Here is a 65,000-nt window from a genome sequence, read left to right as displayed (position 1 = left end):
TTTGTGCTACTATCTAACATCTATACAGACAATTTTCAGGCCAAAAAGCACCCTCAAAAGTGTATACTCTATATATACACTCCTTTGATAGACATAGCCTACATCAGAAACAGTGTGTAGTTTACTGAAAACCAACTGCTTGATCATAATGTCTTTCTTCGTTTTGTAGTCGTTGAATTAAACTAGATTAAATGTAGTAAAACCAAAGACTGCATATCAGTAGCTCAAGGTGGCTAACGTTAGCTAACGTTAGCTAACTGTGGGTAGATATTAATTAACATAATTGTGCCAGTTCATTGACTTTTCTACTCTTGCTTCTGTTGCTGTTATTCTGTAATCATCAGTTATGGCCGCCGTTAGGTAAAACATTACATCATCAATAATGCTCCTTTCTCAACATAAGAAGCGAGCCGCAGACAAACTGTTGAAGTGAGTCCACGTCATGCGTCTCTGCTGGATTATAATCCAAAAGGACACAATAAACAGCAATATTGGACCAATCAACAGGTAAAAAAAAAACAAGACAGTATAATATGTAACGAAAAGTAAGTAGGATATGTCAAAAAAAAGTTACACGTTTACACGAACAGCATCAGAGTAATATCCCTGTTGTGAGTCCCATAAAGTGTTCGTATTGACTTCACACGACACTCCCAGTCCTAGTCAAAAGAAATCACTGAAAATCTTAAAAGAAGAGTTATAGTATGGTAAAAAAAAAAAAAGTAAATACAGTATAGTACATCGATGAGTAAGTCCAAATAGTCATAGTACAGTACGTTAAAACAAGCAATGAAAATGTCATTATTATAAAATTACTAATAAGAAAGAGTATATGTTGTCAAAATATGTCATGACGATCAAATGTTACATATAAAAAGTCCCGGTTAGCGCCGTTAGCTGCCGTGAGAGCCACATGGGAAAAACAGATATTGCTCGGATTTTTGCATTCAGCAGCGAACAAAAACACGAAAGCTTGCTTAAATTACTCAAACGTAGTAATGAAATCAGCGCGAGGGAACAAGGTAATGAATACAAGGTGACTGAGGCTTTGCCTAATTATTATGTGTGATTCACTACCCACAGAAGCACGGGCACTTCTCCCTGCATACATCCCGAAGGTACGAGAGGTGATGAGATAACGACGGTGTGATTTTGCCCTTTCACATAAATCTTCCAGACAATTCTCCTCCCAGACAGGCGACTAATAGTTAGAACAACACCGCAGGTCCCTCTGCATACCTCGGGTTAAGGTTTTCGGATGCCGCCTATCTCTCTCTCTCTCTCTCTCTCTCTCTCTCTCTCTCTCTCTCTCTCTCTCTCTCTCTCTCTCTCTCTCCCCCTGTCTGTCAGCGTGTGCCGTGAGTGTGAAGGGTTAACGGTGCAGGTTGGCTGGATTTTAATGCCAGTCGCTCAGAGCAGGCTGGCTTTAGCCCAGGGCCCCGCCCTCCCAGGCCTCTCTCAAACTCCCAGATCTCTTCAGCATACTTCTCATATTAAAAGAAAACAAGTTACACAAATGAGACAGATGGTTCTTGTTTGTGATGACAGTTGCAATTCTTTCTCCTGCCCCTCTCCCCTTCCCCTCTTCAGCCTCCTCTATTCACTCTCGGCTTTTCCTCTGGCCTTGCGCAACAGCAACAAGAGACAAGACTCTGCGACGCAACAACCTCCACATGGGACATGGCTACATATACTGGGAACCGTCTGTTTACTGATTTCACCTTGACACTGCTTTGGGGTTTTACGCCCTCAATGAAAAGGTTTGAATAGATCAGAGCAGGTCCAGAGGACCAGGATCCTGTTGAGCCATGAGCAGCATCAGAGGCTCTCCTGTTGTACAGCCGAAGCTACTGTAAGTTATTTTTGTTTTTTTGGCACATATTCTCCAGTGAAATTGGTAAACAGTTACGTCTGGGGCTTTTATTGTGAAAAGTCCGAGCAGAAAGAAGCGATTGTGCTCGTGCCGCCTCTGTCAAGGTCAAGGGGAGTAATAAAGTCTGGTTTGTTGAACAAAACATGGTGAACGTACAGCGTGATTGGTTGATGCCTTTATTCTCATCGGGAAAGGCCAGAAAAACAAAAACTCATTCCTGGAATAAACTACATCGCTTTTTCTTTTTTCTTTTTTTTTACTGTGTAACAGTTCTGTGTGAAAGTACTCAAAACAAAAACAACAGTTTGGAAAAAATATATACACAGATGTGCGAATCAATCACACACACAAACAAAACAAATAAAAAGGGCCCCCAGGGTGCAAAAGCCTTTGTGTGGGAATAATTCAGCAGAGGAGGCAAAGATGGGGGATCCTTGGCTGATGCGAGGTCATTGTGGAGGCACAGACACTGCAGGAGAGGTGAATAAAAGGTTGTCGGCGGTTGACTACACACATCAGAGTCAACCGTGCTTTCCACTGGGCTGACATCGCCCTCACTCACGGCGCGCCATCTCCATCGTGCCTCTCGACTTCTTCCGAAACGCTCGACATTCAAATCATGTCGTCTGATGACTGCGGCTCCAATGCCGATCATTGATCGGTTGCGGCATCAGAGTAGGAGGCACAAATTGGAACGTCCTTGAAAATTTGCGTCACAGGCTGCAGGAGGGGACGAGGGGAGGGAGCCCGAAACATTGGAAACCTCCCCACGGCCCGCTTCGAAAGCTTCTTCATCCCATAGAAATTGGGGCTAAAAACCCTGCACGTACAAATACACAGACATGGAAGCGTGCGGGGGGGCAGTCTTTGTGGACCTGGACCCTCAAAAGACCCCAAAAAGGTTCAGTATAGTGGTGGACAGAGATAGTCCACCCAAACATACTTTGGAGTCCATTCCCAGTGAAATCCAACCAGCTCTGTCATTCACGTCTATCCAAACAAACTCACTGAGCTCGATCCTGGCGAATTCCTCGCAGTCATCTTGAGGCAACATTGTATCCTATCGCGGGCAGATCAGATAAGAGCAAATCAGTCGAGACGAGTGAAAGTGACAACACACACACACACACACACACACACACACACACACACACACACACACACACACACACACACACACGGTGGATCAGGCTGTTGATGAGGGCTTTAGCTGCCAAAGCTTCATCTCTGGATGCAGGTATGGAGGATCACTGCGAGCTTATGTCTCCACACACACGCGCACACACACACACACACACGCACACACGCACACACTTCGTCGATGGTTATAGCCCTGTGTCTGTCATCGGAGAAGATTTGAGCTAAACTGCAAAGAACTAACACCTGGTCACTAAACACCTGAAAATGTGTGTGTATGCGGGCCAGATGGGGTCGGAGCGTGTGTGTTACGTGTATTTATTAGCCGACAGCAGCCTGCCGTGTCAAAATACTCCTCGCAGTGACCAGCGGTGGCGTCGCTTGATGGTCGCCCTGAAAAAGGCATCGGCGACGGGGGCGATGCTTGGATCTGCCTCTTCTAGGAGACACATCTCTTTGTAACACAATGCAACCGCAACCTTTTTAAAAAAAAAAAAAAAAAGGAATCAGGAATGAAAAGTATGCAATAGAGGAATTATAGCATTAATGAACAGGTTGCAAAATAGTTTAACATGAGAAATTAAATAAATAAAAATGTGGACCCTCCCTTTTGGACACCTCACTGTTCAGGCCGCGTCCACGGCTCCACCAGCCCTCGCGGCCCGTGCCCTCGCGGCCCGTGCCCTCGCGGCCCGTGCCCTCGCGGCCCGTGCCCTCGCGGCCCGTGCCCTCGCGGCCCGTGCCCTCGCGGCCCGTGCCCTCGCGGCCCGTGCCCTCGCGGCCCGTGCCCTCGCTCTGCGCACAGCCGAGGTGTCTGAACGGCGATTTACGGCTGCGCTCTTGTAAACATGCTCAGGTCCTTGACGTGTTTTTCGTCACCAGTCCAGTGTCTGTGCGAATCATCATTAAATCGTCTCATAAAAGTGGGCGCAGCACACACACACACACACACACACACACACACACACGGGCAGCTCCCCGCCAGCATTGTGTGTGTGTGTGAGTGCGTGTAAGTCAGGTAGTTAAAATGTCCCCATTGGGCTGCCTGATACTTACATTCCCCTCCTCGCCCGCTCGTCCCACCCAGCGATTGGACGACCTTGGAGGACCGAAAACATTTAGCCTCATTTGTCAAACATGATGAAGACCAATGAGGGCCAGGTGGTGTCTCTCTGCAATTGTGTGTGGACAGGAGAACGTGTGTGTGTGTGTGTGTGTGTGCACGTGCGTAACCGATATTTCAGCAGAGAGGAATGCCCTTCGTTCGGCCTGCGTGATAATTAATAGCTGTCAGCGTCTCTTTAGCGGAAGGAGGTCGCTGACAGACAGCACTCCAGAAACCAGGAATGTGTGAACGCCTCACGGGGGCCGTGGTTTTGGGTGGAAAGGTGCGGGGTGGAGAAGCGCGGGGTGCAAGCGGCCCTCCCAACCGTCTGATTAAGATGACCATGGGACATGTCACCCTCAGTTGCTGCCATCTGAGGAATTCATGGACATCTGTGAAAGTGATAGTGATGCTACTCCCTCAACACTAACATTGTGTGTGTGTGTGTGTGTGTGTGTGTGTGTGTGTGTGTGTGTGTGTGTGTAAACTAATTTCATTTCATCATAATAATTATAAGAGAGCCTACTCTGTGCTGCATTCTAATTGCTTAAGTGCTTCTGATATGACGATGACGGACATATATTTTTTTTACACAGATGGAAAATGTGTATGGCCCAAAAAACACATCCAGGTAAAACAATTCCCAGAAGATTACACAAAACGTTTACCACAAGGCTTTGTCCATGTTCCTGTTTTAATAACAAAATAGGACCAAAAATAGCCAAGATTCAGATTTTCCCTTTTTAACCTTGTTCATATTTGTATTTTTGTGTAAAGATGGTAGTTTATTTTGAAAAACCACTATGCATGCACCAAGCCTTTACTGACAGCCCAAAACTGCATTATTTGATGCCTGGTGTGTGAGTGTGTTGTCTGGTGAGTCTGCACGTGGTCATGAAAGGGTGAGCCACATCTGATTGGCTTGTTGAATCACATATTTTCTGATCTCGGCTGCTCGACAAAAGAAAAAGACCTGTGGGTTGTCCTTTTTCATATTTCATGTATCAGTATTTGCACAAGCACTGAAAAAGTGAGTTTTTTATATGTCCCCTTGAAGAAAAGTCCTCGTTAAATCTGCCTACAATAGGCTTAAATTCTATTTATTATTGATCTCTCCGTTTTAGTTTGAAGGGTGGGGTCGCAATGATGAGTAAACGCACCTTGATGTGGGAAACGGGCGGGCTTTTTCATACCGTGTTTCTTTATTTAAATTTCAATCAAGAGTTTCCATCAAAATGTGGCTAAAACTGAAAGACGATTTGTTAATTCTGGATCATCTTCAATAACAGTGCCCTTTTACTACTTTTTTTTTTTTAAACTAACTTTCAGTGTTGAGCGGATCAAGTGACTGCAGTTAAGTCATAGATTTTGTGGAAACCCTCCCAGAATGCAACTTGGCAATAGATTCATGGACATATAGGAAGTCTAAGGATAGAGGTTATGTTACATAACCCCTAAGCCTGCAAAGAAAAATAAAGCCTTATTCAAATACAATCAATGTACATCAGTGAATTGGGAATAGCATCAGTTTCTCCCAATTTGTGGAACCAACACCAGAGCAAATGTTTGGGTGGACGGCGCCTCCTGTTGGCTGAACACGCTGTGACAAGCTCATCCAGACACGATGGAAATCAAACCACAGGTTAAATGGTTGAAGTGGTCCTCGATATGGTTATAAATAACATGTGCTCTTGGAAGAAGCTATTTTATTTACTTAGTTCTCCCTCTGGCATGATTATAATATCATAAGCTAACATACAGAAAAGAAATAAGAAGATATTTAAGTCAAAAACAATTGTTTGGTGGTTTAGTTGGTTATTAATGAACACAGAATGGAAAGGGACAAGTGGTAAAGGCAATTAAGGTATAAGTTTAATATTTTTTTAAAGAATGCATATACAAAGAACAAAGACTTTCGACAGAGCATTTGGTTTTGCACCAAAACAACAACAGGTTATAATAATTATACTGACTTGGGCTGGAAATTGACCCAACTCTAAGCCACCAGTAAAGAAAAACAAGAACCAACCGATCACAAATTATCTAAACAGTCTCTGCCGTTGGGGATTTATTTTATTCAACTAAACCAATCAGAGCTTTTTCTTGGTATAAACTGGCAGGGAAGAGTTCAGATGAGTTCCCACCCCTAAATGTAAAAGAAGTGAAGGTAACCTTTTTTATATATATATCAAATAAAATAAAAAACAGCACAAAGAAAAAATAATGATGAGAAAAAAAACATTTGTTTTGGTAAAAACACCCGGAGCCTACATCAACATTGTGTGCCAGCTTACATCGTAATTACATCTGTTAAACCTATCATCTGGAACGGCGACCTGCAGCACCGTGAGCGGTCTGAACGGGTACGACAGAGCGGACCGCCCTTCAGATGATCAGACACTCGGCACAGAATTCTGCTGGAAATTCATCCATCGGCTGTTCAAGGATGACTCGGCAAGATTTGGCTGCCAGTGCAGTTCTGCTGTATCTGTTCAAAGTGTGAGGTGACGACAATGTTAAAATAGCTTCCTGCTTCACCTGTCCTTGGTCCTCCCATCCTCCACCCTCCCGGCAACGCATCAAGAGCACACCGCTTGCTCTGCTAACACTGTTTAAGTTCCCTGCATCTAAAAAGGCCCAATTCCTTGTAGTCGACTGACCTTTTACTACTGGACACCTTTTTAAGCTGTTCAAGTGGCCACCGCGCTCCAAATGGACACTAGATGGCGATATCTACTAATTCAATTTCCTCTGTGACAGCTGTGTTAAGGTTTTAGTCAAGTTGCTGAGTCCTGTCAGACCTACACAGTTTCCGTAGTGGGTCGGAGCGCATCTATGTGGAACATGGAATAAATAGCTCAGACGTGTCATGTGTTTGAGGAGGAAAAAGGGGCAGAGGGGGGTTGTTGGCAAAACAGAAACAAAACACTACTTTTGTTAGCGTTTCTTCTGGTAGCGCTGAGAAAGAAACGTAGGGATCAGCTGACGAGCGTGCTCGTCATCGGGGGGCGGGGACCTTCAACGTGAGCAGCCGCCAACCGGACATTATAGAGGCCGAGCTCACATCCACGGGAATCTAAAAACACTGACGGAGTCAAAAACAAATCTATCAAAAGCTTGACTGGGCGAATTCTACTTGAGTGTGAGCTCGGTATCTGAACCCTCTGACTGAGGCTGCGCCACCCTTAGAGCCCACCGTGGCCTTGTTGGCCACGCCGGGGGGTCTCAGGGCTGAAGCTTCTTATTATTGCAGAAAATCATCCGAAACCTTCTTACTTCCTAGTCTTCTCTGTGGAGGGCAATGCCGACGACCAACCGCATCAGAGCGAGGGGTAAGGATGGGGGGTAGAGGTGTGTGTGTGTATTTAAAGTGTATGTATGTGTGTGTAAGTACGTATGTGTGTGTGTTTGTGTGTGTGTGTGTGTGTGCACGAGCGCGCTCCGAAAAGGTAGAAGCCTCTCATAGCAGCACACATTTGCGTTTCTTCTTGGGCTCTGGGGGCTCCAGTGCAGCCAATATCGCCTCATCAAACACATTCTTTAGGCCTTTCTGTGAACACAAACACACAAGCACAGGCTCAATTGAAACGGACAACGCAAACAGGCCCATCAGAAAGGGAGATGGGGGGAATAAACAATAATAACAGCTTTAACAGAGGGAAAATAACAGAAGTGAGAACAGAAGCATTGAACATCAGTAAGTCATAAAAAACAGTGGGGAAAATGTGCAGTTGGGGACAACAACAAAAATTCAACAAATATGTAAATTATTTCAAGGAAAACAAATCAGATATGTGACAACAAACAACTGGGGAGAATGTTCTGCTTTCCAACTATATGTGTTGAGTTGTGTGAGCCGGATCAGGGATTAGGACAAATTACATGCAGGCTTAAGTGCAAAGTGTAGCTGACCGGTAACAAATGAAACCAAAAGGCAAATGAAACAAGAAAGTGGAGGGGAAAGGGGGCCTGACCCTGACGCGACAACACAAAACCAAAATGGACAATTGGGCCTTTGCATTCCACGCAGACTTGTTGCTCTTTTACTTCCCTTCCTCTGCTCTTCAGATAACTTGCTAAATTATTCACAAGAGGCCACCAGATTCCAAATATGTAAAATAAAAAACACCACAAACTCTCTCTTCGTATTTGCTCCTGAGTTGAGCTGCGTACGGTGAGAGCTTTGGTCATGTGACGTAACCAGAGCAGCGCGACAATGAACCAGTGAACCCATCAGTGCTGTTAAACTCTGTTTATAAACTCGACTGAATTCTCTGATGAAGCGTTGGAAAAAGAAAGAAAGCAAGAAAGGAGAGCAAGTTCATTTGTCCTTTATTATTAATTTCACAGGTAATGTCACACAATTAGAGCTTCTTTATTTGTCTTATTATTAATATCATTATTATCTGGACTTTCAAGAAAGAAGGATGTGCACCACAAATAATGGCACATGTGTCATATGTAAAGAAAGGTTTTTTTTCAGAATATTTTAAAAAACAATAATTGTAGCTTAGCTATGAGCTAGGGCAGTAAAACAGAACCATCATGGTAGAGATGTAAATATCACATTATACAGTACTTTCACCCATTTTACAGTAAATATAAATCTGTTTATGGAAGTTACAGTTTGGTTGCCATTATACTTCATGTTCAAACAGCTGACGGTCTCATAGTGTAAATCGTATATTCTTTGCAGTGCAGTACTGTAATACTGTCTACAGTAATACACTGCTGTTGTAGATTACAGTAGGTACACTGTAGAATAACAGCTTCAGACTGCAGCTGCCAGAAGTTTGGTGTAATGTAACAGGAGAATTCATTTCAGTGATGGGAAACAACTCTGCCCAGAATTAACATTCTTTTACAGCTAAAAAAGTACTGTAAGTATTTTTTTTAAAACAGCATCCGATCTGTTAACCGCTCAGAGCAGCCCCTCCCCCCAACAGCACCATGTTAGTGCTTATGTTGTCAAGATGGCCAAACACTTCTTACATATGACTCACGTACCTAAAAGCCCTACATGTTACCATAGTCTGTTTAATCAAGGTACACCAGTATCAACAGTAGTACAAAATATACATTAGCATTAAAATGGAAGCTCTGTTTAACGGTTAAGATACCGTGTAAAGTCTCCACCCTCACTTTGGTCCAAACACCCTCCCCACATTAACGACTATTACAACACAAAGGGGAAAGGCTGACTAAAACAATGACTACATCCGAAATGACACCCTACATTCTCATTAACATACCACTCCACTGTTGGACAGAGGCCAACTAGGAATAATACAGTGGTGAAGTTGGGCTTGGGTAACTGGGTACTTTCAGGCAATCCCCCCATCATATATATATATATATATATATATATATATATATATATATATATATATATATATATATATATATATATATATATATATATATATATATATAGGTCAGTTCTTAAACACTTCTGCCGTAATGCTTAGTACACACGTATACACATGTACCGCAAAACGAGGACAGGATAGTTTCCCCAGTTTCTGTAGGCTGACATCTTTCATTACCGTTCCTGAACTAAGTACTTATTAGCTCGCTTTGGCAAGTTTTTCCCCTCACACTTACTCACCCATTTCTTTTTGTGTCTGAGTGAGAGCGCCGTGAGTGAGAGCGAGATGAAAAACGCCACCGTAAGTCTTGAAGCCGGCGGCTTAAAAACTTTCAGGGAAAATTTCTACTCGATGTTCGCAATATAGTTTAACTGACTTCAACGTGGAACAAGCCCCAGTACATCAAGTGTATTTGACACATTGATCTCTTCTGGGTGAGGATTTAGATGTAAAACGAAGTTGGCATTAATCAATCCCCCCATATGTAACATGTGACGTAGATGAGCACACCAACCAAACCGAATGTCAGCAGTTGCAGGTTAGAAAAAAGGCAACGAGTGAAGTCATCAAATCGATGAGAGGCTGCAGGTCAGAGAAGCAGGTCGTGAAACAAAGACAAGTTGCAAAGCACTCCTAATACAGAGCAGAAGTTTGGGTCCGGAGTTGGAGATCGGCCCTCATTTCAAAAGCAGCACATGTAAATACATCGAGGACGGGGAAGGAGAGGAAATGAGAAAGATGAGGTGCGAGTGAAATACGCCAAAGATAGAGGCAATCAGAGGAGGAGCAGTGGCACGGAGAGAGAGATTAAAATATACAGCATTTCCTCTTTCTCTGCGTCTCAGGAGGCTCTAGGGCAGCTAGGATAGCTTCGTCAAACACATTCTTCAGCCCTCGCTACAATGGCAGAAGAGGGAAGAGAACAACAGCACAGTTAGCAACAGCAAACACAAAAAGAGACAGACGGGGGAGGAGGAGGAGGAGGAGGAGAAGGATGGAGGAGGAGAAGGAGGAGGAAGAGGACAGTGTTTGTGTGAAATGCAAAAAGATGTATGAAGGAGGTGCATGGCCCAGAAGATGATGAGCTGAACGGAGGGCAATGGATGGAGTGGAGCGCCTAAGATCACTCACAGGAATCAGGAAATGACATCAGATATGCGACAGTTGTGCCAGGGAGCGAAAGGGAGGGGGAAGGAGGAAGGAAGGGGCAGAACCGAGAGGTGGGGGCTCCACCATGACTCCATCAACACTATTGTTCTCGGGCCCGAGTGAGGCGGATCCGTCCTCCTGTGAGTCAAGTTCCCTTTGCTTACTTCCCTCCTTCAGTACTGATGACAACACAACTACTCAAGATGGAGCAGATGAACTCCATCGACTGATTAGACAATCAGACAATCTAACACAAGTACTCAGTACCACAATGCTAATGGTAATTCATCTTGTCTACTCTTAACATTTCCACTTATAGCATATAACTCATTAGATCTAACCACTAACTGGCCATTACAATTACATAGCTCTAAATATTAATTATTAATTAAAATATGCTTTTGTTATTGTTGGTGCATGAAACTTAACGTTAATCTAACATTAAAAGTAAAACTACTTACTAAAAGATTACGTTGACAATTTCATGAAACCTCTGAAGGAAAACACATGAAAATTGATGAGTGTTAAAGGATGAAAACATTTCCTATGTGTTACAAAATTATTTGAGCTGACTTTTTCTTGTGAACTCCTGTATATTAAAATGACTTCAAATTGAAAACATGTTTAGCCTAAATTCACTCTCAAATCTTGCAAACCTATTACAGGAACTGTTAGAATCTTCCGACGGGTTTTATTTGGGCGTAATGGCACGAATAGACATGCATCACAATCCGCGCACCGCGTGTGTGTAGCTAAGGATAACCTGAACAACTTTACTTACACAGCTCTGAATTGTCATCGAACGTTTGCCTGCACAACCACTTTGCCAAGTGGCTACTTTGCCAAAAAGCACGAGCGTTCCGTTCTCTTCGACTTCGAAAACTGCAACAATTTCACATTAGAATACCTGAGATGTAGCTCCCAAAGGAAAGTCATAGCTATTAAGTTATACTGCTATTACAAGAAAGTTTGAGCGTGGTGACACTTCCAGCACAACTTTAACTCTGTAGTGATCACATCCCAGGACGAGGCCCATGGCCACGTTGTGCTGGCAGACTCCCGAGAAAAAAGGTAAAATAAAAAGGGACAAAGTCACTACCACTGGACTTTTGTGTGACACATAGACGGACCCTCCTTACAAGAAACCCTACGAGACTCTACTGAAGGGTTACAGATTCTAGCACATATGAACCAGGATGAACTACCTTTTGAAACGATGTTTCCAAATCATATGAAAAACACCTGACAGGCCAAGGGGCGGGGGGGAATACGTGTGTGTGTGTGTGTGTGTGTGTGTGTGTCAGTGTATATTCATATATATTACCTGTGTGAGGGCTGAGCACTCCACGTATTTCACAGCCTTCAGGTCTCTCGCCAGCTTCTCAGCCGTCTCCGGGGTGATGGGCTTCTGCTTGTTCTTGGCCAGTTTCTCTATAGTGGATGGGTCATCCCGCAAGTCGATCTGTGTCCCAACTAGCAGGAAGGGGGTCTTTGGACAATGGTGGGTAATCTCTGGAACCCACTGGATACACAAACACAGGGTCATGTAACGGCCGACATGCTGCATCACAAGCATTTAACGTTGGGTTTCTCATTCGTGGGCTTCCCTCCACACTGACTCAAGTGTGATCAGTGGTCAATGGAGGTCAGAATGTTCAGATCCAACACAAAAATACTGCAAAGAGTCATCTTTGCATCTCATTAGAAACCACAACTGTTAAAATATTCATTTCATTGGTATTATTGAAGTTAATGTTCTTGAAGCGTAACTATATTTTCTAGGAAAATAGAAGTCTCTGCTTGAAACAGAACAAATCCATATTTCACAATGTACTGGGGAAATTAAGAATTAGGAGTTTGACTTGCCTTTTCTTTGACGTTTTCAAAGGAGGAGGGGGACACAACAGAAAAACAGACAAGGAAGACATCTGTCTGGGGATAACTCAGAGGTCGTAACCTGTCGTAGTCTTCCTGACCTAGAGAGACCACATACAAACATGTTTAACTCTCACTGTCTGGCCATCATTTTTTATATGTATTAGGGCATGGCAAAGTTGAAAAAAATTACCTGATTAATCGCATGATTTTTCTGCGATTAATCGTATTATACGCCAAATTCAATAATGAAGTAAAAAACTAGTGTATTGCAGCTTTTATTTTAAAGTAATGTTATCAGAACAATATAACAGCACTCTGGAACAACAGCAAGTTAACATACATACATATATAGTTTATATATATATATAGTTTATGAATATATATATGATATATATATATATATATTTTAACAGGTACTGTTTAGTAGTATGGGTCCCTGTGAGGGACAAACCACTCCTTCTTTTGTCCATGTTCAGTCTGTTGCTTACCTTAAAGATGTATGTTAAAGAACAGCAATTGATTCACTTTATACAAAAGCAATAAGTGCTTTTCATGTTTTTCAGTTCAGTTTTTCTTACTCAGTGAGAAAAGTCTGTGATGGCTTGAATAATTGCACTGAACATCTTGTGACGGGAGGAAAGTTCTCCTCTTTGAGAGAAGAGTACAGATCCAGAAGTGATGCTGCTTTAAAGTGCTCTGCATGGAACAGACCGCGGGGTCAGGAACTTTGCGCATGCGCGATTAACTTTCAATCTGGACGTGGAACCTGCCGGTATATATTCATGTAGTGTGTTTGCCTGCCTGTGACTGCGTGTGAAGCGGCTCGCGGCAGCACCGCTGCTTGTTGGGAACAGAAGCTCCAAAACAATACGTCAGACTTTGTCACGCTGCCAGTCGGCGAGGCTACGGAAGCACGCGTCGACATGTATCGCCTTCAAAGTAAAAGCAGTGCCGCTGTAAAATCTATTTATCTATTTACTTACATTCCAACACTGTTAGAGCACAAAACGCTTCATGGATCTAGCCTCATAATTTAGCTTTCTAAGTTAACCAGATTGATTGATTCAACTTTAAAATACTAATTGTTCTTTAATACTAATCCCCTGTGCGATGTCCACCTACCATGATCTCATAAAATATTTTGGGAAGCATTGAACACAAACCCTTACAACCATAAATGTTAACTTGGGGATAGACGATAAAGGAAGACAATTTTATCCTAGGATTTCCATTTAACGTCACAGAAACACTTAACAGTAAATGTATAGAACTAACTAAGTGTAAGTTGGAATAATAAATACATACCTGCTGTGTCAAACAAGCCCAAAGTGTAGGGCTCGCCTCCAATCATTACAGTTACAGCATAATTATCAAACACCTACAACACAGGCCAGAAACAATGGTTAGCTCATTTGCTCAACAGTGAACAAAATGTTATTGCCATAAGGGTTTGTCAGATATGGCAATGTTATTGAAATTTGCTTATTTGATATCTTTTATTAAACTGACTCATGTTTTAGTTGATGAAGCACAAAACAGTTTTAGATTGCTGCATTCAAAAATCCTAACTTTGATCACGCAGCATTAGGTCCACCATCGTCAAGCACTCGGTTATACAAACTCCAATATAAATTAGTAACATGATCACAACAGCCAGAAACATTAACACTATGAAATGGACTTACTGCTAAATTCATTTGATGATCATAATAAACAGAGCTACAAAGGTAGAGTAACACTGGGTTTCATGGGGATCACCACTTACCGTAGGTACATATTCAGAAGGAAACTTGTTTGTGGTGTAGGAGATGAGCAGGCAGGTTTTACCCACCGCACCGTCCCCAACGACAACACACTTGATGGTCTGCATAGCTGTGTTTTACAGTCGTTGCTACTCATTCAAGATCTGGGAGAGAAAAACAAAACCGAAGTAAACTTAATTAGTTGATGGCACCGCTTATTGTGTATAACATATTTTCACATCTTTACTAACTGTAAAGTCACTTTGACCAAAGGTTAAAAATTATTTGCATTCAATTTAGCTTAGTGTTTCCCCTACCATTATATTAGGGGGGCGGGGCGCCCCTATGAAAAAAAAACCCGACCCCTTGTAATTTTCTCTACAGCACCAGATCACAAAATGTAATTTATGGTTCTCTTTCCTATAGAACAAATTTACACCTTTTTCTGTTAATAAACAAACAAAACGGCCGTATTTTATTGATCGGATCTACACGACAGCAACGTGGTTGCGCGAGTTCCGTCCCCATGCGCACAGACACTTGCGCGCATACAGGTGAGCACTGAGCACACGCACAGCAGCGGACTGAGAGCGTCAAAAAATATGTCGCTTGAAAAGTAGACAACTAAGTTATATCAGAGTTTTGAACCCTCCCAGGTTGAAGATGGCATCAGTAGCTCTCCTGCAAGGAGCACCGGAGCAGCTCTCTGAACGATGTTCTCTGAACTGAAAGTGAAACGAGCTGAAGTGCTCGTGTCTTGTAGCCAACAATGAGCTGCTGGCTTCACACATTACAAAAGTACAAAGTACACGGACATAAAACTAAGTCATGAATAAATACATGGAGACATGCCTGTACTTTCGGTAAATGTTTAGTTACGCAACAGAAAACAGCTCTTAGATCAACATGGAGCATGAACTGAGAGCAGCCATATCAAATCTAGTTTCAAAAATATTTGTAGAGGAAAGCTGCTGCTTTCCTCTAGAAATACAGCTCACTGCAGCCACTAATACTGATACAACCTGATGCTCACATATCTGCTCTCATTCTGTTTTGTCAAAAAAAAAATTAGCTTATTGTTTTCCACAATGAGCTATTTAGTAGTAACTAAATATTAGCGTTTTTTTTGCACAGAGAACGTTATTTTCATTGTTCGAAGTGATTGCAATTAAAAAAAAATTGGTCTGATGAAGCAACATGGTTTACTTGAAAGTTATTGCAATTGTCTTTATTCTGTCACTATATAAGCACAGATGGAGTCACAAAATGATGTTATTTACAGAAAAGGTTTGAGAACCACTGCTTTAAGTGTCTGTGTCCGTCGTCTCCGTCGTCCTCAAACGGCATTGCACTTTATGTGGCTGTGCTAGTGTAGAAACGGAATGGACATTAAAATCCTACTAGTGTTAGTCTAGACTAGTATTAAAAGGTGTAGATAAAAAGGCAGATATTTGTTCCTAAAAAACACATTGAAATGTCAAACTCTTTAAATATCTATTTGCAGCGCACCGTTTTGAGCTGAACTTTTTAGAACCAATATTCGTAGTGCTAGTAGCCAGTTGGGGACCCGGCCGGAGAGCCAAACACATCATTCTCGAGCTTGGTGCTTAGCTAGCCTCATCGAGTAAATTACACAGCTGATAATGCTGCACACTACAGTCACTTAACAGTACTTGTCAGACAAGTTCGGCTGCCCGCAGCAGCCACCCACAAATCGGACATTTAGTGGGGGAAGAATGCAGTCTCACACAAACAAAAAGCCGCGAGTGGCAGTCAAGCTTGCGCAAAATAGGCTTTGCGTAATTGGATGCAAGGCACCGTACATCTTTAAAGCAACTACTATAACTTGCTTGGGAAAAAAACAGTAAGAAAGTAAGGAATATTTGTATGTCATCCAGCAGACAACTCTGGTAGTGATGTTTGATATATATATATATATATATATAGATATATAGATATATATATATATATATATATTCATTCATAATCAAATACCTGTTTTAAATATTGGAAGCCAAACCACAGGTCATATGATCCCTGGTGATATTTACAAATAATAAAGCATTGACAATACGGTCATAATGTGTCAATATTTTCAGGATTATGTCCAATGCTTCTGAGGTGGAAAAAAAAAAGTTTCGCGTTTTACAAGCTCACAGAATTGAGCCAAACACACAACAACGTTCATAATAAGAGGTAGTTCATTTCTCACCTCTCAGCTAAGCAGCAGATTAGTTAGCCTGGTGACAAAACACATTGTTGAAACTGGAATCTGGGCAAACTTGGTTGCACATCCAGAAACTACTTTGAAAGTTATTGTGAACTACGAGCGATCATTACACAATCTTAGTCGGAATACAAACAGCAACATGGTTATTTTGACTTATCGGAGCACAAAAAACACAGGTGCTACTAATGACATTAAACGATGGCTTTGTTCTATTTGTATGTCCCAGACCGTGAAACAGGGAACCATATGAATGATCCCCGGACAACTAAAGCAGCTACACAGAATTCAGTTCAAGCCTCAAACCAGCTGCTTATCTTTTCAATAACAGTACATTGTTTATATTTTGATTTTGGACTGCTGGACAGACAAAACAGATCAGGACTGATTAATAGCGAAAATAATCTGCATATCACCGGATAATAAAAATATTCGGTTACAGCCAGCATGCATGTGCTTTTCCCCCACATGTCAAAAGCCTTCAATAAAAAAAAGGCCTACAAGACGAGTAAAACAATGAATAAACAACAATATAAGTTGATCTTGACTCATTGTCTACAACAATGTGATGCATCTTGGTGCATTGTGCATTTAGAGACAACAAGCTATATGTAGTATGTGGGCGACAGCATTTCCCCGTTTCTCCCCCACAAGTTACAGTGTGTCGGTGCCAAGCCACTGCAGAGCTCTGCACCACAGTGTGGGGATGTGTGTGTGTGTGTGTGTGTGTGTGTGTGTGTGTGTGTGTGTGTGTGTGTGTGTGTGTGTGTGTGTGTGTGTGTGTGTGTGTGGGCAATGAATGAAGCAGGGGAGACAACACTGCATGCGCCAAATGTTACTCTGAGAACATGGTTCAAACAGGGGAACAAAGCTCAGGTGTTTTTTCCACAGGGAACACAATGATACGCATTTCTTCAGCGAACGTTATCAAGAAACACCTGATCAAGAAATACAATCTTTTCCTGGGCAGACGTGGTGTTAGGATACTGAACAAAAAAATGGATTAATGCATAGAGCTGCTTCTGGTAATGGCCAACTAAAAGATTACGCTTGTGCAGACAGCTCAGACGAAGACGCAGACGCAACAGCTTGCAACCTTGACGAAAGGCCTGTTCTTTTAATGCTCAAAAGAGGTTTGCACCACTGTAGACTAAACTGTGTAGACACAATCATTAGAACCGGGTATTTGGACGGCAGACTTTGATATTAAGACAAGCTCCCTACACAAAGTGCCAAAAAAATGTAATCATTTGTGTGCAAAGAATTAGACACAGAATGTGCAATATCGCCGGGTTTGTCTGTCCGTTACAGTCAAGGCTTTGTTTGCTTCCAAACAATAAACCGTTGTCGGTAAGTTCCATAACTGTGTTCAAAACACTGCGGCTGCTGTGATTGCTGATCCGTGATTATAATGGGACGTTCTGCTGTGGAGGCCCCTTTCAGTCTGAATGGACCATCGCTGCAGTGCCTGATGACCACTATTGATGATCACTGATAACCTGAATTGTGGACGTTGGTCAATTGGGATTTGCTTTCTATGAACGATAAATAACTACACGACTCCATTCTCCCACAAATGTCCTGATAAATAACTATCACCGTCCTTAAGTCCGCGAAAAGGGTAAACGTATTGTCCTCTATAGCGTTGTTTCAATAACACACAATAAAATTAATTATTGCAAAAATCTTGACATTAGTATTTTAATAGTAAGCTGCTTTGAAGTTAGTGTAAGGAAGTTAAACAGGTCATTAGTCCCTTATCTAATATATGTTTTATATTGTTGTTAAAACATTTCCTTCAAATAACTCTAGTTATTCAAGTTTCTCACCAAAAACTATTTTTTACAAGATTACAATGAAAGACATGATATAATCTTTTTTTCTCCCTAACACACCGTAATGCAAGTTAATGTAACCTCTGTTAAAATTTGCTGTTTAGCACTATGTTGTCAGCAGACAAGACGCTTACTGTGATTACCCTGAGAGGCATGCAAAATTAATTACAATATAATAAACGTCTGTTAGTGGTTCCAACTGTTTTAAGGGTTGCTCCTCCATGTCTCATTTTGGATTTGCAGTTGTGACAAATTGTGAGCTCTATGTCTTCTTCACTTGACGACACATGTTGCTGTAAGCTGATGTAAAACTACATGTGTGTCGCTGCATGGCACATTTGGACATCTATATGTGTTCGGCAATATGAAACTGATTGGCTGGTCATCGGTCATGGCTGATCAGCTGAAATTCACCTGGTTTTGATTGGCAGCCAATCAATTGGGGCATCTCTACTCAAAAGTCGAGTGTGTAAGTATATAATCAAGAAAATACAGGCCTACGTGTATTGCACTATGAAGCTAAATGGGCTTAATATGACTATATAGATTATTAATGTTATGTTGGTCATACTATAAAACTATTTATCGGCTGTAAATAGTAAATAATAAAGAATATAAGGAACTTATTTTAAATAACAAACAGAATTTATGTAGCCCTTGTAGCCATTATTTCTACTGGTTTGATGTTGTATAAAGAGGGGGTGGGGAAATGTGGACCTCCCAGTAAACTTTTCCCAAGCAAGTGAAGTTTGCAATTACAAAGAACAAATCCAACATGTGTAGATGCAATGCAGCCATGTGAAGTGTGGTTTTAATCACCTAACTTTAGCTGAGCCCTTCCTCAGTCGGGTATTTTTATGGTCTTGAACTTTCCAACATACAAAAAAAAAAATATAGAAAAAGCTTTGCCTTAAGCACCAACTGAACCAAGTGTTTTGCAATCAAAAACCCTGTCTTTGTCTGGAGGAATAATTTTGAATAATTTTAGTTTCATTGCATTTATCGCCAGTACATCCACACAGCAGTGTATGAAGCTAAAGTATCGTAGTGCCCTGCAGGGCTTACGTTTCATGGAACAATATGTGGCCGAGGAAAGCGTCCAACTTCTTATAATGGTAGTAGTTCTCATTTAATAGACAAACTCTTGAAGCCAAACAGTGAGACTATGGCCATGGGCAACATGGTGACTGGCTGCAGCTGCAATAATGCTTCCAGACTTAATCCACGCATTTGTGTTTGTAGGCCAGTAAGTAGGCCAGCTTGAAGAGTAGTAGTAGAAGCAGCTGAAATTCTATTTGATGTGGTATTTACATGACAACCCTAAACTTGAATGAGTTAAAATCAACTCTGTAAAGTAGACACTGCGGTATGGCGAGTTTTGCAAGACTCTGATTAGCTTACAAGATTGGACCAGTGCGCACTTCGATTGGAAATGGAATATCAATACTTATACCAAGCACAGAAACAACCACTGAAGCCATCACGTCTTCATGATGGGAGCTTGTGACCGCCACTAAATCATATTCATTAAACCATTCCTCATTATTTGGTCAAGCGTTCACCTGAAACAAAGATGTAGCGATGCCCTCGCGGTGTCTATGAGGACAACTTTCTATCTCATTAGTGTCCTCACAAATTCATGACGCGTCTGATAAATATGCGACGGCCAGTGGTGTGGGGGACGTATGCATGTCAAACGTCAATTAAAGCTAACTAACGTTATATAACAGGAACATTTGGAGACCAAAGCCAATGGGTTGCTATTGCTACAAGCTAACGTTAGCTCGGACGCCTTAGCTGCAGTATTTTGGCCTAATTTCCGGTCGACTGTTTAAACGAACTCCCTGAGCTGTCCCTCTTCTTCTTCTTTTTCTTTTAACCCAGTCTCTATTGTAAACATTTGCGCTAGAACACAGACATTAACGTTACACTGGATAAACATGTTATAATCCGAGACAATGTTTGGAATTTAATAAGCAGCGTTGCTGACCGAGCGTTTGTTACGCCTTTTTTTATTCAGCTCGTTAACCAGCTAACCGCTAGCTAGTAGCCAACAACATATTGTGCAGTTTCTAGAAGGATAGAATATGCTCACAACACTTACAATCGACACGACATTTGAAGTGAAATGCGGCTGTTAAACAACTTGGAAGGTTTGTTTCCTAACCGGCACAATGTTACAGACTGCCTGGTTGCTTTGCTAACTAATGTCTTCTTCGATTAGCTAGCTATCTTGCCAAGCTAACTGGCTGAGCTAACCTTAGCGGATGCTGTTGTCAAATGAGCTATTTAATTCGAAAGTCACAACCCATGTATAACAGATGCGGAGTACAGGTGATGTTGACAGCATTAGATATGAAATTCAACCACAGTTACAGCTTAGTATTCATAAAAAACAATATTTTTTCCGTACCGTATCCTCTATTTGTGTCTTTACGCCGGGCGTTGGCAGCTCCGCGCTAGGGGCTTCCCAGTCAACAGAACAGGGACACGTTGCGTGCGTGCGTAGTGCTGTACTACGTAATTACGTTAATCGATTTTAGAACTACGAGGCTGCTTTTCTATAGCAAAGCTGAAATGTTTTAACCGGTGGTTCAACAGAATACAATGAATTTGTGGTAACAATTTAAAACTACATTTCAACTCAAAAAACATTAACTTATGCTAAAACAGTGACGTTTGGAGATTGTTTTTGATATGACAAAGTTACAAGCGTTACCCTCACTTTGCATTTGTCCCCATCTCCGTATTAGAAGAATGGATCACTCATCTCACGAGAGGCAAATGTACCACCTCAAGGCACAATATGGACATTCTGCTTTCATGTTTAACACAGCAGTCATATTTTAAGCCTTGTTTAACAATGTGCCAAAGAGTATTCTACTTGTTACCTCCATTTCATAACAAATATTCACATTATAGGAGACGGTCTAACTAAAATACACAACCAGTCTCATCCATTGCTTTTTTGAAGCTGTCGGAGCTTGACCTACATAAGCACCTTGCAATAGTGCCGTCTGCCACCAGGTGGCACAGTAGCCTAATGACCCAAATACTTTGCAAACAATTGTGGAATTACAAACATTTAGGGGAATAAGTCAAAAATACAAACGGCTGTAAGAAAAGCAAAAAAAGATTTATTGGTAAATCCCGTGTTAGAAAGAATCAATTACAATAGTCATGTTGTAGAAACAAACATACTCAACACCAATTTGCAAAAACAAAAAAGGAACGGTGAACATTTCTTTCCAAGAAAGGTAAGATTTGAAGAAGTCGCCAATGTCCTAGGTGGTGGTGGTCACCACACTCTGCAGCAAAGTGATGTTGTCTCCTTTCAACATGACCCTCCCTGGGAGACACAGAGGAAGAAACAAAAGTGGAGGCGGATCAGAAGAGCGAGATGATGGATGGAAAGAGATATAAAGTGACACTTCACTTTTGGACCATCGAGTTGGCCACAGACGATAGGGAGCCTAGTGTCACAGTGCTTGTGTGATCTGTACAATGTTTGTGTCTCGCTCTACTAAAAATAATTTTTAAAAATGCCAGCAGTGCAATGTTTTGGGATGAAACAAAAGTCAAGGGACAATATTTTTTAGTTATGATTTGGAGTGGTGAGATAGGTCTTAGGGAAACACTTTTTTGTTGAGTGAAATTGAGATGCCCCCTAAAATTGTACAGCTTAAGTTTTCAGAAGCCTTTACAGGATTTTAAACCTGAATTTTTCAAACACGTTTTGCAGCACACATTTTGACATGTCATAACAGGAAACGCACAGGTGAAACTGATTTCAGGGACCAGCTCATCTAAACGGACTGCAGATAATATTTAATGTTGGAAATTGCTGTGCTTTCCCTGCTCTGACATAACATTTGTGCAGCATAATACTAGTGACCAGTGCTACAAAATTAATGTGAAATGCAGAGACCAAGCTACAAAACAAATAAAAAAATGCATTCATTACCCAGCGGCTTTCTGTTCTTGGTCTTCATGTGGACCTCCTCGGCATCATCTAGAACCAGGTTCATGTACTCATCAAAACCCTTAGAGACGGAACAGTAAGCCACAAATTAGTTTCAGTGCATCAACATTTTCACATTCTAAATCCCTCCCATTTGTCAGTGAGGCTGGCTTTCAGTCTCAACAAATGCAAAAATCATCATAAATTGCTCGGTTCAATGTTATGAAAGCCTTGGGGTCTAACTTCATGAGAACGTGCACTTTTATGAGATTTGAACATAAGTAATAGGGTTGCAAAATTCCAGGAATATTCAATTTGGAAACTTTCCACGGGAATTAACAGGAATAAACTGGAAATTTGGAGGTAATTTAATCTGTATTTGCCTTGTCATAAGCAGACATGTATGCAAACCTTTCATAATACAACTTCTAAAATGAAATTTTTGACTTTGACATTCCGAAAGCTGCGAATAGTCAGGTGATGGTGTACTTTTGTGTGGACATACATACTTCCTACTCTCACTGCTGTTAGTCTACTGTATACAAATAAACTTGGTATTAAAATTAACATGGCTTCAGATTACCAAGTAATTAATATGCTAATGACAAACAGTGTTAGGAAAGTTCACTTTCTACATGAACTAGTTCAGCTCATAATTGAAAATTTTGAACTAAGTTCACAGCTCCAAAAAATGAACTAGTTCAGTTATTTTTTCAATATGTTGCAACCTATAATTGAAATCTCTAGCTGTCTGCAATACCGCTCTTGGCCTCTACGCAACTCGGCGCTCTCACACTTGCCAGGTATAGGGCTGAAACATTTAGAGGCAACACTGATGACAAAGACTTTCAAAAACAACAGAACGTTTCATGTTTATGTTTTTGGCAGCCAATGCTCCAACCAGCTGCACTTAGGGTCTAGCTGAGCTAGGCGTGCATAGTCTCATTCTCAACTACATTTAAGATCCCCGTTATATGCTTTTGCAAAAAAAAAATTAGACAAATCTTTTTTTCAAAATTCCCATGGAAACTTTCCGGAACCTTTGCAACTCTAATAAGAAATAAGTATATCATTCTGCTCAGTTTGTGGGGAGGTGTCAATTATAAACATTAACCTAGGGACCAAAAACAGGAACTGCACATCAGTCTTTAATAAAACACCCAGCATCTTGGTGTATAAAGTCAGTGTAAAGGCACTTTTACAGATTTAAACAAAATCTGTCCGGCTGCAATATTAATGTGCTGCATACAGTAATCAAATACATAATATGTTGAATTTGCCATTCTGCACAATGAGCACCTTCATTACTACTTTTGTACACTTACAAAAATAGGATTTTTGAATACAGGAACTTTACACGGCGGTATGATTATTTAAAGTTTTAGTTCTGAGTCCTACATCAACAACTGAGTCGGCCGAGCCATAAACAACTCAGTACCGAAAAAATAAGCAGCGCTCATTGTGTGCGAGATGGGAGTTTGAACAATCAATCGGAACCATGTCACCATCTACATATAACCTTTTGCCAAAGGACAGTGTTTTAGTAGTTCCACAAACTCAAACAAAAAACAAGTAACTTATGGACTCATGTCTCATCTGATTACTGGTTGTTTTTGTTGTGTTTTTGCATCTTGAAGAAGTTCTCCGGAAATTACTTTGTGAGTTTGTGTTTCCTGAACAAATGCAAGGTCCAGGGATTGTATGTGCTCGGCTTCTGCCAAGCGGTTTGTAGCTCCGTCACTGTGAACTAAACACTCAAAGTCACGACTGTTTGCTGTCCTGGTTCCTAAACGGTGGAATGAGATCCCCATTGGCATCAGGACAGCAGAAAGTCTGTACATCTTCCATCACAAAATAAAAACACATCTAAGGAAAGTAGTATCGTAGTAGCACTTAAATGGCACTTACTAATAGCATTGTGTAGTTAATTTTATTGAAGAAATTGTACTTTCTTGATTTTTGTTGTTAACAACGTACTGTTAACCATGTTGTACTCATGGTTAAATGCACTTATGGTAAGTCGCTTTTGGTAAAAGCGTCAGCTAAATGAAATGTAATACGATAAAGCCCTGAGGCAATTGTGATTTTGGGCTATTCAAAATACATTTAAGTTTTTGTCATCTGAACAACTTTCTCGTTGACTACATCTCAGAATGTCCTCCAGGCCATCCGGCCCAATGACTGTATTCTTCAGCCATACATTAATGATTTAAGTGTGGGAATTAAGTTCTCCTCTGCATTGTACTCCAGCTCAATAAAATAGAAAAGAGCAAACCAAATACATATATATATATATATGAAACTTACAATAATGCAGCCCTCTATCCGCATGTTCACCTGTTCATACAACCAGACCTGGATTCGTGAACGCTGAGGAGAGAACGAGAGATGAGCGTCCCATTTAAACTTATCATACAAACAAATCAGAACAAAATAAGGGGGTTAACTAAATACTTACATTCTGTAGATACCTGAAAATTAGGTTCTGATACATGGAGTCAAGGAAATGTGCGGTTCAAGAGCAAACACACACTGACACACAAGCTAAACATGTTCCATCATAAAGGGTTATTGCACAGGATACTGCACATGTTGCCAGATAGCTTTTCACACTTCTCCACGCTGAAGCACGTTGTACATTTGAAGAAAAAAAACTATGCAACCACTCAATGCACCCAAGCAACAATGAATCTGCATGTCGTAAAGCCACATAGTATCGGACATGTTGAACGCAGGTCGGCGTGCCACGGGGTCCCCCCGTTTTGTAACGTACAACACAGCGGCTATATTAACACATTGCATATTTTCGTATTTTGAAAAGACACGTCGTTTCAATAGTCGTTATCCAACCCAGCAGCGCGGCTCAAACAAGGGGAATGAATGACTAGCTAGCGAGCTAACGACAACGGTTAGCCTAGCTGCTAAGTTATTGTAGCACGCAACTCGACCACGCAGCGACATAAGAAAGGATACAATGGGCTGCACCATAACCTTCTGGACCTTCTGTCCTTGTCCTCTGTACGCCATTTCTTCCAAGAAAATACCAGCAGTAGGTATTTGGTTTAAAAATTGCACCTTTTTATATTAGAGTGCAGGTCAACGAAACGCTCACGTTGTGAGGTTGCTATTTAATGGCGGGTTTTCTTCCGCGTGCTGATGCCGGTTATAATAAAGATGTCGCATTGATTTGTGTCAGCGCCCCTGCGGGCGGGAGGTTACTACTGCATCAACTGGTTGCTCCACAGACAGGTATTTACACGCGCCAATGTGTGTACAGTCTGGTATTTTTCCGTGTGCACGCGCATGCATTTCACTTTGGAAAGCTATTGACAAAAATGGCGAAACGGATCTTCTCACAACTGATGATAGCTATGTAATAGCTATGTAAATTCTCAGCCGGTTAAGGGTTTGGGGTCACTTGGCAGGAAAGGTTCATCCATTTTACCCTTGTTCTGCTCTCAGAAAGTCCTCCTCAGAAATATGTTCTCTTGAATGAAAGGGTTTGTAAAAAAAATAATAATTGTGTTTTGTATATGAAGAGCAAAACTGACAATTGAAAGTGCAGAAAGAGTTTTTTTTCGCAATAGTTAGATAAGAATAGAACTACAGAGGGCCCACAATATTTAGAGCCCAAATGCACCAATGAGTTTCAAGAATGAGCTTGGGTCATTGACGCACATTAAAAAACGAATGGTATTTGGGAGGAAATAGTTGGAACATTATTGTCCTCTGGCTTGTAAGAACACTGTTTTATTCAAGTTCTTCTTCTTGTTCTTTTGGGGCCATGTACAGCCACATGTGCCACCTGCAGAAAAGCTCCAGAATCCACCATCAAAGCAAAGCTTGCCGTTTGACTCAAAACCAGAGTCTCTTTGCTGCATTCATGATGTCCAATGTCTACTTCCATACTCTTATTTAAATATATCTGTGCTTGTTGATATTAGGATAACACACTTTGTTGGGAGGAGGGCAGCACTGTCCAAATCTATCATCAACATGTAACATTCACTTTTTATGAAGCCAAACATTCCTTTTTGTAACAATCAATGTGAAAAGTGCTCATCCCTTTCAACAGGTTCTCATACAAAGTACTTCTAATACATACCATATGGTGACACACCACTGGCACATTCTTACATCCGTGAATCAAAAAAACGTTACATTAATAATAATAATAATAATAATAATAATAATAATTTCAAGTCATTATTACAGTATAGCACACTTTATTATTTGGCTTTTAATATGTTCACAATTTCCTTGTGTTTTGTTGCCATGGCCAGGTTAGCCCACCAGGTGGCCCCATGGGAAGGAAGAAACAAAACCACGATTCAAGCGCTCTCTCATCCACCAATGCTGCCACAACCAATGAACAACATTGTTCTCTCAGTGCTTGAACTTGAACTTACATTAATACGCTCTCTGTAGCTGAATGGGAGCAAATCCTTGAAGCCAAGGAGAATGGAGGCCGTTACAGTGGTCTGTCAATGGCATGGATTTAGGAACGACACTGGTGTAATGTTGAGCAGTCCACATTCTTTGATGTGTTTATGATTTTTAACCTCTGATGAGCTGTAAGGAACACGGACTCAACACCACGGAATTTCGCTCTCATCTTTGCAAGTTCCAGAAGTCAATTTCAAGACTGGCAGTTTTCGCGAAAAAAACATGACTTTTCATCGTGTGCATTTCTTAATTCTACATGTTGCGTCAGATAAGAAATGACTCATATTAGTAGGTTGTGTGATAACATATGTAGTTTAGAAAGAGGAAGAAAAAGTATCATTAAGAAAAATCTCTACGGTATGCCAAAAATTGTAATAAATAAATGTACTTTTGTTTTTGCCCAAAATGCCCCTTGCAGCAGTTGACGCCTCTAGAGGGCGCTGCATCACATATTAAAGACTCCAGCAGGCGCAGGAACCAGGGTTCTGACAGAACATCTGAAGTTGAACTGCAGCGTCTCCAGAAGAAACCTTTAATAATCTGCGTTCGCTCCCGATCTCGTGTCCTACACGTTGGCCACCCATATTTAAGATAAAGCTTCCAGAAACAACTTATCTCTTTATCTTTAATCTAAAAAAAAAACACAGCAATCCAAAACACACCCATTGCTCCCGTGCCAAGAAGAAGGCCCTGAAGTCTGGTTGCCAGACACTTCATAACAATCAGCCTACATCCAACCATAATTGGCCAAGGTATTCCCTCTTGATATTTATAGAGGGCATTATATAAAGCCGGATTGGCAATTTCTCTGTTGTGCACAATATACCTGTAACATGATGAGCCGAGGGCGTAGGGGCTACAGCCTTGAGTGTGCAGTTAACAATAGTATTAATAACATACAACATAGCCCCCCCTGCCCAGAGGAGAAAGTGTGACGAAAATTAGCAGCCGAGGACAGACGAGAGTCCGCATGTGGGGAGGGAAAGAGAAGACGCAAGGAGCCTCGGTGGCGCAGGCCGAGGTGTCGCCTTTCGGGGGTTGGTGGTTGGAGGGAGGGACCCCATCTTAAAAGGCCGGGATGGCCGGTGGCGTGCGTTGCTCATCGGGCATCGCTGTCAAGTGCCACATGCTTGTCTTTGCGCTTTTAGGGGGCAGGAAGAGGGGGGGCCAGGAATTGGCCCGCTGACTTTCAATGCCACTTGCCTGCTCACATTCTCAAGGAGGGCGACAGCAGACACTGCCCCCGAGTCCAGATAACAATGTTAACACACACACACACACACACACACACACACACACACACACACACACACACACACACACACACACAGATAGATAGATAATTACTTTATTGATCCCCAAAGGGAAATTCTGGGTTCAAGTAGCTCGACACATCACACAACATAATATATACATACACACACTATTAAAAAAGATTGTCCAAAAGAAAAATTAAAAAACAAGAACTTTTTTTTTTAAAACATTAAATAAAATAAGTTGGTTGAGAAGAAGTCCAGGCTGGGGTGGAGGGAGGGGGTCGTGTTGTGCAGGCTAACATAGCCGGTAGCCAGTAGGGGCGTTGTGCAGGGGGCTAACATAGCCAGTAGACAGTGAACCCCGTATATAAATTGTGAGTGAGTGGGTTGGGGGCTGTGCATATTTGAGGGGGTGGAGACTATGCAGAGAAGTCTAACACAGTACCTTTGATAGACTTTGACAGATTGAACAGTTGTATGGCTCTGGGGATGAATGATTTACCCAGCCTATCGGTTTTACATGACAGCGAGCGCAGTCTGCAGCTGATCACACTCTTCTGTTGATTGATTGTATTGTAGAGTGGATGGTTTTTATCGTCCATGATGGTGAGCAGTTTGGTGAGGGTCCTTTTGTCGGCGACTGCAGCGACTCCCCAGCACACCACCGCATAGAAGAGGACGCTGGCGACGACGACACCTCAAGGAGTTTGCTGCAGACATTGAATGACCGCAGCCTCCTCAGAAAGTACAGCCGGCGCTGCCCTTTCTTGTAGATTGAGTCCGTGTTGGAAGACCAGTCCATACACATAAAAACACACACACACACACACACACACACGCACACAGGTGTCATGCTATCAAGGCCTTAGTCTTAGTCCAGATCACATGGGCATCTTCTGCTATCAGGAAAGAGACCATAATGACATCATTGAGAAGGATGAAACAAGTTAAAATGACACTGTAAGACATTGCTGGAATATCCTATAAATAGGGAACATTGCACGCATACCCAAACAGGATACCCTGCCACTACTTGCCATGTGTGTGTGTGTTGTTTAAAAAAAAACAATGTTTCCTCAATTTCCACGCCTGTTACCCCTCTCTTTTTTTGTCCGACCCAGCCTTAACGGAATTGCCCTGGTTAGATCAACCTCCTCTCGACATCACTTCCTGTTCCTGTTAGTGGCGATTGTTCTGAAGGGAAAGGGAAGGCAGACGGGATGGGGAAAGGGGACGAAGGGCAGCGGTGGCGGGGGGGAGGCTAAGGCTTTGTTTCCCTCTCGGCCTTACCTGCCAGAACTCCCCCTCCCCACACCTGACAGGCTTGACCCCTGCAGGCCAATGGCAGAGCCGGCCAGACAACCCGCTGGCTGGCTGTTTCCTGCCTCGCTGACTGACAGGATATTTGTAGCGTGCTAGGAAGACAGTTTGAATTAGACTACTCGTCTGAGGCAGTTTCTTTCGCAGTTTAATAACATTTTTGGTTAGATTTTTGTACTTTAGATACAGGATTCCAATTCTTGAGGTTATGTATTTCTACTTTAAATGCATATTTTTACTTATCGGAAGGACAGCAAAGTCACAACTGTTTGCTATCCTGGCTCCCCAATGGTGGAATGAACTCCCCATTGACATCACGACAGCAGAGAGTCTCTACCTTCCGCCGCAAACTCTTTTCCGACTATACCTTAAATAAAGAAAGTAGCACCTTATTAGCACATTAGTAGCACTTAATTGTCACTTACTGATAGCACTTTGTAGTTTAACTTTCGAGAAGAAATTGTACTTTCTTGACTGTTGTTAATAAGTTTATACTCATGGTTGAATGCACTTATTGTAATTCACTTTGGATAAAAGCGTCAGCTAAATGAAATGTAACGTAATGAGAGGCCACATCAAAAGCTACAATGTGCAACGTCTTTGTCTTCCAGAAAGAGGAATGTTGTGACGATATGGTGCGTTCCATTTGAACTGCGATGTCGGGATTTGCACATTCCAAGTTGGAAGTTTCAACCATAGACTGTAAATAAGAAGTTTTGCCGTTGCCATCTTGGATTACGGCCATCCCCATTTATTTATTTTTTGCAGCCAATGAACGAAAGTGACCATATTTAGAATGCGGATTAGTGACGTAGAGACACCATATACATCTCTGGTAACGGCAGCGACCTGTCAATCACAGTAAGCCCGCCCTAAAGCATACCTATATGTTACTAAATATAACGTCATGTTGTATTGAAGAAGACTTGAAACTAGAGATCAAGACCATAAACTCATGTTTACTGAGGTAATAAATGAAGCAAGAAGTGGGGTTGTTTTCTCATACCCTTCTATGCACAGGTGACGCAAACTGCAGTCCCCTGTTTGAAAGCTTTGTGTATTTTTTACCCATCCAGCAACCGACCTCATCTTGTGCAGAGTTCTGAAGACTCATTTTACCGTAAAAGTCGGGTTAAAAGCCGCTCCTTCCTTCAGTGGAGGTCCCTGCTGTAGCAAGCTAGCGCTGCTGCTGCTACTGTCTGTGTCCATGCTGCCCGAGTCGGGCTGCTCTCGGGGCGCTAGCAGAGAGCTAGCAGAGAGCTAGCAGAGAGCTAGCAGCAGCACTAGCTGACTACAGCGAGTGAGGACACCCACCGAAGGTGTTAACGGCGTTGAACCCGACTTTTACGGTAAATCTTGTTTGTAATGCAAGAAAAGTTAAAATAATCCACGACAAAAATATCTAAATCATGACACAATGTCATTGTATGGGAACGTCATTTTTTGAGGAGACAGAGAAAACTAAAACAATTTACACTATCTCACTTTAATATCTTCATCACAACACACCTTCTGGCTTCCCGATGTGTTGAGATGAACATACTGTTAAAGCCAGAGACTCTGAGTGGGGTTTTTGTGAGTATCGGGGTGGTGGCATGTGAACTGCCACCCTATTCATGCTCTGTGTGACGCACGGGTCGGCATTTTATGGCGCGGCTCCCCCCAGTCAATGGTATCGCTCACGGACGTGATAGCAGTCAGTAAGAACAAACATTGATTACTGAAATTTATGTTCCCTTCATTCAAAGTAGACAATCAAAAAGACTCTACCCTGGGAAGCAATTATAGAAACATGTGCGATCATGTTTTTGTTTTTATTTTCTGTGGCCAAACTTGACCAAATATGGAGTTTTCCGATGCGAGTCATGACCTAATTATTTCTTATGTTCTACTTCAATGTACTGCCTTTATACATCAGTAGATGCGGCAAAAAAAACAGGTTATGGTTTGTGGCATGTTGCCTCACAGCAAACACCAATGTGTGCATGTACATTTACTCTGTTTGCACTCAAAATGACCTGAAATCCCCCATTTTGTGTATTTTCACATTTTGATTTCATTTGATTTACTACTACTGGGATAAAAGAAGGCGAAAAAATAAGACAGACATCAAGTAACAAACTGCCTTTTGTTTTTTATTTTTGTTAATTCATGCAAAGCACTCACTTTCGCGATGTAAGGTGGCTGTGCTTGTCGGGAACAAATGTGGAAAGAGAGGTGAGGTCTTTTGTGGCCTAAGGTGGAGAAAAGTCTGACAGCTGCTGAGAATGTGACAACATGATCATCTCCATGAATTCACTGTGATGTTCAGCGACGCAGTTACAGTTGGTAACATTTATGAAATAAAACCTAGCTTTTTGTTATATTTGCTCAAACTATCACTATTCCCTCACAGTCGTATGTAAGAGAAATACTCTGTGAAAACATCTTGTTCCTCTGTCTCCTTTTGAACAAGAGTCCCCCAGGCCTGAAGGAAAATTACCAATCGGAGTCGAGGAGTAGCTGACGCAGCTGTCAATCACTTCTGCGTGAAGCTTGGGGGCTGATCAAATTGGAATCAAAGGATTTGTTACTCTATCACTTGTTCCTCGCCTCAAATGTCCTCAAAAAATATATGTTTTTGTTTAATGTTGGAAACAGTCGAGCCAAAACCAAGCACCGCGCACCGGCCTGTAGCAAACAGTACACAAAAACATGTAGGGTGAGAAATAGGCGGTGGTGGTAACATAATCTTGATATCTAACAGCATTGCCCATAGACTGTTTATAAAAAGTGGACGTAGTCATTGTGTCATCACCCATTGGTTTTATGGATTGCATACATGAGTTTTGCGATTTTGCCGTCGGCATGTTTTTTTTTTTGCAACCAATGAATTGTGTGACCATATTTGGAATGCGGAGGAGTGACGGAGTGTACTGACCTGTCAATCACACTAATCCCTGCCCTAAAGTATGCTCTGATGTATGGTCTATTTGACTTTCAATGGATTAGAATTTACTAAATGAACATTATATTGTATTGAAGAAGACTTGAAATCAAAGATTGAGACCATAAACCTATGTTACAATGTTAACTAAAACAAGAGAAAAGTTGAGTAATTTTCTCATAGACTTCTATACAATCTGACTTCTCTTTGCAACTGGAGAAGTCGTCCCCTGCTGGTCAGTAGAGATGCTTTCTGCTGAGTAAATCGGCTATACTCAGCAGAACCATAGCTTGCCGCCTGGCCCTGTCTAGTTTGACATTTTGTCGTTCACTATCAGTAATTGACAGCTGCTGTTCGAAGCTGTGATTGGCTGGTTTTGTCTGGACACACGGAGGAATCTTGCATGTGCCACTAGGGGCGCTAAAAAGAAGCAGAGGAATCCGCAGTGCATCTGTCTCATGAGCTGATGTCAGGATGTAGTGATAGTTTGAACAAATATGATTCAAAGTTATTTTTGATGAAAGCAGCTTCAAGGGAAATCCACACAACTATAAATCTATATATTGTGCGGCTAAGCTCTCAAACCTTTTGTTTTTGGGTGGTGAATGAGTCCGTTTATAACGTCAGCGTGCCTGAATATGCTTGACCTCTGACCTTTGTTTCTTGAATGAGTAATGCCAGAATCAGTGACAATCAATAAATGACATCTCGTGGGGGATTGCCAGGCCACGCCAGGCCCTCGGCACAGAAGAAAGAGGAAGAAGAAGAAAAATAAATTGTTTCCAACTTGTTCACACTTTTTCTGTTCAACAATTCATTCAATAGCCAGTGCCTCGGACTCGCTCATGTGGTTCTTATCTTGTTTTAACAGCACCGTCGAGATGCACAATACATTTATTTTCCCTCCAATTAACACGGTGAATAATACGCAGGTCCGATAAGGGCTTTTTGTTCCAAACAGTGTTTGTGAAACCGAGGAAATGTGGAGGCATTTTTCATTGTGAGGCTGTTTGGCTGCAACACTCGGGATCTGACGAACACGTCGGCCAGAGCTGCTTCGAGAAGTGGCAGGGGTCAGTGGCAGCGTGGGGGTGAGGAGGGAGGAGCAGTAGAGCTTTATCGATATCGATATTTTTTTAGCCGTTTTTTGACCAGGAATATTTCCCATTGTGATTTCCAAATCTCAAAGGAGTCCTGGCCAAGACTGCAACATCAAAGTTTTACATAACAGACCAAAATAACAAGCCAAAAAACAAACTTCCAACAATGAATTAGCAGTGTTCAATAACAGGACAAATATATTCAGGCGTAAAATAGTCCTTTATCCGTTTTTCATAGTTCCAGGAATGAGATATAATTTGACATAACGTGTCAAGTTATAGCTACTGGTTATTTTACCACACTCTGTGCTGACACTAGCCATTTAACAAACTTTCTAATGGCATGTATTATGCCGAGTGGTACTGACCCGACATATGTGTGCTGTTTGATATATGTTTTACTATTAATCAATGTAATGGGATGAATATCTAAACATTCAGTGCACCGTCGGTGCATCCTGGGTTAAATTAGAGTCAAGATGTTTGGGATTGGTTTAAAGAAATACAAACAAAACAAAGTGTTTTCCCCTCCATTACCAGATTGCTAACAAGTGTAGCCTGAACTGTCTTTATGGCTGACGCAGGGCCCAACTTTTCACTGATTGAGTCATATATCAACTTTGGCTAACAGTGAACATAGTGGAACATCCAGCAACAAAAGAGCCGCCTTTCAGCTCATTATATAGTTGTTGTTTTTGTCGGCTCGCAACTCTGCTGTTAAACCTCGTCAACCCGGTTTCCCGCAGCAGTCGGCAGCTGTTTCCAGTGACGACTCTCTAGTATGCTGTACGCTACATGCCTTTTATAGCAGTACATTTAGCAGCGGAAAAGACAGATATCTTCCTGAGCAGTTGGTGGAGACCAAAAAGCAGGATAAAAGGAGAGTGAAAATTGGACTTATGTGTTCACACCGAACGCGTCGAGATTACATGCAAAGTCAATGCACAGCTGCGTAGACACATATTTTCCAGCGGGCAGCATGAACAGCGTGTTGGCTGCTTTTTAAAAAAATGACATTAAATATGATATATGTTATATTTATTAAATATGAAAATAAACAGTGTTAACCTTTAATCGTTTAACCATTCTATATCATTAACCTGACATGGTAAATATAACGTATAACCTATAAAATAACATTTTTTTAAAGCTTTTATTAACTTCATATATTTAACAGTGTTTTCATCAACAGAGCTCGGCTCCCCCGCTGACTGACTCTGTCTCCCCGTTCACTCACATGCCCTCACACCTCATGTTGAAATACACTTGCCACTTTACTTTACACTTGTCACTTTCACATAATCACTTCATTCCGTGCCCTTTATTTTAATTTTAGCTTTAATTTGTACAGAACCAATTGTAAATATTCAGTAGACCCAATTGTAAATATTCATGCTCCTTATTTATTGTGCTCCGTTATGTTTATGGTTAAATGTTCATTGTTAAATGTTACATTTGATGCATCTAAAAATTCCTTGTACGTAAAAACATACTTGGCAATGAATGGTTCTGATTCTGATTTTGATATTGTACAATAAGAATACACGGTTCAGTTCTCTTCAGTGCTGTTTTATTACCATGAAAAAAACTGCACCATAATATTATTGATATTTAATAATAATGTATTCATAGGATTAAAATTACATTTAAACTATCATTATTCACTGTCGATTACGTTGTGACATGTTGATGCATATTGGGCAGCAAGATAAACCAGTCTCCTCTTGACGGAGTATTTCTTTCTTTTCCAGTGTTTTATTTTGGTTGTAGTTTAACATGTTTCAGGAGTCTCAACACACTTTACAAACAAAAGCGAGCAATTTTATCACATCCCTTCAGGCATTATATTCTTGTTACAGCCTTGTGTTTTTATTGTTGTACAGCTCTGTGCTCAGTGTCTCGAGGTCAAAGCGTAGAAGTTGGAGAGTAAAAAGAAATGAGTATGCATTAACTTAAGGAAATAGCTAAGAGATCCATATCACAGTTTATGTGCATGTTATCACCGGGGATGTGAACCCAACTGCATTATTCTGCAGAATTTCGAATTTTCTGTAATGATCCTTTAGGCAGTTTGCATTATAAGATCGTGGCCTCTCAACTACTTCATCTGTTGGGGAATTCCACCCTGAAACTTTTAATTTGAAATCATTTGGTTGTCTTTCTGATTGAGACTGTGAGCAGAGGCTACCTAAAAATGGCATTCCCTTATAACAGAACTGCATTGTCAAATTGTGTTTTAAGAAAATATATTTTCTACTGGATGACGTTCTTTTTTGAAGTATCACAAATGCATTTTATTGTTTTTCCCTGTGAAACAAACCCTGTTGTTTTACTAAAACCGTATAAAGTATTTTGTTGAACAAACCGCAGCCTAATTCGAATGCAGCTCTGAAATGGCAAAAGTGCCACAAGCGAGTTGACACACACGCGGAGATGGGCAGTATTTGCATTACTTGTATTCAAAATACTTTTCAGTATTTTATAATTTGTACTTGACAGGGCCAATAAAAAAGTTAATCGAAAAAGTTCACTTTTTAAGCTCCTTTTTGTTCGATGTAACAGCGCTTCCCTCTTCTGCTCCAGTTGAGAGACTGTTGTTGTTTGCAGGAATAATATTGCATCTGCCTAGGAGGCGGTTAACGCCAGAAATATTAAAAAAGTTAGTTGTTCTTAAAGGCAAATAAACTGGCTACTCAGTGGTTGGGTCTCAAGAACCAAAATGGAAGGATCATTATGTCATAAAGATGTCAGTGTGAACCTGTATGAGACACGTAACACTGTAATATAGAACTAACCTACTTACTAAGTAGGTAGGCTTCTCACTTGTTAAGTTATCTGTTCACTTTTGTGTTTATTTACTATTTACATTTTATTTAGGCCCTTCACTCGTGGACAACTGGTTTTAATACTATATTTTGCTTTTATAGTATACATTGGCCGAATGTGTGATGGTATTCATATGAGATGAATATTTTTGCTCATCTCTGCACACACGTAAGTAGAAATGCTTATCTGAAGCTTACTTCTGGTTCAGAAAAAGTACAATGCCAACCGTTTTGTTTTTTAAAATGTATTAGCGAGTTTTGGATTGAAGTACTGGTAAGGTATCTTTAGCAGAACAAAAAAAAACAAAACAGCCACTATACAGAGAACTCATATTGTATGAATAAGTATGTTTTGACTTCCCTGTATTTGACTCATATATCAACATTACATATTTGATATACTATGGCAGCAATAAACACATGACCTGCACCGTCTATAGACTGTTATTGTATTATAATTATTAAAGATAGCTTCCCAATTCAAACAAAAGAACAAATGATGTTTCACGCTGTCTCACTATGAGCTCTGTATGATACTGGTTTCCCTACTTGCTAAATTTGTTAAATGAAGTTTTATTTCTGTGTGTGTGTTTGTCTTATCTCCAGTTCTGTGAATGAAAAAAAACAACACAATCCTCTCTTGACTGAGTAACGTAACGATACATGTCTGTACAAACAGGATGTCAGCGGACTTGTAGCCTCCATGTCTTCTTCACTTCAGCTATGACACAAAACGAGCTGAACTGCGTGTGGCTCAGCAATACTCTGTAACTAAGTGTAATTACAGTGATAAATGGGTGAACATTGTCAGTTAATTTTACAGCCCTTAATGTAATAGTCATTAGGCAAAGCCTTTCTCTCATGCTCAGCCCGCATTAAACCTACATTATTCAACATAAGTATATAATAAGTACATCATTCACTAAAGTCACATTTTGAAAATGTTAAAAAAAAAAAAAGTCTGATAATTTTAGAATACATTGTCAAGTAATATTGCTGTACCCTATAATTGTTAAGTAGGTACTCAGTAATTGATTTTAAAACCCCCAAAAGGGCCATAAAATGTTGTGCTCTTCCCTTGTACAAACATATACCCCATAGACTAAATAATTAGGTTACGCAGTAATTGGTGGGCTGTAATCAAAACAATTGTAAGTTATTATAATCAGCCTACAGGACGGCATAATTCAGTTTCAGTCAACATGTTTTATAATTAAAATACCAAACTTATCAGAGTTCAACTGACTCATTTTTTGTCATAACATTGTATTGCTTTACAAAAAAAAAATTAACAGTGAAAAATGAAAGAAATTGAAAGGAATAAAATAAAAATGAATACACTTTAGACACATCCCCTACTATGGAACGACAGTACAAACCTACACATACAAAGTGGAGACCACTTTTTAATAAAATACAAATTACGTTGTTGTATGCCTCCACCAGTCAACTCACATCCACGTCTGTACAAAATGTTAACCCTTCCCCATTTTATACGATGAGACATTTGTGGTAAATTTACATAATTACCGTTTCAATTCTTGTGTAATGGCAGAAAATCAGTCACAGTGGCCTTCAACCACCAAATAGAAGTGATCAATTTATGTAGGAGTCCAGATAGACGTTTTTGGAGATAATCTTCACCTACACCTTTTGCTATTTCTATTGAGAGTGAACACTTAAGATACTAATTATGTAAAGCATCAGATAAAACAAAAACAAACAATTTTGCTCAGTGGAATAAAGCTTTTGCTTTCATGTCACATTGTCGTCCTTAAGCTGATACATAACTGCATAGTTTCCCAATTACTTCAAATATAAGGCGACTAGAAATGCCAACCGTGACAGCTGATGCCTGGTTGCCCGTCTGGCTACCACTTTTAAAAGTTGGGCCCAGTTTCTTATCAAAAACTTAATGTGAGCCACAAAAAGACAAAACATTTAACTAGCGGGAAAATATTCCTGCATGCTCTGTTGAATGATAAAAACAAAACAAAAAACAGAAGAGAGAGCCAGAGGGGAATCAGGAGCCATTTGTTTAACAGGTTTATGTCACAATTCAGTCATGGTATGTCATGGTACGTCTTTCAGTGACTCCACAGGGTGAAACGCTCACATGTCCTCCGTGCCTTTGAAGTTTACTGACTGATTTGCGGACTGTAGCAAAGCTCAACAGAGGGGATAATTAGCATTGTTCCGAGCAATTCTTTCAACCAATGTGACATTTATGGCCTGACTTGTCAGTGCACAGCAGCGACTAAATAAGTTGCCATACTTGCATTCAACTAGCATCAGAGGAACGTTGACAGGGATTCATCCGTCTTCTCCGCTGTCCATCAAGCTAACACTTCTTTCAGAGTGAGAGATGTTAGCTTGACGGTTGTGCTTCCAAACCATGTTGGCCACATAAAGAGCAGGCAGGCGGCAACCTACGGTTCTGCCGAGGATGTCAGAAAAACAGGACCACGGTAGGCGGGGCCCTAAATCAGACACAAGGCGATGTAGTTTGTTGTAAAAAACCATGGTTTACTCACACAAAAGAACTCTGTGAAAGACTTTCTCTGGTAAAACACTCACGACATCACAAGACACACTGGCACAGGACAGAGAGTAAGACTAAATACACAGGGAAACGAGACACGGGTCGCGTTTCCCAGATTCGTTAAGAAGCTCTTAAGCGCTAAGAGCTTCTTAAGAGCACTGTGAAAGAAGGACGTGTTTCCCAGAGTCGTTCTTAGCTTAAGACAATCTTTCACTAAGAAGGAAATGTACAATATCCCTGACCCACTCTTAACGCTCCTTCTTAGCCAACCTCTTCTTACGAGCTTTCTTAAGTCCTTAAGATCGATCGAATCTGGGAAATGCGGCCAAGGTGAGTGACAGCCAACACAACAGAAAACAGACAGTGAACACAGAACTCCCCAGGAGGTCTGGGCGTAACAGAGGAAAGCCGATGCGGAAGTTTTCTGAAAGCCTGCATTCTCTCTACTGACCAGCAGGGGGCGACTCCTCTGGTTTAATAAAAGAGGTTTGATTGTATAGAAGTCTATGAGAAAATGACTCTACTTCTCTCTTGGTTTGCGTTGAATTTAAGCATATTACTAAGCGTCAAATAGACCGCGGGGTATGCTTTAGGGCAGGGCTTACTGTAGCAGCCGCTACCAGAGCCGTATCCGCTACTAGAGCCGTATCCGGCGTCTCTACGTCACTCCTCTTTCCAAATATGGTAACTTCTGTTCATTGGTTGCAAAAACACACAACACTGCGATGGCCAAAATCCAAGATGGTGACTTCTTATACAGTCTATGATTAGGAGAAGTACCTCTTAGTAATTGTTTGTTCATTCACCCTCAAAACTGCGGGGAAAATACCCCAGCTCACAGCTCACACAACGTCTTAGCTGCTGATGCTTGTTCTTCAAAAAGGCTGTGCTGCTTTGAGCTAAATGCTAACATGCTGACGTTTAGCAAGTATATTGTGTATCATGTCCACCAACTTAGCCTAGCATGTTAGCGTGCTAACATTTTTTCAGCATTCTAGTACATCTTAACAGTCAACATAGATGCTAGTAACTCTCCACTATAAATAGTGGAAAAGTAAATTTAACGTATTTTGGAAAATGTCAAATTTTTTCTCTGAAGCTAGGGCAAAAAAACAACAACAACAAAAAACAATACATCACAACACACCTAATGCTCAAAACCTTCTTGTATCTTTTTGCATATGGTTCTTTTCTTAATCTACTTTTCAGAGAAGAACGAATGTATGAATAGCAGCTGTAAGATGAGGAGCAGGAGATTCTTTAGCACATGGCACAAGCACAAGGCCTCTGGTGCATTACTGTGCTCCTCAAGTCGACCAGGCCTGTCAGTCCCCTGATTCATGATCCACGCTCGCCTCGTCTGCCAGATATCTGTGTCATTAGGTGATAGGTTGTCCATAGTTTCTGGACACAGGCAGGCTGCAACAATGTCACCACAGAGACTGTAATTCACTCAGGACAATGCCTGTTGTCCTCATGACCACTTGTCTCGGAGGACAACCAGGCCGTGTTTCATATTACCGGAATCAAGAGCTGCAAGCGGATAAAAAACAACCTCCCCCTGCTGTGATGCCTGCGAGGGCTTTTATTTCATGTCAGAGAACTATTTTATCTGCTTCCTCTTTTTATCGCCTCGTGAAACTGACACCTGCTCACACACACGGACATACGGACACACACATTGGCAGCGGATCCCAATGAAGTGCCTAAATATGGTGCACAAAAGGTCTGCAGGGGACTGAAAGGAGAAGCGGAACAAAAAAACAAATAAGTAATGAAATTATAACAATACAGGGAGAGGGGGAGATAGAGAGACAGAGAGAGAGAGAGAGAGAGAGAGAGAGAGAGAGAGCGAGAGAGAGTAGGGTTGCCACAATGGCGAGGAACAATCGTGCCGCGTCAATGGAAAAAGAGAGGTGGGGGGGGAGAGGGCTATCTGGACAATAGAGCCGGTGACAGGAGCACAATGGCTGCAGTGTTTTCAATTAGACATTATCTCATAGACAGAGTGGCAGGTCTTATTGTGAGAGGGGGCTATTTCAGGGCTGCCTTTGTGTGGGGCAGTGCCATATTCCCCCCCCCTCCACTCCTCCCTCTCCCTCCCCGCCCCTCGACCCTCAACTCCCTGAGTCCCCCCTCCCGCACCCTCGCCCCCGCAGAGGCCCTGTTATCTCGTGTGCGACCGTGTGTGTTTGTGCATGTGTGTGTCCGTCGACGCGGCACAGGCCTTTTTCCGTGTGGCTTGTTATTTGCTTTCCGTCAGCGGAGGGTAACGTGGGGCCTGCGAACGTGGGGCCAGAACTCCAGTCGGGTGAAGAGAGGTGGTGGTGTCGGAGGGCGGCGGAGGCGGAAGTGTCGGCCGGTCGGGAGCATCCAACTCCGTGTCACGCCGACACGTTGTGTCACGCTCTCGCCCGTCGAGACGGCGTTCTCCGACACCGAGCGGAGCGTCCTCCGGAGACCTTCTGGGAGAATGTCGTGCACATCGCTATCGACCCAATCAGGTCAATGCGGTCTCCGTATCTCTATTGAGGGGGAGTTGTTGGGCGCTGATGTTTGCAAAAAGCACATCTCGCCCTCCGCACTGCTATGTTCAGCGGATGAAAGGGTCGGAAAAGAGAAGGTGTTGCGGTGTGCCTGCTTCTCAGAAAGAATGCGAACGTTGCTTATCGGCCGGGATGTCGACAACCTCACAAAAACGCTTGTTTTCGATTCAGACGCCTCAGTGCGGTCGGCCGTGTGTATCTGTGTGTGCCTGTGTGTTGTTTGTCACTTTGCGTATTTTGCATGTTGGTTAAGGCAAGCTTGTTCTGTCTAAAAGCACACATAAAGCAGATCTGTGTTATCGCTGCGATATTGTGTCAGCTAAGCAGAATGATCTTTGAGGTTTTTTTCCACTGTTGGTGTTTATCTCAGCGGCGCCCTCCCTCCCTCCCTCTGGGTGTGCATCAGGCATGGGCCACACTAAAGACAGTTGCTATAAAACTATACTAAGAGCTTTTAGAAGTAAGAGGCTGAATCAAAAGCATGATGTCCATATTGTCAGCGCTCACACATTCATGGGGCTTTTTCTGTGGTTGTTGCAAAGGAATTGCACTTATCATCGTGCAACCTTGTAGTGCAGTTTGTTGTAAAGGAACACAGGATGTAATGAAAACAGATGTAAGTCGGCATTATTTGCAGGCATTCAGCACAAAAAACTTTTACAATTTCACCAATCAATTCTGCCATTAGCTTTACCGTTCTGCTTTTTGGATCACGTTGAAGGACTCATGCAATCTATACATCCATTCATTCCGTCTTTCTTTGCGAGTCCTTGCTTATTCACACTCGGCACCATTGACGGTGCTCACTAAAGCGGATTAGCTCTCTGTAGCCACGTCAGGCAAAAGAGAGAAGTTGGGGATTTTAAATTAACTTGGGAATCAGTTTGTGAAATCTGCCCGGAAAAATGTATTAATCTTGAAAACTCTTCATTCCACATGTAGTCAAAGGAGAGTGGACGATTTGTATTTTTATTGAAAAACCACAACTCTGCTTGAGTTATATAAAAAAACACCTAAATATAATATTGCTTAATATGTCTGTGGTTGGAATGAGTTAAATGTATCCAAAAACGTTGCATTTCTACATTAAAAACCTGTGGAGCTAGCATTAGCAGAGCATGTTAGCACATCACTAACTCACATGAGCACTTCGAGGCTACGCTACCAACTGAAGGTGTATTGAATGTATGTAAATTCTGCTTTTGCCTGTTAATGATTGTAACAGTGAATAACATACTCGGCTTTACAGGAACCATCACTTTATCGTCTTTTGTCTCCACCTTCACGCCGTGATCTGTAGACTTTAGCTTCTATCTTTATCTTTTTAACCTGGTTTGACATCCTGGATGTTTCCAGCCCAGTCATGGCAGACATATTCAGCAAGTACAACTGGAAAGCATCAAAAAATAAAAAGGTACCATTGCTGAATCATGCTGTATTACAACCACGGGGATCTGACAAAAGTGTTTGACTAGTTATTGTGAGCAAATCAGTCCTGAGTGACCACTGCTGCCGGCTTCACTGACCCAAAACCTCCCCAGGCCTACTTTTCCCTCCCCAAACTCTCGCCCAGTGACTTTTCAGTTTATTTCCGGGCTCTGAACCAGTTCTGCGACCGAACAATCTCCGTATGCATTTGTGAGGGTCATTTTGTGACCCAGTCTCCCAGTGCGGCGGCTCATTCGTCGCTACCCATGAAGAGTGCAACCCAGCAACTCAATGATTATCACACATTCTCTGGTTTTTATCAGGACAGATGAGTGACTGACTTCAAATGAAGAAAAATGTTGTCGTGACCATTTGCAGAGTTTTTCCGTCATTGGCGAAGTCCACCACTTCAGCATGGATTTAATATTCAAGCTTTTGCTGGGTAGCATCCCGAGTGGTTTAGTGAGCGTACATTTGTGTGTGTGTGTGTGTGTGTGTGCGTGTGCGTGAGGAGCAGAGAGAAGCGGCAGGTAGGCCGTGTCAGTCAGCAGCCCTTTAGATAGAGCCGATATCTGAGTGGAGGCAGCAGTCAAGTGACCTGATTCCAATCTCTACCATCAGGATCTCACAACCCCAGAAAAAAAAAAAGAAAGGGGGCAAAGTGAGACACAGGAAGACAGTGTGGCTTGATCGACTTCGGTTGAGGTCGGGGGTTGTTATGACATGTTGCGCCTAGATTACGTTGGGCCGCTCAGGCACTGCAAGCCTCCAGCAACTGCCACTCCGGCCTGTGTTTGGTGTGTGCGCAGTCTATAAAACCCATATTTGCCCTCATAACATATACTGTACCTTCTGTTATTTGTCAGAAACCTCAGTTTCGTTTCTGGTCACTTGTCAGGCTCTGCAAGCAGATTACAATAAACGCAAATAAACTTCCATCACTATTTAACTATTGAGTTAAAACATATGGTTATTGCAACATGATGGCAGTAAATTTATCTTATGCATTACGGTACCTTTTACAGGCACTATTGAGCACTAGCTTATGAAGCCTGCAGTTCCAGAAATTCCCCTTGTTATTTACTTTTTGCCATATTTTCTCTGATTTCGAGCATCAAGTATATTCATATATTTCAAAATCAGCTGAGATGCAGATGGGTGACAGATGTCAGCATTCTTTGAAAAGATAGTCTTTGATTAGCTTTAATCCACAAAAATATAAAATAAAATATAAGTTCCTCCATTAAAACAAGGGGACATGTACAATGTCAGCCGAGGCTGTGAAATTTGTAGTTTTCACAAGGAATTTTGCACATAGAATATATGAAAAACATGCCAATGTGTAAAGAAAGTGTGATACATTCTTCTTTTTGTTGCAATGTGTCAGCTGTACAGGATGTTGACAAAGCCTCGTATTTGTGATGGACATGTCATTTTGTCTAATATTGGTAGATATGCCCCTTTTGGCATGTTTTGGCAGTGAATGATACAAAAATTGAAACTTCAAACGACCGTTTCACAGCACCAATGTTCAAAACCTCTTGATTCAAATTATTATTAGTGCAATAGTGTGCAATAGTACTTTATGTATACAACTTTAATAAGCACAGTAAATGGTAGCAAACAATATTAAAGGGAAACCGGGAGAGAAAAAAAGGTTAAAAAAAAGGTTAAATCTGTAAACTGAAAAAAGAAAATGCCATGTGTCATTTGTTACATATAATTAGACTTTTACACTTTATTGTCCCCAAGTCCAAAACCCACTCCACAGAACTGTACATGTGTGACAATAATATATATAACTGTATCAACAAACACATTATTCAGAGCTGAATAATGCTTTGATAGGCAACAACAGGAGGACACTAAGGTCTTCAAGCTAACGAATTTATGAGACAACAAATAGTCCCCAACGAATGCATTATTTTCCCCGGTTCTTTATTCTAAAATTATATAATTTTTGTGATGTACAATACTTATTGTTATCATTTTTTCAGACATTTATTTTCGTTAGATAACAAGAAAAGTGACAGAAAATGAGACGGAGAGGGGAAATGACACACAACAAGAACAGATAAGATGAGGTAGAACGTTATCTAACCCGAGGGAGATTGTTGAAAGCTTCCATCCGGGGCACCCCATGTAACCCATTTCTAAATATCTGCCAACAACAAGAAACTTATAGAGCAACACAAGTCTTTAAAATGTCTAATAGCGTCAGTACAAGACGCTGCACACGACTCTGGAAGACAGTTGTATTATTACCATGCAGTGGGCTGCAGGAGAAGACGTACTCCAGGAGTTAGTATCGTATTAATCACCAAGAGGCCGAAGGGATGTTATTGCAAAAAATAAGCTTTGTGCCAACTACAAGTTTATGATACTTTTCTACACAATTTTTATGGCGTTCTGAAGTGGGAAAGCCTCTGGCAAAAGTAAAAAGCTAACATTAGACTGTAATCAAACTACACAACGGTAGCACGAGTACAAGCAAGACCCTGATGGCGAATAAATAGCGTGATGACGTTTTGTAGTCTGCTGCGTCTGTGAACGAGGCCGATGAGAGCTAAACACTCAACAGAGGCACGACTGTTTGCGGTTCTGAAGAAATTGTACTATCCGGATTCTTGTTGGTCTGAGTTTGTTCTTACAGCTGAATGCAGTTATTGTAAGTTGCTTTGGATGAAAGTGTCAGCTGAATAAAAAGTGATGTAATTTAACTGATACTAGCGATCCATCCTAATTTTCAATGTGTGTTACTGCCTGTAATCCTGTAAATCCAATATTAGCATTATTTTCGATGATACATTTATACTAAACCAGATCAAAAACAAGCAGGTGTTACAGGTTGCTGTATGTCATTTACTCTGCACCAATTTACATCCTCCCATTCTTTGCTGTATCCTATTTTCCGCTGTTGCAAAGGCTCGAAATCCCTGTGGGAATAATTAAAGTTTCATCTTCCAAACAATCTGGCACGCTAATATGGAAACTCTGCTGCTCTACAGAGTGCAAATAGAGGTTGAGGCTGTATATCACAGAGTGTGATAACACAAGGCTACGCTAGGACCCACAGCTAACTGGGTGGTTGAAGGTGCTGTCGCACGGCCCAGCCTGGCAGAACAAACAGAGCGGGCTGGCACTGCTCAGCTTGGCTTGGCCGGCTTCAACAGCATTGACAAAGGTAGGCGACCTGAAAGGCAGGAGGGAGAATAAAGCTCCGAGATTGTGAAGCTGGCACTAGGCTTCCTGCTAAAACAAAAACCAAAAAGCCGTGTGGTCTGTTTGGAAAAAATTACACATTTTGGGGGGATATAGAAGCTGCAAAGGTTTTGGTGAGTTGAAGTTCCATCATTATCATAATTGGTCTTTAATGACACAACTGCATATATGATCCGTCCAGGGCTTTGGTTCTGAAAGGTAAAAACAGAAACAGAGTGGATCTGGTCGGTGGTTCCTTTGATGAGTTTGAAAAGGGTACTAAAGTTTGCTGCCATCTCGAATCTGACTACGGAGCAAAATTATATTAAAAAAATTAAAATAAACGGAAAGAAATAACCCCTCTTCTGCTTTGTAAAGGCCTTTGATCAGGTATTCTTGTTCTGATTTTGGCCCTGTGATTGTACAGTGCCAACCAAAGATGCTTCATAAGAAGAAAACAAGCTTCGCCAACGGTATGAAACGGACAATACTTCCTGTCTCCTAAGGAGGCACAGTCTGTAGTTATACTGTCTTTTCTTAACTTCAGATATTTCTACCGCCAACACACATTTTTAGCATTACATAAGTTTGTTTGCTAGGACAATAGCAATGTCAAGTGCTGTTAGCTTCATTTTAACACAATTTTCTCCTGATTTGTCTGCTGGAATGACAACATTTTCAGTGGGAGAGTTTAGAGGAAGATATCTGGCTCATAAAAGATGGGTCCAATATGTACTTTGATGGCTCTGGGGGTCTTCAACAATGTTGTCTTCTCTGATACCGATGCAGGAAATTGACTCTGTGTCCTGTAGAGCAGCAGCCCCCAACCTTTTTTTTGCATTTGGTGATAGAAAACATTTTCAAGGAGCGGCCTTCACGGTGAGGGTGATGAAGATGACGTAATAAAATAAAACGACCGACATAAAGACAATTAAAAAGTGCATACAAATACAACTCACCATTACGCCGAATGAGTAGAAGCCCTGAGCTTGTTTCTCTGCTACGAGCCGGTCCAACATTTATTTTTCAGAATTTTTTTCATTCATTCTTTTCGCGCCGCCTGCTACCAATGGACCCACGTTGGGGACCACTGCTTTAGATCACAGATTTTTTGCTTGACACAGACGTGTGTGTGTGTTATGCATTCATAGAGAATGCACTACATATTTAAAACCTGTTTTCAAGTGGACATTTTTTGTCTCTCCTGCTTTACAATGGTAAAGTTCGTGGACATGACTTTGTTGGCAGTAACTTTCGACGTGTCTCCTGTGACAGAACACCACCTGGCTCCACAACACCAGGACGAGAGCAGAAAGTAGCAGAAATAACTGCGTGCAGAGATCTGTTTTGTGTTGGCAAACACAACGGTGACTTTGGAATTTTGAGGCCAGAGGCACATGGCACATGCTGCAGCGGAGCTAGCACACCGGGGAGGAGTATATTCTCAACAGATATAAAGTCTGTATTAGTTTGTGACTCCCTTGCTGCTTGTTCATGATTAGACTTCGTAATATACTGTTATTCTGCTGACCTCGTGCATGTACAAAAGCGTACAAACACCTCACAGTATAGTGTGATCCAGCAACAACACAGGTACAACACCCCCCCCCCCCCCCCCTATTGACTATGAGTTCAATAATAAACGTGTTATTGGATTTCCACATTTCCGACAATGTCTTAACTGAACATTATGAGCTTTGTGACGGTACAAAGCAGTTGTATTGAATTGCAACACATGGTTAACGTGTACCTTGCTTGTAAGGGAGAAAAGAAACACCATGGTTACTGTGTCGCTCCAGTCATACAAGAAACACACATCTTTAATGTGTGCAACCACCTTTACAGTTCCAACCGCATCACGGTGAAAAACTGCGCGTTGGATAACGATCACTCACACCACAGCCATGTGTGTGGGGTTTAAATGAAAAGTGCGATTCTTTTCATGTTTTAGCCTGAGAGATTTACATCAGTGGCCAACTTATCTTCAAAAAAGTTCAGCTTTGAATTGGGACCACTCACACAGCTCGGTTGTTAGCGGAACTGCAACCTGCTTCCCACACTGGCACGCTTAACTTCGTAACGTTTGTCTGTCACCGATTAGCACAAGTGAATAAAAAAAAACCTGCCCTCTTAAAAATGAAGAGGCTCACCCGAATGTCTTGGCTTCTTTGGCTTTACCTTATGTATGGGAGAACTCTTGTTGGTTCTTGGTTGAACCTTATGTACCCAAAGGGTACCACCGAGAAACCAACAGAACTGGGTTATACCTAAAACCATCTGACAGGTTTGACCCAGAAACTCTGTGAGAGGTTCTACACAGAACCTTCCTGTGGCGTAAAGGTTTCACCCAGAACCTGCTCTGGGGTTTTGTTCGCAACCTTTTCACCTCCTAAAGGGGCAAACAAGAACCCACTCAGGGGGTTTTACCAATAACTTTTTTATTTTCCATGGGTTTCATCTCGAACCCTTAGAGGCATGGGCTGTGTAACAGGCATTCAGAACAATGTACGATTGTTTTTGGGATAACGGGTACAGTCAGACAAATGGGCACAAATCCAATGGCACATTTTTTAAACTATTGGGGTTTTGGAATATGAAATATCAAGTTATAACATTACGACATTGGCTAACTTTACTAACAGTTCAAGGCTGAATCTTTATCATTGACAATCCTAAATTAAAGTAAGCTAAGAGATGAGACAAATTCCTCATCTTAATACCGACAAAAGTCTTCCCCTCCTCATGCAATTACTATATAGTAAGAGATGGGCGTCCAAAGCAACAGCTATGTTTCGATTAACAAAATACTGAATGCCGTATGCTGAAATGCTGAAAAAGTTAGCGTGTTATGAGTCTCTTCTTACCATTAGTAAAAATCACAGGATGGTGAAGAAAAAAAAAACACTGAAAGAAGACCAAAAAAGAAATACAAGCCTCTTCACGAAAAAACTAAAAGAGCGTAACTAAACGTCAGGCAGTTCGTAATAGGGATGGCACGTGACTGTTTTCCACCTCAATCTTGAACAAAGAGAGTTTTAGGATGTTCACTACTTCATACATACTACTTTGCATCCCCAATTACTACCGTGATTTATTTTGCTCTTTTCTTTAAAGGCCTCTTTCAGTGCACCCCCGTGTCTCACAGCTGCACATCCTACTCGCTCCACTTCCATAGTTTGACATGCTGCAGTTCATCTCCATTGTTGGAGACAAATGGCACAGTTTTGAGGAAAGGTGTCGGAAATTCGACTGTGCTTCAGTTTTGGCTTCAGTCAAATATTGGAAGCAGTATGTCCTTCATTTTATCTTGCTAATTATATTATATTACCTGATACGGGACAATATCCTCTATGCTTCTGAACTTCAACATTTCAGTCACAAATCGCCTCAAAAAATCCTATCCTCTGTTATGTTTATGTTTTCAACATTTTTCAATACACATTTTATGTTTATTTTTTCAGGCAAGGAAAAAAAAAAGACATCCAGTGGTTGTAAAGGAACAAAAGCATGATTTATTCAGATGAGAAAAGATCTCTTCTGTCAAAGTCAGTACGAACCATCAAGGTGGCGAAGGATTCTTTCATCGCTCACCGCTTATCTCCACGGTGGCCTGAGTGCTGCTGTCATTCCATGTTGCGTGAGGCAGCCATGCTGGCCTGGGTGCCACGCCATTGTTCCGACGGCCATTGTTACAAAACCCCAGTAGTCTGAAAGATTTCCCGTTGGACTGAATGCAAACAGCCGTTGGTCAGAACAGGCAAACTCCCCTCCAACAAACAGAAGCACATGGCTAATTATTATGCTAAATTACCTCATCCTTTGAAGTTTATTTTCCAAACACAACATTACCCCCTCGGGATATGATACTCTTAACCCTAAGCTCATTTCTCATTCCTCAACCTAACCAACCCAACCGAGGAAGGCCATGTGCTTCTGTTTGTTGCAGGTAGAGTGTGTATTTACGAATCAATATGGCCTTCAGAGCAATGATTGTTTCTTTGGGAGAACGGGCTGTTGGACAAATAGGCCTTCAGTCCAATGGGACATTTTCGGACTAATGGGGTTTCGGAATAATGGGCAGTCCCCCAGACCCGTATGTAGCATATGCTCCACATTGTTCATTGTGACACTGTGATAATGTTTGGCATCTTTTCACATCTCCACCGTACATCTCACAGCCACATTTGTGTCTGTCTTTAAGTCAAAGGTTTAGACAGACATTGTGTAGCCAACTTGGCGTTTTTCTCTTATACACAACATCACAGAGTCCACATTCTCTAAAACTCTACACCTCTACAAAACTACAAAGGGAAAATGCTGCAAATTGCTTGCGACGTCGGTGTGTTTGTGGGTGAATGGAAGGCGAAACTGTAGAGCCCTTCGGATTAAACAAAACATGTAAATACCACCCGTTTCTGTATATCTACACGGTGAATGAGTCAACACAGCAGTTGGGTCAAACTTTAGAAAATTAAAAGCAGAAGCAGAAAAGGCCTGTGAAATATTACGTCTTTGAAGAGCGTGAAGAGACTAAAGTGGCAAGAACCAACCTGTGTGCTTATAATTAAATTGTTGAGAGCACACACATTTTTTTTTTTTTTTTAGAAAAGTTTTTTATTGATCTAATGTCTTCAAAAAACTCAAAGCAAAATGCCTCACTTTTTAAAATTTCAAGTGGACTGAGGGGTCAACGATGATAATTTGACTCATCGACTTTGACTCAACCCCAACAAGCTACGGTCGTGAAACTTACCATAATGTTGAATCATCATCTCTAAAATAAACTAATCCATCACATTATGACAGAATTGCCATATTTCATTTCATTTCTTTTTAACTTGAGGAACATAATAAGACTGGTAATTAGGGGAACATTTTCATTGAATGGATTGCTGCCGCTGATGGCACCATAAATTGCGCATCACATGCAAACACTCCCTGCGTCGTCTCAGGGTCCAATTTACGTAAATATTTTACACAAATGATATTACAGCACAAACTCAGCCAGAAAGTTTTGCAGATTGGTGTTAAAAAATATGTTTTACGTCTGACTCCACTTACTCTAAATGAGGTTGAGTCCAGTGTGTCGTTGTGAGGGAATACATTATTGCTTTATTTTTCATTACATTTTTTTTTTAATGTATTTCCAAAAATGACATGTAGAGGACTTTTATTCATTAATATTTAAATGACACATTGCATCCCAACAAGACAATGACCCGTCATAAATGCACTTCAGCTACCACCAACCCTCTGATGATGAATAATTCTTATTTGTGCTTTTTTTTTGTCGCAAAAGCTGCGCAAGCCTTTTGTTTATTTGCCCCCCAGATCGCAGAGTCCACCGTGCACACGAAGGTTAACACTCGGGGTAAACCCAATCACACCTAACACTTTGCAAACCTTCACCGGCCGATGCAGGTACCTCCACGCAGCTACAGGTGCTGCCAAACTCGTTGAGGGTGCCGTCAGGTAGAATTACATCCGTCTCACGGGAATCGAATGTAACATCCCTGTCCAGGACTGAACAAAACTAGCCAGAACTCCTGGCTGATGTCGCCAGTCGATCTCATTGGAGAGAGTATGCGTCAATCCAATGTTTAAATCTCCAGACTCGTCAGTCATGAGACATCTAAACAGCCAGAAGACCACAACACAGAAACATCACGTTGCTTCACAGAGAACATAAAACAACTGTTCACATGTAAAGCCCTACATGTAAGTGTGTGTGTGTGTGTGTGTGTGTGTGTGTGTGTGTGTGTGTCGTGGAGAAGAAAAGACTGAAAAGATGAACTGAAGAGAAAAAAGGGACATTAGTTTGAAAGCTGAAGAAAAGAGAAAAGTGGGGGGAAAAAAGGAAAGGGTACAAGAGAAAGGGTAGATGGAGAGAGGAAAAAAAGGAGAAGTGTAGAAAAGGGTTTTGTAATCTCAGTATAGTGGTGTTGTGCCGTCTCCATGGCGACAGGCACAAAGGCCCGTGGTTGGCCATTGATGGCTAATTGTATTCTTCACAGCTCTTTTGTTAATTGTTGTCTGCCCAGCTCCCACTTCCTGCTGGGCCACGGCACAAAGCCACGAACAGGAGGGATTAGAAATGGCACATCGGCTCCCCCAATGCACCGCCGGGCTCTCTCTACCTCGTTCTCTCCCTCTCTTTCATTCTCTCTCCTCCTCTCTTTGTCCCTATTTCTCCCTCTATCTCTCCCCCGTCCCCACAGAGCCGCGCCTCCTTTTATCTTCTCCTCACCGTTGTGCACTCCCGTGACCTCGCCGATTCCGTCCTTCCCTTTCTTCCCGTCCTGATACGAGGTCTTCGCTGCTTCGGTCCCAATTTCCCCGACGTTGTGTCAGCCGCTCGGCTAAAGGTGTGCAGATGCATTTCAGAACGTTTCCAAAAATGAGGCAGTGTTTTGGCTTTTTATCACCAAGACAACGTTTTCTTTCGGCGTGGAAAGCTTTTTGGAAACACTGATGTGTAATAGACAACTTCTGGCCGTCATCTTTGTTTTGCTGCAATGCAAGGGAGTAAACAAACTGCATAAAAAGGAGAATTTGCCCAAAGAAATTGCAGTCGACTCAGACCAAAACGGCTAATGGACTAAGAAGGGGCGGTCCTAATATCGTTGACCCCTTTCATTGGTGACAGTTTTCCGACAGTCCCTAAGACATTTGCCACCTTGAACTCTGAACTTGAGATTGTGTCCCCTCTTTCACTATATCCTGACACTGCTCCCTTTAGAAACTATTCATAAACAACGTGCCGTCATCGACATACGGTGTATTTATTTTTCTGCGTTGAGACACCTGTTCCTGTGAAAAAAGATATCTGATAAAGACAAATTACTATTCTGTCATGTAATGACAAAGAGGCTGAGCGTCAATGACAACATCTGCCGTGTGTTCAGATATATTGAAACACAGAACAAACAGACAAAACCAAACAGAGGTCAAGATGTACCATCAACCACTTATGGTGGTTGTGATCTGTATGCAGCCCTGGGTTGTCTCCTATTATGATATATTATTAGAGGTGGAGGAGGAAAAACAAGAGATCTAAAGAACCCATGAAATGGGTACTTGGGCCTCCTGGAACAGTGCGTCTTTGGTATGTTAGTAAATATAAAAGCATAGACCTTTCATATCATAGTTTCTACTGTAACCACTCAGCTGTGGACACAGTCTGAGGATTTAGAAAACAGCTATGTAGAATTCAATGTTCCAATATTGTTTGTAAAGACACAGGACACAGAATTATGAAAGACGTCCAGGATATTTCTCTTTAATGTAATAGCGCAGCCATTAAAAAGTGCAATTTGGGGCGCTGTGGCTTGTTTATGAATCAATACAACTGAAAATGTAAAAAAAACTGTAACATAATCTGCATTTTGCTCACCAGATGCACATACGCCTCTGTGGGAAAGGGGTCATCAGTAAAAAAACAAAAACACAAATACATGATCAAAAGCAATGACTTTTAATTATAAAAATGAAAAAAACAAACACATTTTTTAAAATGATAAAATAGCTATGACTTTGTGATTCTTTTTAGGTCACCAGAGAAGGCTTGAAAGGCTCTGACGGCCCACCATTTGTGTGTGTGTGTGTGTGTGTGTGTGTGTATATATATGTATATATATATATATATATATATATATATATATATATATATATATATATATATATATATATATATATATATATACATATATAAAATACCCAACCCTTAGTTACAGTTTGGTTAACTGTGGAAGGATGAACAATAAAGCGCGTGAGTTTTAGAAATTCTCCGTGGATTAAAAAACATGTGAGCAGAACTGATACGAGCAACTTTCTAAACAACGGTCGACGTGCATCGTCCTGTAACACTAGCTAGTAGATGGTGACTAAACTTCACGCTTCTGCAATTCTGCTTCCTGTTGTGATGCAGAACGAAGCCAGGAGTGTGACAGCTAGAGAACCAAATGTCCTGCTAATTAGTGAGTTTATTTGATAAGAATACTAACATTCAAACTACAACATTTGCTCAAGGATCAGATACAAAAACATACATACACAAAAATACAAATGTATTGTGTTTCTCACAACGGAAACTGTGGTCCCGTTAGCTACTTGTTTGATTGTTATGGGGAAATAAACCCTTGTTCAAAGACAGGTTTTTTTTTTTGTCCTCCGCCGTCGTTGCTCGGACCCCACACCCACCTTTGAACTTGGCCTTCGTTTTGCCCTCAGCTACAGCTGTAAAGTTTCGGGACTGCGTTTTGTGGTTTGTGATGCCCGACGCAGGGACGGATTAAAAGAAATAGAAACACCGGGCAAAGTCCTCAGAACTTCTCCCGTGGCAGTGGGACCACATGTTGCTGCGATGACACATATGGGTCCCCACACACACACTAACACACATGTGGGTGGGGGTAGCGGGTTGGGGGGTGGGGGGGCATCACCAGTATAGGACTTTACCAACTATCCAATGTGAGCCCCATGGGCAAAATATTCCCAATGTTGAGGCTGGTAAATATCATGACAGGGGCCCTCAATCAAAGAAATTCTGAGCCGGCTAACACTTATCGACAAATTGATTATATGTTCTCAATGAACACTTGAATTCTTCTGTTTACCATAGATGCACTCTTGAATTCATCAAAATATGTTAATAATAGGATTAAAAATGAAAAAAAGACTAAATTAATTGAAGTCTGTGCAAGAGCAAAACAACTAATTTAAGACTTGTCCCTACAGTCCCTCAGACATTTGCCACCTTGGCCACTTGGAATTTGAGATTGTGGCATTTTAAACTATTTCCTTGACACATTTTTGGGGATTAAATAACTAATCTGAGGGTAGGGCGTCTGTATTGCTGCCCCCTCCCTCGGAAACTCTCTCTCCCAAAACATCAGATATTCTTAATCATTTGCCACTAATATTAAACTTCATTTATTTAAATCTGCTCTTAACCCTGTGATGCTAGTTCAGTATGTTTTTGTTTCTTACTGTTACATCATCTCTCTTGTTTACATTGTAATTGCTTTCATTGTTTCTGTCTTCAAGTATTATTTAAATCATGATCCAAATACAATGTATTATTATTATGATAAATATGTTAATTGACAAAATATTGGTAGATTAGCCAATAATGGAAATACGACCTGGTTATATATGAACAAAGTCTGTGTTGGTGTACCTATTCTATTTCACTGTAAACACTTTCTGTACACTGTATATACTTTGCATTTTCTTTATTGTTACATTTTCTTAGATGTAATATTTTCTATTTTATTGTATGTATTGAATACTTTCCAGACTTAATATGTGTATGTTGACTGTAACCTTGCTTGACGCTGCTACAAGCTAATTTCCCCCTGGAGTAAAGTATCTATCTAGCTATCTGGAGTAAAACTGAAGGAAAGCATTTCTGTAAATACACCCAGAATTGGAAACCTAAAGAGGGAGGAAGGGGGGCTGTCAATTGGATTTCGACAAACCCAATCAATAGCGACCAATAACATGTAATTTGTGTTTGAACGTGACAAGAGGGCGGTGACAGATAATCGTTGTAGTTTATGGCCCCTCCCCCTCCTCCCTCCCTCCCCCCTCCACCTGGAAACCGGTCCCTCTCCCTTTAAGTGGGAGGTGAGCGGCGCGCGCTGCGGACGCTGAGTGAGTGAACACACAGCGGCAGACAGACAGAAAGTCTCCGCGAGTGAGTGAGTGAGCGAGCGAGGGCAAAGCAACTCGGTGTGTCTCCGTCACGTCCACGCACAGTTCCGCCTCTCTGTTCCCGTCTTCAGCGCCTTCCCCGCGCCGTCATCTCAAGCGACATCCCGGCCCCCCCCCAACCCAACCCCCCGGCTCCCGCTCCCCTCTCCCCGCGGAGCCGAGCGGAGCGCAGCGGAGAGAGGAGTCCGCGCACACGGACCCGAGCCGCGGCCACTCCGTCCCGAGCCGCGCCGTGCTCTGAATGCGGTGAGGAATTAAAGCGGGAGAGGAAGAGGAGGAGGAGGAGGACGGGAAGTTTTTTGTTTTGTTTTGCTCTCTCTCTCCTTCTTTCGCGTGGAGAGCGCTCACCGGGACCGGTGAGTGAAGTCACTTAGTTATGTGTGTGTGTGTGTGAATGTAAACCAAAATGACCACAACAACAACAACTTCCAAACGGGTCTGTAAATGTCCAGGTGTGGCTGTGCGATGTTTTCTTGTTGACTAAAACCAGGCAGCTCGACAGGAAAGGGGCGGAGGGGGGGGAGGGGGGGGGCTCAACACCCCCCCCCCCCCCCCCACCCCAACAGAAAAAGTTAGCTTTTTAGCTTTCCTCCTTAATCATTTCATTTCCCACTCTCTAAACTCCTCTAGACTCTCTCACGCTGTCTTTGCGAAATCGTGTTATGTATTTCCTCTTAGTTTCGTATGCTGGCAGGGGGTTTAGCTGATGATGGAGATGGTGAGGAGGATGGTGATGGTGATGTGATGTCACCTGTTGACAGATGCAAATGAGCAGCTATCAGCATAGGTGCTGGGCATCATTTTCCCCCCCGAGGCCTTTTTACACCTTTAAAAAACATTTTTCGTCCTGTTCTCCGAAAGTTTCAGGAAGTTTCTAAATGATGAGAAATTGTCTTAATAGTCGAGGGAGTAAACTTAAAAGTCCTTTTGTGTGAGGTGTCCTATTGGGTGGTGGTGGTGGTGGTGGTGGTGGTGTCACAGGAGTCTGTCTGGGGTCCCCACACCGCAAGGCTCTCTAAACGCATTCAGGGGGCCCCCTGAGGTCCGAGTCGTCCTCGGTGTAAAAGCACTCAGGTGTGTGTGTGTGTGTGTGTGTGTGTGTGTGTGTGTGTGTGTGTGTGTGTGTGTCTACAGTGGCTGGACGCGTACAAAGCTGTCCATGTCAGTGGGGAGTCCCTGACCTTTCTTTTCCGTCAATCTTCTGTCTCCCCCCTACTGCTGCCGCTGCTTCTTTTTTATTTATTTATTTTTCCTGTTCCTGTCTCCTCATCTGGAAGGACACTCACCGTCTCGCGTACCCTCCCATCATGCTCTCTGATATCGAGCGGACGCCGACGCGCAGGGCCTCGCTGTCACGAGGCACATACTGCGCGACACTCCACTAATCTCAAGGAGTGGTTTGGCATTTCACCCTTCACCTCTGCTACCCCTCCCCCAGGTCCTCCCGTCTCTCGCTCTCTCTTTTGGGCCTTTGTCTTCTCAGGTGAACGGGTTCACGCGGGACGAAAGGTGACCCGGCGCTTTCTCTCTCTCCCCCCAGTCTGTCGCTCAGGTTGTGAGCGCGCTATCGCGTTGCTTTGAATCCCAGATTGCTCCTCTCGTCAGTCAACCAACGCCTCGAGTCGGAGAGAAGAAGTTGCGTCAAACTCCAGGTAACCATGGCAACAGTGCTAATGCTCAAGCCAAGTCCCCCGGTAAATTCCCCTCCTCGGCTCGCGGCCCTCGTGTGGGACGGGTCGCATCGGTGAAAATACCGAAAGTTTGTTCGGCAGCACGGCGCTGAACAAATCGACAAAGACTTTTCTAAACCCACTGGATGAACAAGATGTTATGTCATGTGTGTGTGTATATATATATATATATATATATATATATATATATATATATATATATATATCATAAATATGTTTAACCCGTTTCCTCAAGTAGTGCGTCTGTTTCTCAACACAATCGTACATGGCAGCCAGAAATACCTTTATCTTCTCTGTCGGTGTGTGCAGACAAATTGACCTGTTGAATCTGTATATTATTGTCCGGCTTGGATGTTAATGAATCAGATTAGAAAAAATAAGTTGCGTTTTTCAGGGACAACTCTGTTCCATTTTCGATAACATCTTTTAAAATACTACGATTTGTACATTTTGTGTTTAGTTTTTTCTTGGTTGTTTGTGGTGATGAGCTCGTGAAAAGCACAACACCGTAGAAATGTAGTTTGTGTCAGCGCTGTTTTGCTGAAGGTGAAAACATCAAATCTCATCTGATTGCATTGAAAGACTTTGATGATTTGACGATGTTGTAAAACATTCGTGTGGCTGCGTCCATTTTTGTTTTCTCTGTGCGATATTTTTTAACGTTTAATTTTGAAATAACCTGAAAGTTTCCAATTCTATGTTAAATTATTTTATTCTACAAAACATTACTACTTATAAATCCTGCATTTAGAAGGAAGGGAACCAAACCTGATTGTTGCTTCATTCCCAAATGTAATTTTCTGATATTTCTAACCCATTTTTCACACTTGCGTTAGACGTTTGAATTTGTTACATTGCATTCCTAATGATTGTGTCATGTGTGTGTGTTGACGTGAGATTATGTGTGTGTGCGCACCATTTCCTATACATCGGACGTCTCCATAAGGGCAGCAGAGCAGACAAAGGTTGTTTTTTTCTTTTCCTCCCCTCTCTCTCTCTCTCCTCCTGACCTCCTATATCCTCTCGACATTGTTCTCTGATTCCTATTGAACCAGGAGTCCACAGAGAAACACCACAATGGAGAATAATGGTGTGTGTGTTCGTGTGCATGTGTGTCCGTGTGTGTGTGTGTGTGTGTGTACTCCTCAGCCTCTCTCTTCTTTTCGCGCAGTGTGAGGCCCAAGCCAATCACACACAACAATGCCGGGTTCGGGGAAGCCGTGTGATCTCTTTAAATAAAGCCCTCTGGCTCGCCATTGTCTCCTCGGGGACGATCGCCAGAGTTGTGAACGTTCAAACAGCGCTTGGTAAACACGCCGATGGCCGCCACGTGACGGGGAACCTTTCATGATTCATCCCGATGCATTTGACTCCTTCGCCTGCTTCTTTTACGGGGCTTGTTTAGCGTCTTTCAGCTGAGTCATATTGCGTTAATACGGCACACAGCGTGTTATTAATGACTGAGTTATGCAACTTTTCTCCGGTCTCCTCAACTGACATCAACTCGGGCTCCATCAGAAATAATTGACAAATGAGTCGATGTAATTTAGTTATTAACAAGTGATGAGCTTCAGTTATGAACCCACACTTTGTACTTGTGTGTTTTTTGTGTGCGTGTTGCACAGCTGTGTCTCACCTTTTTCCAGCTGTTTTAAACCCGTTCCTACCTGCTCAACTCCAATACCTGCCATTTCAGAAGCAATAAGTTTTGTCTGCAGACCATAGAGTATTGCATTAAAATTTGTTGATTAATGGATCAACTTTCAGATGCAACACTTTTTTTTCCCTGTAAGTTTTCAATCAGAAATGGCAACACAAATAAGTTTTTAACACAATTATGTCATGTTATTAATGTGTCACCCTTGGCTCCGGAGAAATTGTGACAAAAGTTTCTCAATCTCATCTGACAATTAACTAATTGAGAAATCCATAAAACAAAGTCCAGTATGGATTGATAAATAGATGCATTTACATTTCTATTCAGTCAAAAGTGTTTATCTTTCTGTCTTTGTGCGACTTCAAAAAGAAGAAGCAAATGAAATGAGATTGTCGCGGTTAATTCTTTACTGCATCCTTTGATAAGAGCGCGTTATCGCGGATGGTTTCCACGTCCTCCTTTGCATGATGTAACAGCGAGAAATGTGCGTGAGGAGAAGCTCTTTAATGTGCACACAAGGCGGAGAAGTTCCCTGAACATCTCCTCCACCTGTTGCCGTATTAGAGGACGAAAATAACCGTATAGAGACTTCATATGAAACGCACACATACGGGCGTACACACAGACACTGGGGCTCACGCTCGGTGGGTGGTAAAGTCTTATCCTGGTGATGCACCCCCCCCCCCCCTCCCTCCATACACACACACACACACACACACACACACACACACACACACACACAACCCTGCAAGCATCTGGTGTCAAGGTAAATATGTGTTTTCTACTCAACAAAGTTGTGTGTGTAAAGTAATGCCGGTTTTTACTCTGTAAAGCTGCAGATTAAACAGGGATTTAAGATGTTGTTTGGAAGATGTCACTCTTTGGTTTGCGTTTTGCCAGCTGCGCTTTGGATGTGCACTCACTTGCCAGCGAATGCTGTGGTAAGCTCATAATAATGCGCTAATAAGGCCGTGTGTGTGTGTGTGTGTGAGTGTGTGTGAGTGTGTGTGTGAAGCGGCTCTTTATCAACAGCCGTAAATCAACTTTTGGGGAAGAAAGAGCGGAAGCATATTTTTCAATTTTCTCGTGCCACATTTGAACCCTTTCTAATCCCACGAGCCGGAGAGGAAAAGAAAGGGAACGACTTTTGCGTGTTAAGATGTTCAGATGATGCACGCGTGTGTGCGCTCACTCAGCACGCTATGTCAAAAAGCAAGCTCCCACAGGACCAAGGTGTGTTCCATTAAATACAGAGTGGAGAGAGACGCTTTTGTTGGGAAGTATGTGCTGTTTTTTTTCTTCTTCTTTTTTTTCTTTTATTCTGACGTTCGGCCATAACTACGGGTTTCCCTTTTGTCTCGCTGTTCCCGTAATGCTCGTCACGTTAACGGCCCACGTATTGTTTTGGCACGCGGGACGTGAACGAGCAGGTTTGGTTGTGACAAATCTGCCTCTTAATTTGAAGGGCCTGAGAGAGAGAGAGAGAGAGAGAAGGGGGGAAGGGGAGATGGAGAGCGAGAGAGATGAAGAGTTTGACATTTTTACATGACTGCATTGACCCAATAAGGCCCGAGGGCGCTGCTCATCATGTGAGCATATTTCAGCTTCCTTTCTCAAATTTGCCAGCGTTGACCAACTGATTTGCTTTAGCTCACGAATACAGATGTTTTGTTGTCCTCTGGTGACTGAAGAGCCTTTTTTTTCTTTTTCCTCCCGCCCCCCGCCCCTCTCCCCCTTCGTCCCTCCCCCGGCCCCATTTGTTTATTTCCGGCGTCCATCACGAGAATTGACAATCGCGCTGTTGACGAATAATAAAAAACAAAAAGTGTACCGCTTTCCTGCTTCATTTACATGACGTTCCCGCTGAATCAAAGGCGCTTTGTTCTCACATGAAACCTTAAGTTTCAATATCTAAACAGAAGTCACTCATTCTACACCTGTTTATGTGCATGTGTGGGTGTGTGTGTGTGTGTGTGTGTGTGTGTGTGTGTGTGTGTGTCTCAGAGTCTAGTGGCACGATTTGCATTTTCATTCAAAATCAGTGAAATCTAAAGTGACAGTAGGCCGCGACTTGTCCGAATTTGTGTACGTTTGGCAACTTGTTTGACTCCTAACATTTTGCAGTAAATGGTGCGGCTAAGAAAACGGGTCGGCTCTAACAGCTGTGAACTGTAACAGGACTCTTTATCTTGCCTTTGGTAACTTTTGGTCCCTAGGAGAATGAATCTGCTGCAGTCTTGTCAGCAAAGTACAACAAATACAAGTTCCAGAGGAAGTAACAGCAGCCTTTCTGCATTTACTTTTTCATCTGCCAGCATGATAACGTGGAGACGCTGGGATATCTCCGTTCCCGTCGTGTAACCTTTCTCACTTTTTAACATCGCGGTTTAAATAACGCTAGATCCAACCTATAAAGTCACCAGGAGACACAAACATAAAATGCACGGCGTATGGGACATTTCACTGTGTGAGAAAGTAGAAGGGGAAAAAATAAATGTGATTCATCGCACGATTTTTCTGCGATTAATCGCGTTATGCTCCAAATTCAATATCGAAGTAAAAACTAGTGTATTGCACACTTTTATTTTAAAGTAATATCATCAGAACAATATAACAGCACTCTGGAGCGACAGCAAGTTAACATACATACATAGTTTATGAATCTGTTTTCTTTTTTTTTCTGAATAGGTGCTGTTCAGTAGTAAGGGTGCCTGTGAGGGACAAACCACTCCTTCTTTGGTCCATGTTCAGTCTGTTGCTTAGCTTAAAGATGTAAGTTAAAGACCAGCAGTTGATTCACGTTATACAAAGGCAATAAGTGCTTTTCATATTTTTCAGTTCAGTTTTTCTTCCAGTCCAGTGTGTGTTGGCTTGAACAAGTGCACTGAAGTCTGGTTGAACGAGGTGGAGATGTGAAGGACAGCTGACAGGTATCAGCGGCGGCTTCGCGCATGCGCGATTTAATGTTCAATCCGGGGACGCTGAGCCTGCAGCGCGAACCTGCCGCGAGACTGACCGCCTGTGAAGCTTTGTGAGTCGAGCGACTCGCGTGCTTTCACGTCAGCAAATCGTCCGGTGAGGCTGTGGAAGCGCGCGCACACCTAAAGAAATCGCCTTCAAAGGCGTTAACTATATATAATATATATAAAAACAAGTTCCAAATATATAGATTCATATATAATCCGCATTTGGTCCTCGAGAGAGGATTTTACGAGTGATGTGTTGATGTGTCTCTTAAGCAGCTAAAGCAGTCCTCCACTATGTCCACAAGCCAGTCGCTGACTGACCGTCTGCGGTTTGTAAGCAGAGCTTTTCAGCTGCGGCCTGAAAGGACCCTCCGAGAGCGGCGAGCACATACGTCCACGGCCCCAAAAAACAAAATAGATTTGATGGATTTTTCATTTCCATTTTTTTCCGTCCACGTTTTGTCTCCCTGTTGTTTTTTTTCCCCCGTATTATCAGACACTACCCAGACTTCTCTGCTGTGTAGCAGTGTAGTCGTGTCTGTGGATCTGACCCGTGTGTGCGCCAAACCCGTGCGGCGCGTCATTACCGCGGCCAGCCAGCGACTTCAGGCATGATCTCCGGCTTATTGGAGCTGGTTAAGACCTATGGCTCTAAGTTGTTTGTGGCATAAGCGCGGCTGTACTTGTGAAACGAGTGCGTGCGCGCACACACACACACACACACACACGCACAGACTCTCACTCATACAGCAACGACCCCCTATGGTTCCCTCGGTGCTGAGGCGAACGGGCCCTCAGCAGAATCACCTGTTGCGCTCCTTACTGCTCAAAGGCGTTTCCATAGTAACACCTCCGAGCCCTGGCCCCTTGGTCTTTAAGACCCTCAGCAAACATAGACCCCCGCTACCGCCGCTACAAACTCCATAAAACACACACACACACACACACACACACACATATGCTGAGCACACGTGGGTGCTCTCAAGAAGCAGCGGTGAATGGAGTGAGGATATAAAGTGTGCCGGGTTGAAGGAGAGAGTGCATTGTGGGAGTAGCGGGGGGTGGGGGGGCTTTTGTCTGAGCTGGCCTGAAGGAGTAGGGGGGGTGGAGGGGGGGCTTTGTAAGGGAAAAGAAAAAGTGGCCTTCATACACATCCTTTCTTCCCTTTTCTCTTGTTCTATCTCTTTACTGGGAGTGTGTTTTGTCTTCTCCCTCCTCCTCCTCCTCCTCTCTGATAAATGCCACAGTAGCCTTTCGCTAGCCGCCACAATAGACGACCTGTTTCGCGGGGAGAGAGAGAGGGATGAGAGGGAGGGAGGCATGAAAAGAAGAAGAAAAAAAATGTCTGCTTTTTAACCTGTGCTTCTGAAAAGCAGAAGAATAACGCGGCCGTGACTAAAGCCAGAGTCCTGTTCTCCTCTCTTTTCTCCCTCCTCGGTGTCTTTGTGAAGGGCACAGTTGTGTCATCGGCCTATTTATACATCTTATTTAGAAAGCTTTTGTGAAAGAGAGAGAGTGAAAGAGAGAGAGAGAGTGGTCAGAGAAAGAAAGGCTTGTGAAGTGCATTGGAGCAGGCATGTTAAAGACACACGGTCGCATGAAGTTGCAACTGGGCTTTAAAAGGGTTTAGTATATCAAAATACCAACTATCAGTCACTTATTGTGCTTTGTCTTGTGTGTTTTTTTTAAATGTTCTTTCTTATACTGTCGAACATTTTCACAGACGACCACATCAGTGGAAGACGTGTTCAGATCCCTTGAGCTCAGTCAGAGTAGCGTTGCCTTTCATGAAATAATGTGCATGATGCATGAATTGCCCAGAAACAAAATGTTATCATGTGGATTGTAATTAGTAATGCGTTTTTAGGGGTGCAGCCAAATTTGACTTAAAATGTGTGTGCGCTACTGAGTCGTCGTCATTTTGAACCATATGGATTCTAATTTACAGGATGAACATATCTCATGAATGAAGACATGGCTGCTTCAAAAAAAAAATTAACAAAAGGTTAAAACGGCAAGAAAAGTCCTTAAGTGATGTACAAGCAGCTCTGGTCCTGGAGCAAGGCTCTCGTGAGCGTTGTCATGTCTTGTCCTCCAGGGTCTCAACAAAAGTTGTGTGTTAGTCTGCAGCACACCAACTTCATTGCATTTGTACCTTCTTCCTCTTGCTTGATGGCTTCTCCGCCCCTGATAAGATGTTTGGCAACCAATCATTAGAAGTGGTCGCGTGACCATGAGCCTCACGTCTAAAGAGCCCCCGATGAAGAAAACGCCACCTGCGTCACAGCTGATCCGACACGCCCCGTTTCTGCCGCACGGCACGGCAATGCTGGACGCACATTTTGGTGTCTTTCGATTTATTTTATCCGTTTTTATTTATTTGCACGGAACGGATACACTACGTCGTACACAACATGCACTCTGCCGTACGCTACACTGAATGCTAGGTACGCCGCGCCGTCCCCTGCGCCGTTATGGAGACCGGCTCAAGAGTCTTTCCCCCGCCGAGCATGAAAACTGAACGGAGAAAACAACCGGGTACTAAAATTGGAGTTGAGCCGAACCATGCGGTTATATTAAGGCACTAGTTTCCGGCAGCATTTTGCAGATTGCTTCATGGTATTTTGTTTTCAAGGATTTCCACGGCCTATTTCCACCACGGACAAAATACTTCAAACACGGTTCATAGCAACAGCGGCAATGAGGACACCAGCACGGTGGTCACCCTGGTTACGGGTGCACGTAGCCGTTATTCATATTCTCATATTTGTTTTATTTCATGACAGAAAGCCATTGCTTCGTTACATATTTTGCTGCGAGTTTGTCTGGTGCGGTGTCCCAGTCGCACGCTTGATGTTCGAGCATCGTTTTTGTCTCGTTGACGTTGAAACAATAATTCTTCTGAAATCCCCGAAGGGCCGCAGCCTGAAAGCAGCACAGCAGCTGCTGTCTGGAGAGGCCGTGAACTCCGGACCGTGCGCTTACCTCCAGTTTTACACCTGTTGGACTCAGAAGATTATACACTTTATTCCCCTCGCAGTAATGCGCAAAACGCACACAAACCGGGGGCCTTAATTTAGTAATTTAGTCCCAAAAATGTTCACGT

At 42.1% G+C, this 65,000-nt stretch overlaps 3 protein-coding genes across 6 annotated transcripts in view; 1 reads left to right on the top strand and 2 right to left on the bottom strand.

The window, feature by feature from the left end:
- Nucleotides 1–5,965: 5,965 nt before the first annotated feature.
- Nucleotides 5,966–20,794, bottom strand: LOC137795850 (cell division control protein 42 homolog). Of its 2 annotated transcripts, none has more exons than XM_068593368.1 (6): nucleotides 20,729–20,794; nucleotides 14,277–14,417; nucleotides 13,817–13,889; nucleotides 12,500–12,609; nucleotides 11,958–12,155; nucleotides 5,966–7,665 (listed from the first exon to the last, which is right to left on the bottom strand). In XM_068593368.1, the coding sequence occupies exons 2-6, from the start codon at nucleotides 14,379–14,381 to the stop codon at nucleotides 7,576–7,578; spliced, it is 576 nt and encodes a 191-aa protein (XP_068449469.1). In that variant the 5' UTR covers nucleotides 14,382–14,417; nucleotides 20,729–20,794; the 3' UTR covers nucleotides 5,966–7,575. The 2 variants fall into 2 exon arrangements, with proteins under 2 accessions (XP_068449469.1, XP_068449470.1); XM_068593369.1 differs by lacking the exon at nucleotides 5,966–7,665 and adding an exon at nucleotides 9,528–10,381.
- Nucleotides 20,795–21,430: 636 nt separating this feature from the next.
- Nucleotides 21,431–25,431, bottom strand: snrpe (small nuclear ribonucleoprotein polypeptide E). Its single transcript, XM_068594379.1, has 5 exons — nucleotides 25,250–25,431; nucleotides 24,735–24,761; nucleotides 24,584–24,646; nucleotides 22,280–22,358; nucleotides 21,431–21,664 (listed from the first exon to the last, which is right to left on the bottom strand). Exons 1-5 carry the CDS (start codon nucleotides 25,301–25,303, stop codon nucleotides 21,600–21,602), a joined length of 288 nt encoding a protein of 95 aa, XP_068450480.1. The 5' UTR covers nucleotides 25,304–25,431; the 3' UTR covers nucleotides 21,431–21,599.
- Nucleotides 25,432–55,531: 30,100 nt separating this feature from the next.
- sox13 (SRY-box transcription factor 13) overlaps nucleotides 55,532–65,000 on the top strand; it is a 40,219-nt gene continuing 30,750 nt past the window's right edge. For 2 of the 3 annotated variants that reach the window (XM_068595031.1, XM_068595030.1), the window contains exon 1: nucleotides 55,532–55,826. In XM_068595031.1, the coding sequence (XP_068451132.1) occupies nucleotides 55,822–55,826 (5 nt within the window). In that variant the 5' untranslated portion in view covers nucleotides 55,532–55,821. Of the gene's footprint in view, nucleotides 55,937–65,000 lie in introns of all 3 variants that reach the window. The other variant, XM_068595032.1, reaches the window with a different exon arrangement.

This window comes from Clinocottus analis, unplaced genomic scaffold, assembly GCF_023055335.1.
Source record: "Clinocottus analis isolate CAN_PGR_092001 unplaced genomic scaffold, fCliAna1.0.p SCAF_3, whole genome shotgun sequence".
NCBI classification, from domain to species: Eukaryota; Metazoa; Chordata; class Actinopteri; order Perciformes; family Cottidae; genus Clinocottus; species Clinocottus analis.
This window is presented reverse-complemented; position numbering and strand designations above follow the sequence as displayed.

Coding starts and splice junctions, on each gene's coding strand:
- snrpe (XM_068594379.1), bottom strand. CDS start 25,303: ATGGCGTACAGAGGACAAGGACAGAAGGTCCAGAAGGTTATGGTGCAG. Junction 24,647..24,734: donor TTTTCAGGTATCTACAGAAT/GTAAGTATTTAG, acceptor TTCTCTCCTCAG/CGTTCACGAATCCAGGTCTG. Junction 22,359..24,583: donor GGATAGAGGGCTGCATTATT/GTAAGTTTCATA, acceptor TCCGTCTCTAAG/GGTTTTGATGAGTACATGAA.
- LOC137795850 (XM_068593368.1), bottom strand. CDS start 14,381: ATGCAGACCATCAAGTGTGTTGTCGTTGGGGACGGTGCGGTGGGTAAA. Junction 13,890..14,276: donor CTTCTGAATATGTACCTACG/GTAAGTGGTGAT, acceptor CCTGTGTTGTAG/GTGTTTGATAATTATGCTGT. Junction 7,666..11,957: donor AGTGCTCAGCCCTCACACAG/GTAATATATATG, acceptor TTGTGTTCACAG/AAAGGCCTAAAGAATGTGTT.